General features: G+C 43.7%; 2 protein-coding genes across 6 annotated transcripts; one reads left to right on the top strand and one right to left on the bottom strand.

Moving 5' to 3' along the window:
- The first annotated feature begins 19180 nt into the window (after positions 1–19180).
- LOC147858835 (uncharacterized) lies at positions 19181–26256 on the top strand. Of its 2 annotated transcripts, none has more exons than XM_087325728.1 (10): positions 19181–19442; positions 22064–22107; positions 22439–22535; positions 22608–22722; positions 22814–23262; positions 23349–23754; positions 23854–24145; positions 24226–24387; positions 24540–25016; positions 25275–26256. In XM_087325728.1, the coding sequence occupies exons 1-10, from the start codon at positions 19268–19270 to the stop codon at positions 25551–25553; spliced, it is 2496 nt and encodes an 831-aa protein (XP_087181854.1). In that variant the 5' UTR covers positions 19181–19267; the 3' UTR covers positions 25554–26256. The 2 variants fall into 2 exon arrangements, with proteins under 2 accessions (XP_087181854.1, XP_087181853.1); XM_087325727.1 differs by having other exon boundaries at positions 19182–19442; positions 22808–23262.
- A 7000-nt stretch (positions 26257–33256) lies between these two features.
- SPL2 (E3 Ubiquitin ligase family protein) lies at positions 33257–41020 on the bottom strand. 4 transcript variants are annotated; one of them, XM_087326002.1, is made up of 7 exons: positions 40475–40615; positions 39922–39992; positions 39485–39589; positions 34780–34950; positions 34557–34681; positions 34232–34351; positions 33257–33800 (listed from the first exon to the last, which is right to left on the bottom strand). In XM_087326002.1, exons 2-7 carry the CDS (start codon positions 39979–39981, stop codon positions 33524–33526), a joined length of 858 nt encoding a protein of 285 aa, XP_087182128.1. In that variant the 5' UTR covers positions 39982–39992; positions 40475–40615; the 3' UTR covers positions 33257–33523. The 4 variants fall into 4 exon arrangements, with proteins under 4 accessions (XP_087182128.1, XP_087182126.1, XP_087182125.1 ...); XM_087326000.1 differs by lacking the exon at positions 39922–39992 and having other exon boundaries at positions 33257–33788; positions 40475–41018; XM_087325999.1 differs by lacking the exon at positions 39922–39992 and having other exon boundaries at positions 40475–41015.
- Positions 41021–72089: the final 31069 nt, after the last annotated feature.

Here is a 72089-nt window from a genome sequence, read left to right as displayed (position 1 = left end):
CAGAACCGACTGGTCTTCCCGAATGTTGCCGAGTCGGAGTGAGCCCGGTTCGCTTCGGATATATATGCCGAATACCGATTATTGAAACCGATTATCTGGACCGATTCTGCTTCGGTTGACTGCAGCGACGAGAGAGACGGATCCAACTGATCCTCCCGAATGTCGATCAGCCGGATGAAGCACGAATTGGGGTTGTTGTCTTGAGACCGATCTGCACCGAGTGGTTACAATGAGCGGCGTTTGATTACCTCTTCGGATGCCGTTTAACCGGGTGGAGCACGATCGTGTCAATGTTGCGCAAGGGGATTTCACCTCGAGCGGTTACGATCACAAGGAACAGAGTACAACCTGCTGGCTTACTCCAAGTGAAGATGATCTAACGCGATGAGATGCAAGCCTCGTTTTTCTTCTTCTTCTCTCTTCTTCGAATGACGCAGGAAACCGAATACCGTGCAGGCTGAGACGACGGCCGACAGCGGATTGAAGGACCGAATACTGTGCAGGCTCTGATACCAGATGTTGAAGACAAGGCCGTGTCGATGCGGAAGATCAAGAAGCATTCGATTCTGTTCTGTACCTGCGTATGACAGATTCTAGGTCGTTGCACAGAGAGAGAGAGAGAGAGAGAGAGAGAGAGAGAGAGAGAGGCACAAAAGACTTTCTATTCCACAAAAGCAATAATACAACGCCCAACCTTACAAAAAGGTTACAAGGTCAATATATATAGTGACCGACTTAGGGCAACTACCATTTATGCTAATTACACAAATGGCCCAAAGGGATAGTGTGAATACGTCCATTATACACAGTATTCGACACCGGGACCGGTCGAAGAAGCTATTGTGGATGTCACAAGAGAAGTACGTGACAAAGGTGCTTCAACGGTTCAACATGTCGGAGGCAAAACTAGTCGGATCGACACTGTCGGCAAACTGCAAGCTATCCGGAAAACAAAGCCCGAGGACAAAGTCGGAGAAGACGAATATAATGAAGATACCATATGCCTCTGCCGCTGGGAGTTTGATGTACGCAATGGTATGTACCCGGCCGGATATCGGATATGCAGTCGGAGTGGTAGTCGGTTCATGAGCAATCCCGGCAAAGAGCATTGGAACGCGGTCAAGTGGATACCTTGGTATCTGAAAGGCACCTCAAGGATCTGTCTCCTGTTCGGCTTCGATAATCCCCAACTTGACGTATTCACAGATTCGGATATGTCGGCTGATGCGAATACCAGTCGGTCTACATCAGGATAAGTCATGACTTATGCAAGGGGAGTTGTATCATGGTAGTCGAGGTTGCAGAAGATGGTTGCGGTTTCAACCACGGAGCAGAGTACATGGCAGTTGTAGAAGTCGGCAAGGCGATAATCTGGATGAAGGACTTCATTGGAGAGGTAGGGATCCAATAGGAGGAATACCGGCTCTACTGCGATAGTCAAAGTGTCATCCACCTTGAAAAGAACGCGGCCTACCATTTCCGGACAAAACATATTTAGCGGAGGTACCACTGAATCCGGGAGAGAGTAGAAGATCAAGAGTTCGTGCTGACGAAGATTCACACGGAGGAGAACGGGTCGGACATGTTGACCAAGGTGCTGACAACCGACAAGTTGGATGCGTGTCGAAAGCAGATCGGGCTAACAAGACATCCCATGCTGGAGTGAATAGGGAGATTGTTGGGAAATCGGTCCCTCCGGATGGAATCCAGTGATGAATGAAGAGGACTCGGTGAGAACCGGAAGAGATCCGGAAACCGGAGGAGAGCCGGTGAGAACCAGAAGAGAGACATATCTGTAAATATGTTTTCAGTAAGCTTATTGAGGCTATATTTGTAAATAGTCCTAAGTTCATATAAGTATAAATATGACATAGGGCAACCACTTTATTATGTTGTAGGAGTTGTTATATTGTTGTATAGAGAGAGAGTGAGTGTGAGATATAGAGTGATACTTTGTTGTAACCGCCAGTTGGCGAAGATATAGATCTCGAGGTCGTTGCCTCCAAGGCTTCGATTGTACCTTTCTCCTATAGTGATAGTTGGAGCCCGTGGTTTTTCCCACTTAGGGTTTTCCATGTAAACATCATCTGTATTTCCTTTTGTGTACTCCCCACTTCCCATTTCTGTGTTTCATTCTCAGAGAAGGGATTCAAGACTCGGTTGTGGCCGAGCAATATTCCGCGTGTTTCTCTTCACGTGATGCTACCGAAGACCGTCAAGTGTGCCAAGTTCGGCTTCTTCTTGAAGTACACTCCTCCATTGGCAGATGCCCGATTCTGAAGGTAGATGGCTGTTCTAACCGCTTCAGCCCAATAGAACTTCAGCAAATGCTTCTCTTCAAGCATCGCCCTTGCCGCCTCTTCTATCATCCGATTCTTCCTCTCGGCCACGCTGTCATGAAAATCCGCCACTATGTGCGGATCGTGAGGTGAACCGCCAGGGTTATGGACGGGAAGGAAATAGGGCTCACACGCACAACACAAGGAAGTCTTGCACAATCATGGCACACGTATTCGAACGTGTTTGTGAAAAGGAGAGGTGCATGGGCAAGCCCTGTTGGGATTTCGGTCCCTCCGGATGGGATGTCCCCGGAGATAAATGATGAAGACCCCGGTTACGGAGCCGGATGATGAAGACTCCGGTTACGGAGCCGGATGATGAAGACCCCGGTTACGGAGCCGGATGCTGAAGACCCCGGTTACGGAGCCGGATGATGAAGACCCCGGTTACGGAGCCGGATGATGAAGACCCCGGTTACGGAGCCGGATGATGAAGACCCCGGTTACGGAGCCAGATGCTGAATGTACCCGGAGAGAGATCCGGATGCGGGGACATATTTGTGAATATGTTTTGCTAAGAGCCCTTGAGGCTAAATTTGTAAATAGCCCGAAAGTCATATGTGTATAAATATGACTTAGGGCAAACAGTTTATGTGGTTGCTGATTATTTTTCCTGATTTTCCACTCAAGAGGAGTGAAGAGGGAGCAGCCGAGAGAGAGAGAGAGAGATAGAGCGGAAGAGAGACGAAGAGGTAGACGCCTCTGTGTATTTCCGCCGCCTGTGGCGAGGACGGCGAGCTCAAGGTCGTTGCCTTGCAGCTTGCCATTGTATATTTCTCTGTGCATAGTTTGGTTTGGAGTCTCGCACTCCCGTGGTTTTTCCCGTATAGGGTTTTCCACGTTAATCCCCTGTGTATCGCGTCTTTCTCTGTATTTCCTATTTTCTGCTGCATTGATTCGCGATTAATCGGTTGTGGCCGAGCGGTGAAGGTGAATCCAAGCGTTGATTCTCAACAAACTGGTATCAGAGCGACTGTTGCAGAAAATGGAAGGCGGCGGCAGCGGGCAGCCGATGATGATGGTGCTGAATGCACAGAATTACGCCGACTGGAAGATCAAGATGGAGGACCTTCTGATTGTTCGGGACCTGTACGAACCGATTGACAGGTCGGAAATACCGAAAGGGGTACTTGAGTCGGAGTGGAAGCTCCTGAACCGGAAAGCCGTAGCGACGATCCGACAATACGTCGACGTGAGCGTCCTACAACATGTGGCAAACGACACCAACGCATATGAGATGTGGAAGAAGCTGTCGGGCCTCTACGAGAGGAAGAATGCGTTGAACCGGACCTCCCTGATGAGGAAGATAGTGAATCTCAAGTACCGGGACGGCGAGAGTATGGTGGAACACGTAAGCACGTTCATGGGATTCGTGAATCAGCTTGCGGCGATCAAGTTCCCGTTGGAGGATGCAATGCAAGCCATCATCCTGATGTGTACATTGCCGGAAAGCTGGGAGAACTTGGTGGTGACTCTCAGCACCTCGTGCACCGAAGATAACTTGTCCTTACAGACGGTAAAGACAAGTATTCTGAATGAAGAAGCGCGTCGGAGAGATAAGGAACCGGCCTCCGACCCGAAGATGCTGTTTACCGAATCGGATCGGGGAAGACAATGGAACCGGAGTCCGCAAAGACGGGAGAAGTCGGGGACCCGGTCGCAGTCAAGAGGAAGGCCCACATGCTTCCACTGTGGGAAGCCGGGGCACTTCCGAAAGAATTGTCGGCATTACCGAAAAGACAACGGAGCCGACGACACCGATTCGAAGAAGTCACCGGAGAGAAACGGTGCACACCGGGGAGCCACGGACCGGAGAGGTTCGGATCGGCGAGGGCAGGACCGGAAAGGAACAACGGCACTCGCGGCAAGTGAGGAAGAAATCATGCTCATCACCGAAGAAGGTGAGCTAAACGTTGCCGGCGATGAGTCGACCTGGGTGGTCGATTCCGGAGCATCGTTCCACCTGACCCCGGAGAGAAGATACTTCTCATCCTACACAGCCGGCGAGCATGGCTGTGTTCGGATGGGAAATGAAGGTACGTGCCGGATTGCCGGCATCGGAGACGTGTGGTTGACAACCCCGACCGGATGCAAAATGCTGCTGAAGGATGTCCGACACGTTCCGGAGGTTCGATTGAACCTGATTTCAGCCGGGAGGCTAGACGATGAAGGCTACACAGGTAGCATCCGGAACGGCGTAATGAAGTTCAGCAAGGGGAGCCTGATAGTGGCTCGGGCCCGGAAAGACAACACACTGTATCTGATGAATGCCCGGTTATGTCCGGAAGAGCTGAATGTGGCAGCCGACACTGCCGGTGAGCTGTGGCACAAGAGACTGTGCCACATGAGTGAGAAGGGGATGAAGAGGCTTGCAGAAGACAACCTTATCCCAGTGAAGCATGTGCACCTGGAGAAGTGCACCGATTGCCTGGCCGGTAAGCAGAACCGAACCTCCTTCCACTCAAGGCCACCGACGAGACGTAGCGCACCATTGGAGTTGGTGCACACTGACGTGTGTCAAGTAGAAACGAAGTCCCATGGCGGAGCCCAGTACTTCGTGACATTCATTGATGACCACAGCCGGAAGCTGTGGACGGCACCGTTGAAGACAAAGGACCAAGTATTGTCTGTCTTCAAAGAACTCCACGCGAGAGTGGAAAGGGAATCCGGCAAGAAGCTGAAAGCGATACGAGCGGATAACGGAGGGGAATACCGGGGGCAGTTCCAGGAGTACTGTCGCTCGAAGGGAATCCGGCTCGAGTTTACTGTGCCGAAGACGCCGGAACTGAATGGGCTGGCCGAGAGGATGAACCGGACCATAATGGAGAGGGTCCGGAGTATGCTGGCGCATGCGGAATTACCCAAGGGGTTTTGGGCTGAGGCAATGTCAACGGCGACATACGTGATAAACAGATCACCCTCAGTACCTTTGGACAGAGACACGCCGCAGAAAGTGTGGACCGGTAGGGAAGTATCCTACCGGCATCTGAAGGTGTTCGGGTGTCTCGCATACGTGCATGTGGCAAAGGACCGGAGAGGAAAGCTAGATCCAAAGACCCGGCCATGCATATTCCTCGGTTACGGCGACGACGAGTTTGGCTACCGAGTATGGGACCCGGTCGACAAGAAGATATTCAGGAGTCGAGACATCATCTTCATGGAGGACAAGACACTCGCCGACTGGGAGTCGGAGAAGAAGATGAAGAGCTCCAAGTCGACCGGTGAGGATCAACTCTACGAGGAGCAGTCCCGACCGGCAAGGGACCGGTTAGCATTCGAGGATCCGGCCGAAGACGGTGAAGAAACAGAACCGGCCGAAGGAGATGAAAATGATACCGGAACCGGCCCCGATCCCGAAATGGATTCGGATGAAGAAGAAACGGAAGAACCAGTTACCGAAGCTCCGGAACGGAGATATCCTCTAAGAGAGAGAAGGGCCCCCCGGAGATTTCCAGAACCTGAGCACGTGCTTATGACCGACGAGGGGGAGCCGGAGAGTGTTGAAGAAGCAAAGCTTGACACCCATAGCCGCAGGTGGTTAAGTGCCATGCAGGAGGAGATGGATTCCCTGCATGAGAACCACACATATGAACTTGTGGAGTTGCCGAAAGGAAAGCGGGCACTTCGAAACAAGTGGGTGTTCAAGCTGAAACCGGGAGATGCCGGAAACCCCCCGAGATACAAAGCCAGGATCGTGGTGAAGGGGTTCCAGCAGAAGAAGGGCGTCGACTTCGACGAGATATTTGCCCCGGTAGTGAAGATGACCTCCATCCGGACGGTGCTGAGCATAGCGGCAAGTATGGACCTCGAGGTAGAACAGATGGACGTGAAGACGGCATTCCTTCACGGTGACCTCGAAGAAGAGATCTACATGCAGCAACCGGAAGGATTCGAGAAGAAAGGGAAGGAGCACCTGGTATGCCGGTTGAAGAAGAGCCTTTACGGACTGAAGCAGGCTCCCCGGCAATGGTACCGGAAGTTCGACTCCTTTATGACCGACGAAGGGTACCACAAAACGCAGTCTGATCACTGCGTGTTTGTGAAGAAGTTCGAAGGAGGAGACTCTCTAATACTCCTCCTTTACGTGGACGACATGTTGATCGTCGGACGGGACCAGGTCAAGATACGGATGCTGAAGAGGGCGCTTCACCGAACCTTCTCAATGAAGGACCTGGGTCCGGCGAGGCAAATACTGGGGATGCACATCATCCGGGACCGGAAGAAGAAGCAGTTGTGGCTGTCACAGGAAAAGTACGTGACAAAGGTGCTTCACCGGTTCAACATGTCGGAAGCAAGACCGGTCGGGTCAACCCTACCGGCAAACTGCAGGTTGTCCAGCAAGCAAAGCCCCAAGACAAAGGCTGAGAAGGAGGACATGATGAAAGTACCATATGCCTCTGCCGTCGGAAGCTTGATGTATGCAATGGTGTGTACAAGACCGGACATAGGATATGCAGTTGGAATGGTGAGTCGGTACATGAGCAATCCCGGCAAAGAGCACTGGAACGCGATCAAGTGGATACTCCGATACCTGAAGGGCACGGCAAACGTGAGCCTCCGATTCGGCTCCGGTAAGCCCGAACTCGACGGCTTCACCGACTCGGATATGTCGGTTGATGCAGATACCAGCCGGTCCACATCAGGGTATGTGATGACGTATGCAGGGGGAGCTGTTTCGTGGCAGTCGAGGCTGCAGAAGACGGTTGCGCTGTCAACCACGGAGGCGGAGTACATGGCGGCTGTTGAAGCCGGCAAGGAAATAATATGGATGAAGGACTTCATTAGAGAGCTCGGTATCCGGCAAGAGGAGTACCGACTCTACTGCGACAGTCAGAGTGCCATCCACCTTGCGAAGAACGCGGCCTATCACTCCCGGACGAAGCACATCCAGCGAAGATATCACTGGATCCGGGAAAGGATAGAAGACCAGGAGTTCGTGCTGACGAAGATCCACACGGATGAGAACGGCTCAGATATGCTGACCAAAGTGCTCACACCCGACAAGTTGGAAGCATGCCGGAAGAGGATTGGATTGGAGAGACATCCCATGCCAAAGTGAAGGGGGAGTTTGTTGGGATTTCGGTCCCTCCGGATGGGATGTCCCCGGAGATAAATGATGAAGACCCCGGTTACGGAGCCGGATGATGAAGACTCCGGTTACGGAGCCGGATGATGAAGACCCCGGTTACGGAGCCGGATGCTGAAGACCCCGGTTACGGAGCCGGATGATGAAGACCCCGGTTACGGAGCCGGATGATGAAGACCCCGGTTACGGAGCCGGATGATGAAGACCCCGGTTACGGAGCCAGATGCTGAATGTACCCGGAGAGAGATCCGGATGCGGGGACATATTTGTGAATATGTTTTGCTAAGAGCCCTTGAGGCTAAATTTGTAAATAGCCCGAAAGTCATATGTGTATAAATATGACTTAGGGCAAACAGTTTATGTGGTTGCTGATTATTTTTCCTGATTTTCCACTCAAGAGGAGTGAAGAGGGAGCAGCCGAGAGAGAGAGAGAGAGATAGAGCGGAAGAGAGACGAAGAGGTAGACGCCTCTGTGTATTTCCGCCGCCTGTGGCGAGGACGGCGAGCTCAAGGTCGTTGCCTTGCAGCTTGCCATTGTATATTTCTCTGTGCATAGTTTGGTTTGGAGTCTCGCACTCCCGTGGTTTTTCCCGTATAGGGTTTTCCACGTTAATCCCCTGTGTATCGCGTCTTTCTCTGTATTTCCTATTTTCTGTTGCATTGATTCGCGATTAATCGGTTGTGGCCGAGCGGTGAAGGTGAATCCAAGTGTTGATTCTCAACAAGCCCGAATCAACCCCTAGTCACAAGGTGAACGAACGCACGTGAGGAATTCTTACACACGGACACACAAGGAAAAGGCTTACTTTCACACACGAGAGACAAAGTTTCGAATGTCTTTGTGAAAAGAGAGGTGCATGGGCAAGCCCGAACACTCCCTTGTTACAAGACACGCGAACACACAAGCAAGGTTTACACACGTGAGACACAATTTCAAACGCCTTTGTGAAAGGAGAGGTGCATGGGCAAGCCCGAACACTCCCTCGTTACAAGACACGCGAACACACAAGCAAGGTTTACACACGGGAGACACAATTTCGAATACCTTTGTGAAAGGAGAGGTGCATGGGCAAGCCCAAACGCTCCCATGCCACAAGTCACACGATCACACAAGCAAGGTTTACACACGGGAGACACAATTTCGAACGCCTTTGTGAAAGGAGAGGTGCATGGGCAAGCCCAAACGCTCCCGTGACACAAGTCGCACGATCACACAAGCAAGGTTTACACACGGGAGACAATTTTGAATGCCTTTATGAAAGGAGAGGTGCATGGGCAAAGCCCGAACGCTCCCTTGCCACAAGTCACACAATCACACAAGCAAGATTTACACTAACACGCAAGACACGAACGTTTGAATGCCTTTGTGAAAGGAGAGGTGCATGGGCAAGCTCGAAACGCTCCCTTGTCACAAGACACACAAACAGATAAGCACAAATGACAATAACATATAAGACACGCAAGTTTGAATGCCTCTGTGAAAGGAGAGGTGCATGGGCAAGCCCAAAATGCTCCCTTGACACAAGACACAAACAAATAAGCACAAATGATGATAACATATAAGACACTTAGGTGAAACCAAACATTAGTTTATTACAATATAATGAATTCTTTTATAAAATAAGAATCAATTTTACAACAGATTTTATATGAATATGAGAGATAATTTATAAAGGAAGGGGGAAGAGAGGTGGAGGAAAGAAGAGAGTGGAATATAGAAGAGGGTGATTCTTTGTTGATGATGCCTCTCGATGTTGTCGATCCTTCTTCTTTTGCCTTCCAATTGAGTAGAGCTTCCGCGTTCCTTTTCCCTCCCCCCCTTCTTCACTAGAATATGCTCTTATTTATAGGTTTAGGATTGCTTGCCTTTTTTCCCTAAAAAAAGTCTTGTCTATATGAGTCGACTTTTATTTTCCTCACTATTTTTATTTTCTTACTTAGAAAGCTGTTTGGGTTAGCTTTCTTATGCATTTTTTCTTTTCTAATTTGGACATCTAACAAGGAAATTATGAGCTTTTTTCTCTATTGTGCTCCTCATATCCACATGTGTTTTTTTTCTCTCTCTCCATCTTTTTCTCTACTTTTAAAAACTGCCTCTAACTTAATATTCATCATTATTTATTGTAAGGTTCAATCCTTTGACCTTTTATTTATAAGGAATTATCTTTGGCAAAATGAAAAAGTATTTTTGCTACAAATAAAGTTGACTTCACAATACTAGTTTATTTAAACTACTATTTTGCTTCTTTTCGAGGGTGGTTTCACACTGTGTTAGAAACATCACGACAACGTCATTCTGTTGTGGCGTGTATCTACACGAGAATTCGCGTCAAATTCCCTCCTTTTGTAGATAACTCGAGAATTGGTCGGAGAAGTACTCCTTCTTGCCATCAGACCTTAAGCACTTGATCTTTCGCCCAGTTTCCCTTTCCACAAGGCTCTTTACCTTCAGGAAACACGCAAAGACATGACTCTTTTTCGCGATCAAGCATACCCAACTGTGCCAAGTGAAGCCATCGATAAAGGTTACGAAGTAACGGCTTCCTCCGATGCTCACGTTCTGTGTCGGTCCCCATATATCCGAATGGATCACATAAAGCGTATTTCGACTCCGATTACACTCGTTGGGAAATGGAAGCCAGTGTTGCTTCCCGAGCTGGTAGGCTTCGTAGACTTGGCCGTTCTGGTCACTAAATTTCGGCAATCCGAAAACGATGTTCTTCGTCTGCATTTCACAAAGCCGCGGGAAGTTAACATGGCCGAACTGCTTGTGCCATAGGTCGATGTCCGACTCGACCTTCTGTCCTTTCGCGAACAACGTGGTTCTGACTTCATTGGTATTGAGGATGAACACCCTCCCTTCTCAGTGCCCTTGCGCAATGACTTTCCCCTCTTCTTCGATGTAGCAACCGAGATGCGTAAATCGATCTTGCATCCCCTGGTTGACAATCTGTTCGACCGACACCAGGTTCTTCGTTATTGTTGGGACGTGTAGCACGTTCATGAGTTTCCCTTTATGCCTGACGTGGTTGAGGGGAACTTCACCAACATGTTCGATGGTATGCAAAGTGTCGTCTCCAGTTTCGACCACTCCTTGTTTTTCCGGTTTCTCCAAGTACGAGAACCATTTCTTGTGACTTGTCATATGATTTGATGCTCCGGAGTCAACATACCACACCTCGTTCGGTTTGGAGGTGTTCACCACCATCGAATTGGCTTTGTGCTTCATTACGAAGGTTGGGCCTGATCCATTTTCGGCTCGTTCAGAGGCCTCGGCGTAGTGCAATCGCAACCGATTTCCTTGTTCGGTCCGCCCGGAGCCGGATGCGGTTTTCTCCGAATCCGCGTGTTTCTTCCAGCACTCGCTCTCCGTGTGGCCTTTCTTGCCACAGTATCAGCATTTCACAATAGGCTTTCCTTGCCAATTTCCAACGCCGCCTCGACTCCCCCTGTTGTCAGAGGGTTTGTAACTATTGTTGGCATTACGACCATGCCTTCCATCTTGCTCCTGTCGACCGCCTCCATTGTGCGCCGACGCGCCTCGTCTGCCACGACCACGGGGCATATCTTCGTTCGTGTACAACATCTTGTTGTCGGCATGCGTACTCGTTGATGTACCCAAGTGGTTCTCCTCTACTAGGAGATCAACTGTAAGTCGAAAAACGACGGCATATTCTCCCTCGTATAGACAACAGTTCGGAATGCTTCGAACTTTGACGCTAACACTCTGAGGCAGACTTGCACCATTTCGTCCTCCACGACGTTTACATTGACGGAGGTGAGAGAGTCACAGATGTCCTCGATCTTGGAGGTGTAATCAACAACTGACATATCTCGTTGTCGAACATTGCTCAACTCTTGCCTGAGTTGGAGCTTTCTGGCTGTGGTGCTCGCGGCGATTTTTTTTCCAGATTTCCCTAACATCATTTGGGACCCCATGAAGCCGCACCACATTCTTTAAAAATAGATTGGTTGTTGCTTCTGCTGAAATAGTCAGTTTGTACAAGGGGCAAAATAAGTCATCTTTGTAAACCGATCTACCACGACGAGCACTGTGTCATATCCATGGACAAGAGGCAAGTTAGTGATGAAATCCATGTAAATTGATGCCCAAGACGGGTTGGGAATGGGAAGTGGTTGGAGCAACCCATATGGCCTATGGTGGATGACTTTGGATCTAGCACAAGTATCACATGTCTTGATGAATTCCTTGATGAACTTCCATGGTTGAGTCCACCAATATCCTCATGAGATTAATTCGAGTGTCTTTGTAACGCCAAAATGACCAGCCAAGGGGTCATCATGACACTTTTGGAGAACTTGAGTTCGACATAAGCCCTCCGGAACGTATAAGAGTTGGTCTCGGTAAAGCAATCCCCCCTCGAATCTAAAGTGGTCAAGGTCTTCCTTGGTCTTGGATTTAGACGGATCAATAAGACCTGCCTGAATTGCGTTGGCGAATTTGTCGGTGGGAAGTGCTTTGGCTATCTCCTCAAGCAAAGAGTTGTCATGGAGCATGCATGTGACGAAGAGCTGGAATTGATATGGTTTAAGCAAACATTGAGATTGTTGAGCATATGCATCATCCCTTAGGCTCAACTCAAAATCCAACCGTCGTGAAAGAGCATCAACCTTCATGTTTTGTGCTCCCGACCGAAAGACAATTTCAAAGTCATAGTCGGCTAAGAAAGTTGACCAACGGGCCTGTCGTCGATTCAAAGTACCGGTTGTTGAGAAATACAATAATTTTTTATGATCTGTTAATACTTGAACCCGATGTTGCGCCCCAGCCAAGTAAGGTCTCCACTCATTGAAAGCTGCCACTATAGCCACAAGCTCCTTGTCGTAGATGGGATAGTTCATTTCTGGAGCTATGAATTTTCGGGAGTAGTACGCCATCGGATGTAGGATGCCATCATCATCGGGTTGGGATAAGATGGCACCAATGGCAAAGTCAGAGGCATATGGTTCAACTTGAAAAGGCTTAGTAGGGTCGATGTGAAGGAGGACTAGAGCCCAGGTAAAAACTTCCTTGTGTAGGTCGAAGGTGTGTTGAGTAGATGGAGTCCATTGAAACGACATCCCTTTACGAGTAAGCTTAATCAAGGGTTGGACTATGGCAGACAACCCCTTGATAAATCACTGATAGAAATATGCGAAACCAAGGAACGACGGGACATCCTTTACTTGTTTTGGAGTGGCCCATTCTTGAATTGTCTTGATTTTCCTTGGATTCTTGGTGATGTCATAGGGGAGATAACATAACCAAGAAATTCTATGGAATTGCAATCAAACTCACATTTTTCTCTGTTGGCATAGAGGCCATGCTCCCTGAGTTTCGAGAGAATCAATCGAACGTGGTGAGTATGCTCTTCAATGCTCGACGAGAAGACAAGAATGTCATCAAGGTAGATAACGACAAAGTGATTGAGATATTCTCAAAATATGTCGTTCATCATATGTTGAAAAATAGTTGGAGCATTGGTGAGTCCAAAAGGCATTACCTTGTACTCGAAGTGTCAGTATCGCGTACGAAATGTCATCTTCCATTCATCACTAGGTTTAATCCGAACCAAGTTGTCTGCTCCCCGCAAGTCAACCTTGGAGAAAAACCTATGCACAACAAAGGCGATCGAGGAGCTTTGGGATGAGAGGTAAGGGGTATCGATTACGTACCGTGATTTTATTGAGTCCATGGTAATCCACACATAGACGCAACGATCCATCCTTTTTCTTCACAAACAAGATGGGGGCCCCAGTTGGTGACTTAGAATTTGGATGAAGCCCTTCTCCAAATTTTCATTGAGATATGTGCGAAGATCCTCCAGTTCTGGTTCAAAGAGACCATAGACAAGATAATAAGAAAGAGAGAGAGAAAGTAGTCAAGAGAACAAGAATTGAATGATGATTCCGTAACTGGTGTTGTTCACCTTGACTAAGGTCAAGGTGAACCCCTGTATTTATACATGTTTATGGGCTCTAAATGCAGCCCCATGCAAAGACTCATTTTCATGCACAAGCTTCTAGAATGTTCTAACTTTTGGAGCTTTCTGGAAACTTCTAAAATCCTACAAGTAGAATAGATAGTCTACAATAATCTAGTAAGGTTAACATGATTATGTATTGGATGTATTGGTTAAAACATTTCGGTTAAATACAGTAGGTCAAGAGTTCGAATCATGACATGACTATTGTCTTGTCCATGATAGTAAGTTTGAATATTTTAAACAACCTTACAAGGGTAGTCAATATCATGATGAGAGAAGGTCCTATGACCAGATGAGGAATGAAGATAATCGACCACTGAATCATTGGTTCCATGATAACAAAAGATCAAAAGGATCTCGACAATTTCAATATAATTCCAAGGGTCGAGAAGAGTCGACGTCGCAAGATGTTCGACAATCACAATATGAAAATGGTGAATCTAGTGGGTTGTCTGTGCCAAACTGCTATATCTACAGAAAGGATGGTCATTATGTCAATCAATGCCCGACAAAAGAAAAAGGGAAAGCACTGGTAGAAAACATGGTCATTGCCGAAGTTCAACAAGTCACCACTCGAAGTAAAGCTAAACAATTTGAGTGGGATATATATGAAGTGGTATGTAAAGCAGCGAAGGAATGGATTGAAGAGGCAAACAACAACAATGTTACTTGAATGCTGTAGTAAAGTAATTTGTCGATTGACAAGTCGGAAAATCGACAATAGGAAGTGCCAACGGTTACACCAGAATATGATGAAGCATGGAAGGTCTTGGCAGATTGCCAAGTATCATTACCCCTAGCAGGATTACTAAAATTAGTGCCTAGATTCACAAAAAGGTGGCGACCATTATCACCAAGCAAGAGTCGGAAAAAGTGTCGGTTAATTTCACAAATCCAACCCCTAGCAGGATTACTAAAATTAGTGCTTAGATTCATAGAAAAGGTGGCGACCATTATCACCAAGCAGGAGTCAGAAAAAGTGTCGATTAATTTTACAAATCCAACCACGGGTCCAACAATAATGGATGAGCAGAGTCCAATAATTAAGGTCATCATTCACGGCCAAGAGGTGTCAGGCAACATTGTCAATGGAGGCTCCAACGTGAATGTCATTAACAAAACTACCTATATATTAACCTCCTATGGGGAGGTAATGACATATACAAAATTTCCCCCTCTTTGTAGTTTTCATCTTTTCTTCTTCTCTATCGATGTGAGTCTTCTTTGTCTGCCTCCATTCATTCATCTCTTCTTGTATGTGTTGTCTTCGTTCTTACGTTTATAGTGTCTCTTGTTTCTCTTTCTTCACTTTTCTTCCATTTCTTCTTCTCTTTCTTTCTTTTACCTTCTTGCAACAACCACTCCATCTGCCCTAGCTTTAGCTTCTTCTTCCTCTTCTTGTCTCCTCTTGGCTTGGGTGATAATGCAGAAACCATGGGAGAGCTCGGTGGAGCTCTCTCTCTCTCTCTCCTTTGTCTCGGTCTATGTTTGTGTGTTTGTCCCTTTCATTTCTGTTTGCTAGTTGCCGCCCATCGTTGTCCGTTGGTTGTCCTACCATCGATGTCTATCGACTATCGGACCTTTGTCTGGATGCCTCTGTTTGGCCGACCCGTTGGCCGTGTCTTTTCGGCACTCTGCCAGATGTCGGCCATCTCTCAACTGGTTCGGCCATGGGTATGCAGTGGTCAACTTTTACTACATGCAACACTAACTGTAGGCATAGATTGACACATGCGTGATATTCGTGTTATTCTCCATGCGCAATATTCTCAATATTCGAGAATACAAAATGGCCCCAAGAATATTAAAAAACCATTCGTTTTGTAAAATAAATATAAAAAATTATTTATTTATTTAAATAAATGTATTTCACCAAAAAAAACAATTATTCATTAATAGATTATAGTGTCAAGAGAGTTTATGAAACTTATTTTAATTAATTAATTTTTAAAAAATGAATATTTTTATATTTATTATACAAATATGATTACTATTAGTATGAACTTTGAAGATATAATTAGTTTGAAGTACCATTTTTAATGTCAAGATAAAAATATCCATAAATTTTGAGGAAATAAAAAGTGAGAAATTAATCAGCCTTTATTTTATTTTATTTATTTATTAAAAATAAAACGACTATACATTTATTATAAATTTTTAGTAGTGTCAAGTCCCAAAAGTCCCTCTTTCATTATCCCTATTTATTGTTAAGTTCTTTTTTTTTTATCTTAGGAATTTATTTTTTTTAAGTTTTTTTTTTTTGGGGGGGGGGGGGGGGGGTTTAAACGAATACTTGACTAACCATTCGTATTCGTATTCGTTTGCATTCGAATGGGAAACCCCACGAATGCGAATATGTCAATCTATGACTGTAGGTTAGTCATTGAAAGGAGAGGCGATAACTAATCTTAGACAATGTTGTTATTGCGGTGACATGTAGGAAACTACCAAGCATGCTCTCTTGTCATGCTCAATAGCCAAACAGGTATGTAATAAAGTTATCTCTTTATTCTTGACAATTAATGTAGGTTGCCTCTTCTCTTGGGGATCAATGGTGTGGGGGGTTCTCCATTCTAGTCTCATGTTGTATGAAGCAGATGATGCTCTAAAGGCTATGACAGTCATCAACAGACATCTAATTACTGTCTCCCCTTTTTAGCAACCTTGTAAGCAAATGCATGTAGCCCATGTATGGAAAACAATATCTATGATTACATTATGGATATTATGGAAGTATTGTTGTAAAAGACGATATGAATGACAATATGTTAGGCTCTTCGGAGATTGTTCTAAAGAAAAGGAAAAAATTATTGCAATTATGGAGGAAGTTGCCTCTGTTCACAATCTCCTCTAAAGGACCATTATGGAGATATCAACACCCCTAGTCCTTGCCATGACCATTTCTTTTGTATATAAACTCTTTGATTTTACATTTTCATAGCCCTCCGACACTTTTCTTAATACTAATGAAGGAAATCTTTTTGAAAAAAAAAAATTTTGCACATGTATTATTTTATCATATATATTTTCTTTTTTGTTATATTTATCATTTAACCGTTTATATATTTTGAATTTGATGGTTTTACTTTTGTAAGCACCCCACATCACAACACTGCTTTTATGCCGATCATGATAAGCATTTCTAAACATTGCTAAAAATATTCTTGAGTGTCTCCTTTTAAGATTTTATTTATAGGTAAATATGCTAAATTAACCCTATATTGTGGACCTTTCACAATCCTAAAGTGTATTGGTTCATTTGCGTATCATCTCGATCTTCCCCAATAGTGTTGATGTTCATCTTACTTTTCATGCTAGTTGCTGAATGAACTTATTGGTTTTGATGACAACATAACAACCATAAAAGATCTTATAATTAATTAGGATTTTATATACTAAACCTTGTTTGCTCGAAAAAAACTCCATGCTCAAACTAAACACTTGAGATGTAAAGAAGTTTGAGAATACAAAATTAAATTGTTTAATCGAAGTGAGTGTGATGCCTCTTCAAAGAATGTTGGTCGGGTTGGAGACTGACATTTAGTTCGCTCTGTGCCTTGTTACAAATATTTTGCCAGGATCATCGTAGTCAAAGATGGAGGCGTAGTTGGTGAGTTGTTGGCTCGTGAAGGCCAACTCACTCTTCTTTTTGCGACACTCTGCCTTGTAGAATTTGTCACAATATCCGCACTAGACGGAATTGTTTTGTCGGCACGGTCTAACATGATTGCTCCCCCTTCTTCTAGACGCTCCTCCTCGTGAGTTTTCAGCGTCTTGCCGGTAGGGTTTAGGGTTTAGTGTTCATGGGACTACCTTTGGTTGTTTCGGCCTCGACCGATTGGCCCCTTCCTCCATGGCCTTGTTGCCCTCTTCCACAGTCCGAACTCGTGTAGAGCATTTGTCCGTCTGATTCACTACCTCTTGTTCGGACATGGTTTTCTTCGACCAATAACATCGACTTGAGATCGAAGGAGGGAGGATTCTCCCTGGCAAGGACTGTTGACCGTATGGCACCAAACCGATGTGCTAGGACTTTGAGGCATATCTACACCATTTCTTCGTTGTCAATGTTGACATTGATCGACCCAAGGGAGTCACACAACCCCTTTATCTTCAAGGTGTAGTTGCCAATTGACATATCCCTCTGATGTAGCCGAGCATGTGATCATGAATGCATGATGCAAGGTAATACAACACGCGACTCACCGCTTGCTCCCAAGCTAGGTGGTTGGGCATGTATTGGGTTGGGTTGATTTTCTTGAGCTCCCTCGACGTAGCTCCTATAGCCTTGACTGACAAGGTATTGGTGCATCTTGTACTCCCAAGATGCGAAGTTGTTTCTGTCGAGTTTCTCTATAGGAAGAGCACTTCCCATATGAGTATTCATGTTGAACTTCTTCTTCTTCTCTGTGGTGCGAACTATGCAGGTTGCTGCTACAGTGATCGACCAGTTCTTCATGAACCTGAGCTTTGGCACAACATACGTAGATGAACTTGGATCAAGCTACCAATCGCTCTAATACCATGTAAAGAATCGGTAGTGATTTTGTGAAGCGGAAGAGATACGTGTGTGTAGTGGGAGAGGAAGAGAGAGAGAGAGAGAGAGAGAGAGATGGATGTAGCTCAGTTGGTAAGGTTGCTAAATGGAGACTAGGCGGTCATGGGTTCAACCCCTACATTCCATAGTGACATCTGGTGAACTAAGAGATACGTGTGAAGCATATAATAGAGAGGTGAAGAAATTGGGTTTCGAACCCAAAACGTAGTGCTTGTAGTGTTAACAACTTACCACTAGGGTAACCTAATTATGATAGAGTAGAACTCAATATATACAGAAAATAAGAAAATTGTATTAACAAGATGCAAGAATGAACCAACACTTACAAAGAGAAGAAGAAGGTGTTTATGTAGTCACCTTCTCTCTAAGTTCTCTCACTAGAACCACCTCTTTGGGAAAGATGTGGAAGTCTTAACTATTTATGAAATATGTGTCATAGGACTTAAAAGACTAGTTACTATATACTAGGAGGTGGGGTGTTCACACACTTGAGATACTAAGGTGTGTTCCCACACTAGGGAAGTTGAGTTTGATTCTCAACAACAATAAAACCCGATTTTGTAATATCGTCTAATGTACAATCACCTTAATGTCGGACATTCGACTACAGATTGCACCTGATGAATGCAATGCATCCATCCCCTCTCTCTGCCACTCTCGAGCGCACACCCTGGACAAATGCGAACACAACCTCCTAGTTAAAGCAACAACCAGATAGTCATCGCAGGGGGAACCCCCCCCCCCCCCCCCCCCCCCCATTTCCAATGGTTACCTCAGCAAACCGACTACTCTTGACGGCCACAACACTACGATGCAACGATCAACGGGGGAGGGAAAGGTGGAAGTGGGGGGGGGGGGTACACGTTGTGCTCTCGTAAGGTCTATGTGTTGGGCAAGGGGCGGATCAGTCGATGGAGTAAAAAAAAAAAACACAAAGAAGACGTATAATTTACGGAGAATGCCATATGCCCTTTGTTTTTTCTTTCTTGGTTTTTTGCTTTATGTATGCATTCATATTCTTTTTAACATCCAAATTTGTCTCTTTTTGCCCCTCCTTTTTATCTTTTTCATCCATTCATTCATTCATTCATTCCTCTTCTTCTTTCTTCTTTCTTCTTCTTCTTCTTCTTCTTCTTCTTCTTCATCTTCATCTTCATCTTCCTCTTAACTTAGCTTTTTAGCTTTTTAGCTTTTTACTCTCTTTCTCTCTCTCTCTCTCTCTCTCTCTCTCTCTCTCTCTCTGAACTCCTCCAAAGCTGCAAAATCCCTCGCTTTCCTTTTGTGGGTTTTCTTCGCCATGTCCACATCTTCTGCCTCCCCTTCCCTGCACACCCCCATCCCTGTTTCTGCCCTAAAGCTCGTCCATAACGTCAAAGAGATCGTAAAGAACCACAGCGATGACGAAATCTATGTGGCCCTCAAAGAAAGCAGCATGGACCCCAACGAAGCTGTACACAAACTTATGCACCAAGGTCTGTTCTTTCTTCTCCTCATTTCTCCTTTCCTCTCTTCACATAGATTTTTCGAGAAGTGAAATGATGCAAAATGCTGTGTTAGAGAAGAAATGCCCCGTTTGATTTAGGGTTTCGTCCCCCCCTCCCCTCAGTTTTGTTCTAAGGATGTTGCACTCCATAAGGAAATGCCTGCTATTTAGGGTTTTGTCTTACCTTATATTTTTGTGCCTAAGACTATAGGGCATAAAATTTGGGTTTGACTTCTCCGTTGATGTATGCTTACATTTATGTTTCATAAAAAAAATCCAAAGATGTTTTTAGGATTTAACTTGTTCTTCAGTTTTCATGTTTTAAGTTCGTCATATACATGGCACGACAGATATTTTTCGGTTAAGTTTTCCCCTATGTGGAATGTCTAAGATCGTGTTAAATAATAAGGTATTTATTTTTTACATCAGTTTATGCTGAAGATCATGTTTTAGAAGACGAGGGTTGGTTCTTTCCTTCACTTTTTGTGCCTAATGTTGTGTTATATTAGAAATGGATTTTGGTTTCCTCTGCTCATTTTCTATTCCTATGTCTGCATTGTATAAGAAATTCCTGAACCTTTAGGATTTGATTTTGCCCTCAGGTTTGGTTTTCTCTTCATGGTCATTCCACAGCGGCTCTATATAGTTGTTTTCGTAGCATCTAAGTTCATAATTACAAATGCTAGTGCAAACTGGTTGTCCAGAAGAAATCCATTCTATGTGGCACATAATGGTTGTACATGAAAGCTTTCTTTTTTTTTTGGGAGGGAGCACGTTTTCTTGTCCCTCATGTTGATCTGGACAAAAAGTATGCTGCTAATTTGACAGTAGATTATTGGATATGGAAGATATCGAAATCCAGCAGATTTTTCATGTTGATGTGGCACAAATTATTTGCCACAGAAAATGTAGTGAAAGTATGGCTTCTTGTCCAGCATGTTGAGCAATTACAAAGTGGAGAGGCAAGGGTAGTGTCTAAAGTAGAACTGAACCCAGGCCCCATTACTGACAAGATTGCTTAATTCTTCCTTTTTTAGAAGAAGAAGAAACATCTATGTTGCTATTCACATATATATATATATGTGTGTGTGTGTGTGTGTGTGTGTTATCTATCAATCTATCTATATATATACACACACATATATATGCATACATTTACATACATACACACATATGTATGTATATAGATAGATAGATACACACATACAAAGAAACCTGATGCTGCACTCTAAATAACACGAAACTATTGGCTATAACATTGCTGGCAACCAAGAATAATGCAACTACGATAACTAACAGTTAAAAATAAACTATCTCAAACAAAGGAAAACCTGTAAGGGCAATACTAGCTTACTTCAGGTCTCTTAAATGTTAATGTGTGTTTGTTACGTTCACTGTTAGTCACCACATCAGAGAAGCAGAATTGCGAAGAATGGATCATTTCGTGTCCATTAAGATATGCTGAAATGTGTCCCCTAAAAATAGAATTAAATTGTACTATTGATATAAATTATATATGATAAATGTGGTAAATTTTACGTTTATACAGTCTAAATTTTTTTATAGCTAATTTCTTTGTGTCTTTTTCAATTTATGTTAGGCAACACCATATATGACTTCAAAACCAGAATTAACAAATTACAGTAGAATATTAGGTTGTGTGACAGTCATATAGGTTGCAGTTGTCATAACCAAGATTCAAAATGGCACACTCAAGTGCATATCTAAATATTAAGATTATAATAAGATGATGAATTTTCACCATCATTGATCAATTCACTTGGACTCTCTGAAATGTCATCACTACTGGACGAATCACTATTTCTAGGTGCACATTCTATTGTATGGATTTCTTCTTGTTGTGAAATCAATAACTTTGTTCATAATACCCAATAGCTAACAAATCATAGATAGTTGGCCACCCCACACTTCTTCAATCTACAATGCTTACACACCCATCACTTAGAGCTACCTCTCCCAGTATATTTGCGAAGGATGCAAGCTTCATTCGAAGACAGATCTTTCAGCATGATAGTTGATTAAGAGATAGGCAGAGATGACTATTCTGATATTGTGCTCTATAACTAGGTAGAGATAAGGTAGTGGAGAATAAATGTCAAGGACAGATAGAGACAGACAGAGAAAGAGAGGAGAGTGTGTAATATGAATGTGGTGCAATTGTGAGGGATGCAAGCCTCATTCCAAGACAGATCTTTCAGCATGATAGTTGATTAAGAGATAGGCAGAGATGACTATTTTGATATTGTGCTCTATAACTAGGTAGAGGTAAGGTAGTGGAGAATAAATGTCAAGGAGAGACAGAGAAAGAGAAAGAGAGAGGAGACTGTGAATGTGGTGCATTAAGTACGGAGAAATGTGATGCGAGGGGGATGCTAAGGTAGAATAGAGAGATGTTAATAGTTGCAAAAACAATCAGAAAAAGAAACACTGTTTTGCGTCATGCCTATTTTGTTGTTTGTTTTCAGGAACTATGGATATATACTTAAATGCCATTTTGTGCAACTATGTTTATATTCTTAAATTCTTCACATATTGCTTTGTTAGCAAGCTTTGTCTGTGTTTGATTCAAGGCCTATCATTTGTTTGCAGACACATTTCACGAGGTTAAGCGGAAGCGAGACCGGAAAAGAGAGGTATGACGTGCTTGAATCAATATCAAGGAAAAATATGTTTATTGATAAAGTGTTATCAGTGCCAGGTGAAATGAAATGATATTTACACTGCATTATCAGCTACAATAGACATTAGGAGAGAATGTACATTCTCTCCTAATGTCTATTGTAGCTTGTGTTGTTGCAATTGTGTTTTACCAAGCCAAATTCTTCTTTAATCTATGGTCTGTCATATTAACAAACATTGTTTCTAACATAATTTCGACAACTTTAAATGTTTATGTCATCTAAAGTTATATTCTATTAATGGTTCTGGGGTACTTTTCAATTCATTTGTATATTATTACTGTAGAATGGGAGCAACCATGATGCTTTGGAAGTGAAGGGAAGGATCTCAGGCAATCGCATTCAGAGCACGGTCAATCATGCTCCTCCAAATCTCATAAGTGGTAAGTACTCGTATGGAGAGTGTGTAATAGATTCTGTATCGTATCTGATTTTGAAGCATTTTTATTTTGTAGATGGCCCTGACAGCATACCTAATGCTAGAGAAGGTAGAAACCACCAAAGCTACAGGGCAGTAAATACAAAATTGCGATCACGTAGTCAGCCAAAATTGGGCATACCCAGGGCTAGGTAATAATATGTCTTATTGGATGTTTTATTGAACAATTATGGATTATTAATTGATGCATTTATTAATATCCACAATATTTTGCAGCAATAGGAATAATGCACAATTTGGATCAGCTGGTAGGAATGGAAGGCCACATGCAACATCACAATGGACTAGAGTATCGGGGCATGGTGTGTCTGTAGATTCTAAATTGCATGGTACAAAAGGAAATGAAACTTCTAGCTATTCAGAGCCTTCAACTTCCAAGCAAGAAGTAGCTTCATCAGATAAACATAGAGGCAACCAGGAACATGAACAGGAGCGTGAACTTTCTCACCAAATAGGTCCAGTTGCAACATCTTCCGTGAAGTCGAATCGTTTTGGTAGACGACCAGTTTTAGAAGAAAAAGTTATCCTCAGAAGTGGGAGTAATCGAACTCGTGCAGCGTACCTTTACGAGGAAAAAAATGTATCTGGAGGAAAACCACCTGTTAACAACAATTATTACAGAAATAGGACACCATATCAGTCCTATCAGCAGACTGTTGGTATTAAGCGAAGTAGGTATTCAAAACATGTTTCATTTAAGTGGGAATGATTATTCCCTTCTGAACTCTCGTAAGTTCTATGTTTCTTGCCTATGTAGCTCCTCCTGGATTGGAGTGGAAACCCAAGTCTGCTGTGCCGAAACAAGCAGCTTCTGAAATAGCAGTTGAGATAGGACCAGAGAATGTGACTGAGAAAACTCAACCAATACTAACATCTGTGAGTAATGAATCTCCCGACAAGCTCTCACCGCTAATATCAGCACCCCTCGATACAGAAGCCCTAATCATGGCTAGTAGTCCTAAGCCAGAGAAATTCAGTGCAGAGGATGACCGTCCAGTTATTATACCAGAACATCTTCAGGTGGCTGAAGCTGATTCTGCTGGTCTAAGTTTTGGTAGCTTTGATGTGGATTTTGAGATGCAATTCACTATTCAAACCAGTTTGGATGACATCAAAGCAGTTGAGAATGTGGAGCTCTTAACTGAACAACCAACTGAATACAAGTATGCGCTAAGTATTTGTATCGACTACCTTTTCTGGAATTTCAGTTTATTTTGCTTAGATTTCTGTTCTAAACTTCATACATTTTTTTGTTCTTGCAGTGTAACGGAGGAGTCTGCAAATGTGGAGACTGTAGGGCAGATTGATGTATCTCAGCCAATGACAACTGAAATATTTGTAACAAGTAATGATGAGGTCCTGAGTATAGCACCTGGAGCTGAGCAACCATCAGATATGTCAAAACCTGAGCAATCAATGCATCAAGGTCGGCCACTATCTTATATCCAAACAGTACCGAATTATCAAGGATTTGGGCTGATGCCACAACCGCAATACCAGTATGAATCTGGCGAGTCTCAACCTCAGGACATTTCACGATTACCTAATTTTGTGGTAGGTTTATGGTTTTATATTTTGGTAGAGCAATTCCATGTTTTATTAGTATCTAAGTTGTAAATTTGCAATCTTTTTAGCAACCATTTGCAGATCCTGCTTCAAACTATTTCAGTCCAGTTTTCCGCCCAGGGTCCGATACAGATGTGCGTTACCAAATTCTTTCTTCAGCAAATAATGCATCTAAATTCAGTGGCAATGTCACTGTGATGAGTGGGCAAACACTGCCATCTTCCCAAGAGGTAAGTAAACATTCAGTTCTAAAACTCTTGATTTGTATCATTCTTTTCCTTGGTGTCATTCTTGCCAAGAGGATGGAGTTAGAAGTTGAAGTCCTTAGCCTGAACCTCTAGGCCAACTCACTTGTGAATATTGTTTTTAAAATATTTTTCAGGTCTCTCAAAATACGGCTTCTTCACATACGACATTGGCAATGGGTCAACCACCTTTACCTGTCCATGCATATGCTGCCCAACCGACCGGCGTAGCAATCTCACCATATGGTACCAATGTTTATGGTTACCAATACATGCCTCCAAATTATGCATACATGCATGCCCCTTATCAAAGCAACTACTCTGGGAATAGTGCTTATCCTCAACCTCCTATAGGGAGCAATTTCGCATCAGGTGCTCGAGGTTATCCTCCAGTTGGAACCACTACATTAAAATATCCTGGACCACAATATAAAGTAGGGACAACCAACACACCACATGCATTGGTGGCTACGGGCTATGGAGGTTTTGCTACTGCTCCGTCTGGTTTTGCAGGTATAAACCCAGCTGTAACTGCAGGTAGTGCTTCAAGCTATGATGACATGGTTGGGGCCCCTCAGTACAAAGACAATTCTCTCTACACATCAAGTCATCAGGTAAAATGACTGTGGAATAAGCCATTGCTAGGCTTTTACTACTGTGTGATGTTTCAAGATGAGTTTATAGCATTAGGCATCTATGACCATTTGTGGTAGATACAAGATCTTAAAGCAAGTGATTATTATGCTTCTAGGACCACATCTATAGTAACAAAAATCTTAAATAAACAGATTATTAGTCTTCAAGAACTATGATCTTTGATCAGCTATTGTTTAGGTTTGTCAAACTGTATGTAACTAAAAACTTATGTGCAGATGGAGGGGTCGGCAATTTGGGTTCAAGCCCCGTTATCACGTGATCCGTCGGGTATTCAGGCAAATTCGTATTATAATTTACATAGTCAAGGACAACATGCTGGATATTCACATTCACAACCTACCCATGCTCACCCTTCAGCTGGTTTTGCAAATAATCAACTGCTTCAACAACCACATGGGTCTGTAGGATTTGGAACTCACTCTGTTATTTTGCCGCCACCTCAACGTGGTGGGCAAGTGAACTGGACAAACAACTACTCTGTGAGAAACCAGTGATAGACCATTGAAATTGACAAGGTGTGGCATCATGAAGCGAGAGAATCTACTACATTAATGCCATGCCCAGGGAAAGCTTGGTTGGACAAACAACAGGAAAACGTAAATAGACTCCATCGAGGTGCTATGTTAGTTTCGCTAATTACACCTCAAACCAGATGTACCTTCAGTGGAGTCTGAAAGACTTGAAAGGCCTGTTGAACTCGAACTCTATGGTGTGCACATGAGCGTTGTATACTAGGTTAGGGAAGAAAGTATAACCAGGTATTTTGGTCAAGCCAGAGAATCTGCTTGTGTTGGATACAAGGAGACTATGATGGGCCATGTTGCCGAAAAGCATTTTTGGATTATACGAGAGGTGGTCTCTTACATTTTCCTTGTTGCAAGGACATATCATCATGTAACAATTTTGGATGAGAACTGAAATGTGAATTTCTGGAGTAAGAAATATGTTGGAACAACCTCACTGGTTTCAGTATGTTACAACTGTGATGTATATCTAAATTTTTGTGACCTGAAATAGTTTGATTCTTGTTGCCTATAAATTATGCTGAAGTATTCACTTAGGACAAAAGTCTGAAGGCAAAATTCTGTCTGTATTTGTGGCAGAATCCTACATCTTTGTACGAGTTTAGGAAACTTTGTACCTGTTGTCATAAAATAAATGGAATATGCTTGAACAATATGTACAAATTGTTCTTTTCTTCAAGAGTTTACACTTTGCTTTGGTTACGTTGTAATATATATACACTTGTGCATTGGGTATTTGCCATTCTTATATTATACTCTTGGGAGTTTTATCAGAATGGATTGTAAGTCCAATTTTGTTTGACATTCATTAATTATTTGAGTCATAATTAGTTTCTTATCTCCTTATTTGAGCCCTCATCTTGGAGAGGTTGGGACTTTAATCAAAATTATTTAAAGTCCAATTTTATGTCACATTTAGAAGTTGTGTTTAGTTTGGTGATATTTTCCACTGATACTCCAAATGAATATTAAGAACATGCTTGGAAAAATTTACAAATAATTACATCTCTTTTATCAACTGTTAATATACACAAATTTATTTGTAGTCTAATTTCATGTCACATTTAGAAGTTGTGTTTGGTTTGGTGATGTTTTCCAATGATTCCCCAAATGAATATTAAGAACATGTTTCTAAAAATTTACAAATCATTACATCTCTTTTATCAACTGTTAATATACATAAATTTATTGTAGTCTAATTTCATGTCGCATTTAGAAGTTGTGTTTGGTTTGGTGATATTTTCCAATGATCCTCCAAATGAATATTAAGAACATGCTTCTAAAAATATACAAATCATTACATCTCTTTTATTAATTGTTAATATACACAATTATTTGAAGCCCAATTTTATGGGACATTTAGGAGTGTTTAGTTTGATCATATTTTCCATAATCTAAGTAATGTTAAGAACTATTTCCTCTGAGAAAAACCTCTAGGATATTCACCATATCGTCGGGCGCATAGAGTTAGAAACAATTTGTTATCCAAATATGTTTGTGCATTGCTTCTTTTTCTCTCTTTTTTCTCCCTGTGTATTGATTCTTATACTTATCGGTTCTACAGGATGAACCACCAAGATCTGAAACAGTGTAACTGTTCAAATATCTAATTCGATGCTAGCATTTACAATAATATTTAATAAATAATGCTAGGAATGATCATGTCGCTAACACATGGCACACTCATGGGCATGGACATGAAGTTCATTCAAACCCATCGAATCACAAAAAAATTGATTCAATGTGGTCATTAATGCCATAGAGATTCTTGTCAAGGTTTCTTCCTTGGGACTTGAGCATGGGTTCTGTGGCATCTTTGCAAAGTAGGTCTTGAGTTGATAGTTGTTAACGCTCTTTTCGACCACTTCTCCTCCGATTGTGCCAAGCTCGAAGGTTCCATCGTCGATGACTTGTATGATCCAGTATGGTCCTGCCCATCAAAGTTTTAGTTTTCCTAGTTTAATCCCCATTTTTTTCTAGAAAACTAACACTACCTTGCCCTGTTGTAGTTCACTATCATGCTTTCATTGATGCCTGTTGACAAACGCTTCTCTCCTTTGTACTACCTCCTGCACTACTTCGTTGTGAATCCGTTCTTCGCCTAATTTCGTCAATTCAATTTTTCGAATGTTGACTGATGCATCCTCGTCTAGCCTTTCTTGCACCTAAATTCATAACAAGTTTGTGATAAACTGCATGTAAGCCGTAGACCAATTGAAACGATGTCGAATCGATTGTTGTAACTTTGAAGGAAGTTTTATACGCCCATAACGTCAAATGTAGTTTTTGATCCCAATCTGTTCGATGCTCATTCACCGCCTTCCTCAAAATTCATTATGGAGTCTTGTTTGAGGATTTCGTTAATCCATTCACCTAAGGATAGTATATCATATGACTGGTTGTAAGATCCCATTTAACCTTGTGCAAAATCATGACTGGTTGTAAGCTCCCATTTAACCTTGTTAATGAAGTGACCGCCCTAATCACTTACTGGCTTGATTGGGCAACCAAAAATCGGGCTACTAATTCTATTGAATTCTCCCTTAGTGCATTTGTTTTGACCCATTTTGTACAGTAGTCTATTGCTAATGTAATGTACTTGTTGGTCTGAACTGCTGCTAGGATGAATCGTCTGACAAAAGTACAAACCCCGCTTCTGAAAAGGTTCCAATGGTAACATTGGTTTGTGTGTCATCCTTGATTTCTCAATCAGTTGTCCTAGCCACTAACAGGCGTTGCATTGTTTTGAGTACATGTGCACGTCCTTGGATACGGTTGGCCACCATAAGCCACCGAACCATACTCTTCGAGCAGTTACCTCACCAAAGCAATGTCGGCTTGCCACTCCCTCATGAGCTTCGTCGACGATGGCGAGCTTCTCATGCTCCCGAACACATCTTCTCCTTGAATGTATAGGAGTGGATGGTAGTGAATCCTTCACTACGCAATGCAAATCGCTTCCGCTAATCTCTTTTCAAACCTGGTGGTGGAATTCCTTGAGTCAGGAAGCATTCGATCTCCTCGTACCACACATCTAGTCCTTTGATCTTTATTTCTTCAACTGCTTCTTACGTCAGAATGTCACCATCCAAGAAGTTGCCTGGCACTCCTGTTGCTGCTTTTCTAGTTTTGATTCTTGACAGATAATCTGTTGTTGCGTGCAAGACTCCTGGTGTGTGGATTATTGTAAACTCGAACTCTTGCAAGAGCAACATCCACCTTGCTCACTTGCTTGTTAGTTTTGTTTTACTTACCAAGTATAGCAAAGTCAAATTATCTACATGAAATGTGAACTTATCCCTCAACAAGTAGTGTCTAAACTTGTTAATCGAATAGATCATGTCAAGCGCTTCTCACTCCGTGGTCAAGTAGTTTTGTTCAGCTTTGTTCAGCCTTCCACTAGCATAGAACATTAGGTGGAAACACTTTGTCTTGTACTCCTACATGAGTACGTTTCTGATAGCTATATCTGATGCATCGACAAAGCTATGGAAGTCTTTCGACCAATCAGGCAGCTGAACCACCGGTGCTCTTTCGCATTCCTCTGTCAACTTCTCCTTGTGGACAGTTGCGTGTAACGATGTTGCTACATCTTCTAAGTATCCCAATACTCACCTATGCCAACGCACCATACCTAAAAATCGACCAAGTTCCTTAGCATTGTTTGCTTCCATTATTGCCGCTACTTTTGTTGGGTCAATGGCACTTCCATCTTTGTTGACAATATGTCCGAGCAACATCCCACCTGATACCTATATCTTGCGAGGATTTGTACTAGCCAATGTATGTGATCGATGATCTTTCTGAACAGTGCAAATTCATCGAGAAATACCGCATAAATTTTGGAATAAACGGTGCGAATATCTCGGCAATAGCTCGTTGGAAGCTTGTTGGGGCTGTCTTTAGCCCAAACATCATCAGGATTGCCACGAAAACACCCCATTTGGTCACGAATGTCGTTTTATCTTGGTCTACTGGCACCATCCTCATCTGGTTGTACCTGGAATACATCATGTAACCAGCCACGCCATCGAGAACCCCATCGGTAAATGATATGGGAAATGGATCAGAAATGGTAGTTGCATTCAGTTTTCTGTGATCAACACAGATTTGAAGCTTACCATTTTTCTTTGCTACAACAACAGTGAGAACCATGTTGCACTCTTCACTGGTTTGATGAATCCAATCATGTACCTGGAGTACATCATGTAACCAGCCACGCCATCAAGAACCCCATCGGTAAATGATAAGGGAAATGGATCAGAAATGGTAGTTGCATTCAGTTTTCTGTGATCAACACAGATTTGAAGCTTACCATTTTTCTTTGCTACAACATCAATAAGTGAGCCATGTTGCACTCTTCACTGGTTTGATGAATCCAATCTTTTACCATTTTTCTTTGCTACAACAACGATAAGTGAGAGCCCATGTTGCACTCTTCACTGGTTTGATGAATCCAATCTTGAGTATGTTGTCGATTTCTCTTTTACAAGAGCTGCATAGGATTCATTCTCTACCATTGCTGTCTAACTGGTACCACATTGCCTTTTAAGCGAATTCTGTGTTATTAGAAACTAGGGTCAAGTCCTCGCATGCCTCCATAAGTCCCTGTGAATACATCCTTGTATTTGTCCAAGTTTGGATTGAAGTCTTTAGGGAGCTCCTTCACTATCTTTAGCGGTTTCAGTTCATGCTGTTGTGCTGACATCAATTTCTTCCAGTTCTGCCTCCTTTAGCCTCTGATTTTCGTTCATCTCATGCTCCCACACCATTTTCTTGTAGGACAGCGTCGATACTTTCTTGCTCCTCAGGAGTGTTTTCATGCACAGGGCCTTTTGTTTTGGTTTTCATCAGTGACAACTTTCCTCCTATGTCTTTTTCTGCTATGGGAACTAGATATTCCTTTGCTACCTTTAGTACATCGATCTCACATATCAAAAAGAAAGATCCCCTAGCGATTAAGTCATCGATGTCGTCGTCATCAATTTCGTCGACCACGTTAAGACTTTCTGCATGTAGTGGTTGCCATCTGGATGACAGCTTCTTCTGCCTAGATGTGTTGATGTGAACCTTCTTTTAACCTTGTCGAAAGGTCACCACATCCTTGAACCAATTCTGCTTGATTCGGGCTGCCCTGGGATAAGCATCTATTCCCAATTTTAGGACAACCGTTGTTATCCGGAATCCGGAATGGGTAACCCCTGATCTGAATTGTGAGACCCCTAATCAGCCCTTCTGGTTTGTCTGGTCTCTAGTTTGCCATCCACACCCAAAATGGTGTTGGCTTCCACTCTGTTATGCCGAACCTCTGACAAGTCTCAATGCTGATGATGTTCACTCCGAAACCGCCATCGAGAAATACATCATCTATTTCCTGTATGCCTACATTTATCATAATCATATGTATGTCCTGATCGATTATTTCAGGAATCCCTGGTAATGTCGGGGAGTGTCTTCTTTCTTTCACTGCTTTCTCCTCTAATATATTTAATGTGTTTGTCCCTGAACATTGGCACTAGCTCCAATAATTGTCTGATTAATATCAAAATCTCTTTGCTTGAAATCACCTCCCAGAGCTTGAACTCTTCTTCTTCTTGCTCGCGATTCACTTCCTGCCAAATGGGATCCATTTCTGTCACAGAAACCTTGGTCTCCATTTCGGCTCTCGACAACTTCAGCTCAACTGGCTTGGCTGTGTTGGCTCCTCTGTTGCTTCGATGGTGAGGTTTGTTTTTCCTTTCAACCACTTGTGGACATCTATTCTTATGTCCTTTTGCTCCTTCCATTCGTCGGACAATACCTTTTCGAGGTCTTCCTCATTCTCTCATCTCTCCTACATTAATTTCTGGTTCCTCTAGTTGCTCACAAATCTGAACCATGTTGACGGTCAGAGGCTATCCTTCGGTCAGGATAGCCAGGAAATTTGGACATTGTGGTTTGATGTGTCCTTCCTCTTGGCAGAAATAGCACGATCGATTTCCTCTGTTCGATTGCCTACCTTTGCCAGATCCTTGATTATTCCACTGGTTGTTGTAGGATCGACATTGTGGGCCCTGATGTGTGTGTCACCTTTCTTGGTTCCATTATCAATACTCCTACTCCCTGTGTTCGAGCATTGTATCTACAATCACTCGTGTTGTGACTCGTCATGTCACAGATTGCACAGAACCTATTATTCAGGCCACAGTTATTCTTTGCGCACTCGACGTTCTTGCATGTCGTGCAGTACAATTCCTCTCTAAATCTGCCTGGCATTGTCAATTCCTCTTCCGACTTCCTTTCTTTAGCTCCTTCCTTCCCTTGGTAAGGGCTTCTTCGACAATCTTCATCATTCAAATCACCGTCAAAGACATCCTTTCGTCTCGTGACTTTTTCTCCGGTCCTTGCATGACCTAAAGGCGGTCAATCACTCGATCCTCTCTCTATTCTCAATGATCTCGTCGATTGAGGCACTCACCAGATCCAGGCCTCCTAGGTTACTACAAATTCCCCTTCATAGTGCTTGCTGAATATGTGATTCAGTGCCATTTGTGGGGGTCTCTGTGCCACTTCCACTCTTTTGAACAGGCAGCGAAACTTTACTGCAAAGTTTGCTATCGACTGCTCATCTTCTTGTGAGAATGCATAAAGCTTGTCGAGGACCTGGGTCTATCCCGCTCCTTTCAAAAATGTTTTAGGAATGCAGCGGTGACATCCTCAAATCGAGCAAAGTGGTTATCATCATTGCTGAAACCACTCTATTGCTTCCTTTCTCGAGGATAGACGGAAGTTTCATATTCTTAGTTGGTGCTTTGTGGCTTCCGCAGCATTGCTTCCTTTCTTCCTCGTCAGTCTCTTCTCTCTTCGTTGGAGTTTTCGATCAAATCGTCACCTTCTTCCTCGGCCTGGCATCCACTAATCTGTGCAGCCTCCTGGACCCTTTGCTCACGGTTCCTCCTCCCACTCAATTCGCTACTCCCTCCTTCCATTGGGAGCTCGGTCTACTCAATGTTGGAGAACTTGCTGCAGCAAAGAAACTGCTAACTTCCTGGATCGAATCTCTTGAGGTTTCTAGGATTATACCCTATTGCTCCTCCACTTGAATGTCTTTCTTCTTCTGAGTGGTTCTGATGTATCTGTCTCTTGCCGGTTGTACTATTGCTTCAACCTTCTCTCCTCGTCTCCCCCTCAGGTTGTAATTGGGTCGATATTTGTCCTTGGTTAGACGTTTAGATCTAAGTTCACTCCCATTCGCCATGCAGTCGCCAATGTGTTTCCTCTCTGAGAAAAATGTCCAAAATATTCACCACTGTCGGGCTCATAAAGTTAGAAACAATTTGCTATCCAAATATCTCTGTGTATTGCTTCTTTTCCTCTCTTTTTTCTCCGTGTATTGATTCTTATACATATTGGTTCTACAAGATGAAACGTCAAGATCCAAAACAATGTAACCACCAAGATATGACGAATATTTAATTCAAAGCTAGAATTTACAATAATATTTAATAAATAATGCTAGGATGATCCTGCCATTAACAAGAACACTCTTGGAAAAAATTACAAAACATTACATCTCTTTTTTCAATTGTTAATATGCACATTTGTTTGCTATATGTGGAGAAACAAGTACAAATTTCACAATAGAGATTTCATACTTTGGTGATGTTTGAACACCATTTACAATCTTCCATTGATTCTCTAAATGAATATCCACTTACTCTTCAAATGAATATTAAGGACATGCTTGAAATAAGTTACAAGTGATTATCACATCTCTACTCTTTAACAGATAATATACATTTGTTTGCTATACATGGGCCATTAAGTACAAGTTTCACCAGAGACTCATTGTTTCAAAATATTGTGCATCTAAATATCTAGCTAAGAAAAATAACCCAGAAGTGGAAAGTAAATTGCTCCAAAAAATGATATTGGGAAGCTTTTGCTCGTTGAGGTACACTTCAAACATCATATATCCGTACTATGCTACTGACATTCTGTCTACACACGGGGCATCTTGCATTAATATCTTCTTCCACTCTTTGGGCACAATGAACACAGCAAACTAGGTGTCCACAATGAAGAAAAGCTGCTCGTCTGCGCCGAAGAAGGCAGATTACACAGAGTTCCCTATCTGGTATATCTGAGACATCCTCCTCTATTTGTTCGGCAGAAAGCCTGTCTTGCTTGCATTGCTGTTCTCTCTCTAATTTCCACTCCTTATACCTGCGCCAATTCCTACAAAGAAACTAGTTTAATGGGTTTCAATGAATTTCCTTAAAGAAATATTATATGCAAAAAATTCATGTTACTAAATTTACTTTGAACACAAACAAATATGAGAGGAAGTGGCTATATTGGTGATAGTAGAATAATAAAAGAAACACTAAAAGCTCAAATGAAAAATAAAGCGCGTTTCCTAATTTGACTGTTCGAATCTTGGTTATTAGTTTAATATAGAAATGTGAAATATTAAGGAGAAGGATTTTATGGTGTCGCTAATATATGGTGAATCCATGACCTTCTGTTGATAGACTAATAGCTTACCACTAGAGTAAGCCCATGAGAAAGAGGAGAGAACCTCTTCTTCTGTTTCTTGCACTCATTTTGAAATAAGCATTAGATATCTGGTGATAAAAGAACATACAAAAGAGTAGTAAAGTTATTACCTGTAGAAGGCGTAGCTCAATACTCCTACAGCACATGTGCTGATTATCAAGCCTGTCCATAGAAGCACCTTGGTATTTGTTGCCAGATCAATCAGCAATTGTTCCCTTGTCAAGTCAGTCCTAGAAACAGATCATCTGTCTTACATAAACACATACTCATCTGTCTTTACATAAGCACATGATGTATCTGTCTTGTCAGCCGAATATGGCCTCCACACAGATATTAATCTTCTTTCCCTCTCTCAAAGCACAAACAAACACACACACACACAAGGTCTACACATGATTATATCACATTCGGTCGAGTATTTGTTTACTAACATACAAGAAAAAAGGCATCTGATTCGATGATTTGATAACTGGTTGACCATCTATATCCCTATCCAAAATCCCAATTGCTGTTATCTCCTTGCCTGGAGGTAATATTTTTTCTTCATCCAAAATTCCAACCTGCAATTTGCATCTTAGAACTAAGAACAAATTGAACTCCTGAGGTATTTGAGAATTTGTTCATACAGATGACAAGAATTAATGCAAATAGAACTTACAGGATATCCTCTTCCAAATATGGCTTGCAGCAAAGTGTATGGTGATGCATGTACAGGGTGCAGTTGGTGATAAACAGTGGTTAATGGAAGTCCATGTTTTGATTCGTCCATATCAATGAGAGCATAGACATTATCATGAAATCCGCTCCCATCAAAAAGTACAAATGGAACCTGCAACACAAATTTTATTGTAAGAGAGTTTTCTCAGTGCATAATGTGCAAAGACAACAATCATTAAATGCACAACCACACAGGAATTTAATTAAGAATGCTGCTCCAATGAAAGAATCCATGCATATTCACACAATTTTCTATTATTTCTGAAACTATGCTCAAGGATCTCAACTTTGTCTTGGAAGTTCAAGAATTAATTTCAGTTTCCATTTTGTATACAGAGACTTATTTGGATACAGGCCGTGCAAATCCTTGACCATCTTAACATTCCAAAAGCTACTCCTATTCGAGTTCCCACTGATCGCAAAAGTGCTCATGCCTAAGCACAAAATTCCTCCTTCCATTATAGAACTAAACTCATTGAAGTTCACCATCATTTTGTTCATGTTACGAACATCACCATATAATATCCCGTGGTAAGTTGTAACGTAGTATTCTATACATGAGGATAACTTGTGAGGGTTAACTGAGAGTGTAAATAAGGGAGGATTACTTTTAATCCTAGGGATTGAGACCCCCATTAAGGTCAAGTGTGAACTTGCTTGGGGACCTTAGGTCTGGCTATAAATACGAGGCTTAGCTACCCTCATTTGACACATGATCGACTACGTCGACACTCTAATCTTGTGGTGATCAACTCTTGTAGCGAGCGCGTCAGTACAAGGTACGACTCAAAGCCACGGTGGTGGTATGGGGTGGTCAGGTGGATCGACACACTTCTCTCTCTCTCTCTCCTCTATTTTCCTATCATATATTTCCTTATCTTTTGCTTACATTAAGATAAAGTTCTAACAGTTGGTATCTGAGCATTTTTCCTAATGTTTCTTTTGTTGTGTTTTGTTTTTTTATGGTGATCGATCGATATTCGTTCGAGCGTGATCCAAAAACGCGTCAATGAAGGAACTTCAATATTTCTTTCCTTTTTCTATTCTTTATTCTCCCATTCTAATCATGTTTATGTCAAAATGTAGTAATCTCATTTATTCAGTGTATAAAACGTATACATATGCGTATGCGGTCAATACCTCAATTGACATACATTTGATATGTGATTTGTGTTGCATGCATATGAGGTCAACACCTCAATTACTTATTACGTTCACATACATATATTATGTATGCGTATGAGGTCAATACCTCAATTGCTATGTATTTGATATGCAATCTGTGTCATATGCGTAAGAGGTCAATACCTCAGTTGCGTATTACGTTCACCCTTATTTTGGATGTTACGTGTGTGTAGAGGCTATATGCCTCGATTACGTATCTGGATTACATCATTCGTTGGTTATGTTTTGTTAAGGATTCTTTGATATATACAAATATGATCACATGTATACATATTAGATCATATACATGTCATAAACATATAGTGTATATATTAGTTATTTAGAACGTGCTATTATTTTATCAATGGTTGTCTTTCAGGGTAAGGATCTTGGTGGTCGTCCTCAAATTTTTTGCGAGAATGGCATAGTCACCATCCTTTTTAATGAATTTATTTTGTTATCCCCCTTGGTCACCTTGAACAAGCATAGCCACAATGATGTTGTAGTATGAGGGCTTGACCCACTTCATGCAAGGTCGCCCTTATGAAACACGCATCCAAAACTCCAATCATTATATGATTACGATGCCACCATGAGATCATCATTACGGAAGGCATTCATAATGAAGTAACCATGTGATGGGCCACATGGGCCTACCACGAAAGGATGGCTAATGTTGGTTTGACCATAAGGTTGCTCCTTATGGTATGCCATTGTAATGATGAGACTTGAGGTTGGGTAACGTACCAACATAGTTTTCTAGTTAACGAGAGGGAAATAAAGATTCCAAACACATGTTTTCTTTTAAAAAAGATATATGGGCAAATGCCTTTGCATATCTCTCATACACATAAACATTAAACATTCAATAGAAGCAAGCCAATTGGTTAGCTCAAGTGTTTAATGGCTTTGTTCTCGAGGTTTCAAGTTCAAATATCACTAAGACCATACAACATTATTGATGCATATGACTATAAAACATGTTTAGAGTTTAGGTCTAAGTGCATTTCGGGGTCCTCGTAATAGGACTTAAAGAGCCGAAACCACATGGGTGGGCACAGAGACATAGTTTATTATTAACATTTTTCGTGTATAAACTATTCATGTTGCGAACAAACAAGGTTGAGCCTCGGGGAGCCGCCATGTAAAAATCGATATAGAGATCAGGGAAAGACATTCATTTGTCAACCCCATGGTTTTTAAAAGACCTTTGTGGTACCATAGTTACCTGATCTTGAACCTCATCTCATATGTCCAGAGGGGTATAAACGTGAGATAATGATATCAATTAATGTTTGCCCATGATATGTTTACATCATGACATTATGTTATGGCTATTTCTTTGCTGGACATTATATTCTTATGGCTCATAATAACGACCAAATGACATCCTCCCAAGCGGAGGCAATTCAAGGAAATACTCCTGGGACAATCCCAATTAAGTCATATTTTTTACAAATACAAAATTTCCTTAATTCTACCTTGACCGAGATTTCCAAACTTCGGCAATCTCATGGTGCTCTACAAGCATGGTTCATTAGTATGCAAAGCGATACTAATAAACCAAATGAATGTCAAGGTGAACCATCGTTTGTTGTAAGGCCATTTACGAGAGGAAAAAAGGAAAGAACCGAAGAAGCAATCTGCACATGGCTTGGCGATGGGAGTTTCCTTTTGAGCTCTATCCCAAGCCAGATAGTACAAAGATTGCATATGTCGGTCAAGAACTGGGGGTAAGGCCACTGCCTCGTGACGTGGGCTCTGCACTATGGAGAAATTGCATGATACCTAGACTGACTTTGTCAAGGTTTTCAAGGGTAAATTTCTACAACCTCCATCTCACACCGAGGCAACACAAGCATTAATGAAACTCTCTAGACGGAAATGTTCCTCGCTAGAAGATTATGTTCACCATCCTAGAACCCAAGTGTGAACTTGCTTGGGGACCTTAGTTCTAGCTACCCTCATTTGACACATTATCGACTACGTCGAGACTCTGAGCTTGTGGTGATCAACTCTTGTAACGAGCGCTCTAATACCAGGTATGACTCAATGCCATGACGATGGTATGGGATGCCGATCGAGGCTTGAGTTCACCTCGATCCCTTCGCTCGGGGGTGGTCGGGTGGATCGGCACCCTTCTTTCTCTCTCTTCTCTGTTTTTCTATCTTATATTTTCTTACCTTTTGCTCACATTTGGATAGAGCTCTAAAGTTCATGACCTTATCGCTGGTCAGATCATCATATTGGACTATTGTTGCACCCAAAAAAAAGTGCCTAACCTATTTAACCAAGCCCCTTTCTGGGGACACCATTGATCAACTCCTTACCCATCTCAATGTAAGAGCACCGATTTGGAGCTGAGAGGAAGTGTTGGAGGGTGACAGCCCAAGATCTGATCTCTTTTGAACCCTCTCTCTCTAAGTTTACTTTATTCCAACACCGATTTAACTTTTTGAGCCTATCACTACTTCATTACAGCATTGAACACATTCTTCTTTTCTTTCCACTCCTCCACTACTTTTAACTCATTTTGTATCCAGGAAGATTTTATCTCCTTTCACAAATGTACAGTTTTCTCATATGTTTTCCACCAAAGTTAGCATGGAGACAACTCAATGGGAAAAAAGAAGAGATAATGGGTGAATTCTCCAACAAAGAGATGGAACATTATGTACATAAGCTTTATATGCACAATGGGATATGTCTGTGGCAACTGTAAGAGTAAGTTAAGTTAGGTGCGAATTGAAAATGGATAGTGGTTTCTAGGAGTAATTCTTGAGGAACACAGTTGTCACACAAGGGTGTCCACCCTCTCCTGCATTCTTTGGTCTATGCATCAATAAACTTAAAGAAATAGAAAACAAGGCTGCAAAAGAAAGATTAGATGGCCTAAAACTCATGCAAGAGGTTATGTTTATAGTCCTATATGCCAATGATGTTTTATTCTTGCATATTCTGGATGATATGCAACACTTGATGTATTGGGAACATTTTGTCCGATCACTAGGCTTATTGTTAACATGTACAACAAAACTGATGGCAATAACGGCCATATAACCAACACACTATCCCACTTTAATATAGAGGGGAGAACCAATACAAGTGGCACAAAGCTTCAAATACTTTGGTATTAATGTCCCATTGACAAAAAAGTGGAATGCATGTTGTGAGTCCAGACTTCAAGCAAGCTTAGTGCATGGAATAAAATAGAAAAAATCCAAATTTTGTTCTTACATACACAATCGGGAGTAAAATCCTCAATATCCTATCATGTCATGCTATCCGAAACAGGTGCTCATCACCAAAGAAAGACAGAAAGTCTTCTTGCAAAAGCTGACAGATTGTAGGGCTCATCACACTCCCACTGATCCGGGGAAGTAAATAAGAGTTTCACAGTCTTCAAAATGTATCCCATATAACTATAAAACAGATTGCCCATTAAACTTCAAATACCACATATTATCAGAATGCATAAATACCTTTCTCGTTGACACGATAACCTGTTCTTTCACAGAGCCCCACCCAAGAAGTCCTCTCCAATCCAAACTCCAGCCAAACAAGCCTCTCCACTCATTGTAAAGGCACTGCAATTGTTAGAATGTCCTTATGTATCAGATATTGGCATATATAATGTTCAATTAAAACAAAGAAAGACAGATTTAAAAACAATTTGCAGAGAAATTGAAAGTTAAAAAAAACTTCCCGAGGGAATCCCTAATTAATAAACTTATAATATAAAATAAACCCTGTATTTACATTGATACGAAAGAAACGATGCAGCTCTAATAATTACTCTCAAAAGCACTTCATGACCCAAGCATCTTAGATGGTATTGAGATATACACATATGATGGATTGTATACATCTGAGATACATACATATACATCAATTTTACAAGTAAAAAAACATGTTTTACCTCTTTGCATGCATGTAATATGCAGAACCTTGTAGAATACCTTCCAATTAATTCCAACATGATCCTTATCCCTGTTCAGAATGATGCACGATACCGAAACAATATAAGGTAGATATGAGACATGCACCTTCTTTTTTTGGTTCACCAGTTCAGATTACTAATGGATAAGAACATTACAAATTTGCAGAAAGAAGGTCTTCATAAGCAAAACAAAGAGACAGTTCAGATCATTTTGGTCATAATTTGCGTAAACAAAAAAGTTAAAGTATTTGCGTAGATACATCAAATCATTGCTACATTTAATTTCATAGAAAATTGCAACCCCCAAAAAAGGATGAGAACAGTATAAGTTTTGATGCAGGAAGGAACTCTTATTTGACTAAAATTGAAGATAAATTTTAATTTGATTCCACTCTAATAACAAAGATCGTAGTTATACAGAGCAACACAGACAAGAAAACAAGTCACAGAGCAACATTAAAGAAAGGTAAACCATGGTCAAATAGGCAAGAAATATCATGGCTGCACAGAATGGCGGAAAAGAGCAACCTACCGTTTGAGTTCTTTGGACGATGACAGCTTTCTCTGATGTTGCATTATGTGCAGTAAGAAGTCCAGCTTCTTTTCTCAACCATTGAGAATCCACCAATGGTCTTGTACTGACTTTCCCTCTGATGACCACCATAGGTTTCTCAGTCTCCGGATTCTGACTCTGACTATGTTGATGCTGATGATGACCTGAGGTGGAAGATTGAAGAGAAGAGCTGGTCTGTTTGGGATCCTGCAGAGGGACGAGGCTACGAAGGTCTGAGATCCGAGACAATGGAGTTCCTTCGAGGTGATGAAGAGCTTTCGAGTGGAACCAGAACCTGATCCATGTTCTGATAGCTAAGACGGCCACGCCTAACCCTAGGACCATGCCATCGCCAGCAAAGGCCATCCTTGTGAGAGCAGCACAGATCTCTTCATCGCCAGAATCCATGGATAGAAACTTGAAGCCACGTTTCAGGGTGGAGCGAAGGGTTGTGAAAGAAATGGCGAAAGCTGAATGGTGAGGAAGATAATGGTAATGGTTAAAGGATGAGGATGAGGGGATGAGGATGAGTGATGGAGAAAGCAGAAGAAGAGTGAAGAATGTAGCGGCAAAAGAAGAAGAAGAAGAAGAAGAAGAAGAAGAAGAAGGAACAGAAGAGGGGATGAGAAGAATTGCAGAGAAGAAATCGAAGAAGAAATGGCAGAAGAAATCTGCAGGAGGAGACAGAGAGATGGAGAGACAGAGAAGAAGAGTTGCAATCCTTTGAATAGATGTACATATGTATGTATGGCCCCCAAAAAACACAAATTACCGAAATACCCCTACCCCTACACCCCCCCCCCCCCCCACCCCCAATTGAAAATTAATTCCCATAACTACCCTCCCAACCCCCAGACAAGATACAAGGCAAGATACAGAACGAAACTAACAAACAAACGGAAAGCGCCTCGCGACTACGCAATACAAATTAAGTGCTTCTTTCGCTGCTTCTCGTTATTTGCGGAAACCGCGTTGTGGTCAAGAGAAAGGCCGAGGCAGGAGGAGGGGTGTGGACAACCAATAGGGGGAGCCTTGGTCATCAAATGCATTGCCCTGATGGTGCGATGGAGCAATGCCACGACACATCTAAGTGCATCGATTGCATATGGGTGGTCTCCTCAGTCCATTGTTTTGTTTTCGCAACTTCCAAAAACAATGTCCCTACATACATACAGACATGCATACATGTGTGGGAGAGAGAGTGTGTGTGTGTGTGAGTGAGTGAGTGAGTGAGTGAGAGTGTGTGAGGGAGAGAGATAAAGGGGTCATATTGTTTTTCACGAGGAAGATACCTTTCCTTTGGAGGGTCAAACAATGGTTACGTGGGATTTTATAAGTTGATTGTGTTCAGGATGTTTATGCTGGTCCTCGTGGATTTTATGAGGTTGTTTTGGTATCACAAGAGTATAAAGAGAAATTACTCAATAAATTGCCAGTTTTTTATGAGAAAATTTTGGTTTATATTGTTCCATGGAGGCCACTAGTGGAATACCAAGATATATTAAAGCAAGAGTGGTCCCGTGTGGGTTGAGGTAGAGTGGACATATTCAGTGGTTTAGCCAATATAACAGTCAATGATGGAAAAGATCTTGGTGCCTACTAGTGGTAATGCTCAAAATCGATATCAGATGTGTATTCTTTGGAATACTACTATAAAGAGGCCAAGTTGTTTACAGATCGCATGCTTTGGTAGCAATGGGCGCAGTTTGGTTCGGTTTCTTGGCCTTGAAACCAAACCAAACCATTTATTTATATTAAAAACCAAACCAAATTGTTTAAATTTTATGAAGCCATTTAAACCAAACCGTTTATGAAAAATTTAGAACCAAACCAAACCTATAAACCTTTTAACCTTCAAAACTTTTAAACCTTTAAACCAAACTATAAAGAATCGATGGTGATTCTTGTGCATTGGAATATATATGTGTGTTATGTGTGTGTGTGTGTGAGAGAGAGAGAGAGAGAGAGAAAAATAGAGGAGAGAAGAGAACACAAGATAGATAAGCAAGAGAATAAAATACTCAAGAAGAAGAAGATGTATATTTCACAAGTAGAATGGAGATACAAAATTGTAGCATTACAATGAGTCACAACCGACTTAGTATGACGTGTGACGAGGGTGCTTTATATATAATCATGCCCTCTCTCTTCATTAACTAACTACAACAACCACTCTCTCTATTGGGGAATGTGAAGACTCATAGTCATGGGAAATATGTAACTCATTAGTTATGTGTCATAGAATATGATTCTATGACACATAGTTAATGTGTAGAGAGTAGTGGTGTGACTCTTGACCTTTGAGTAATCATGGATTCTCAAAAGGTGTGTTCACACATTGCACTATGTTGAGCTTGATTCTCAACACGCCCCCTCAAGCTCAACTCCGGTCGTTCCTTTTGATTGATGTTCGCTTCGGCTGGTATCCAGTTCGAATGGTATCTGGTTCTCGCTTGTAGTCCCCTTCAAGCTTGGCAAGTCAGGGATCGTCAATCCGAGGTCTGGCATGAATTGCCGAAGCTTGTTGGCTCCTAGGGCCTTGGTGAAGATGTCTGTCGTTTGAAGATTTGTGTTGATGTGTTGAAGGTCGACATCTCCGACCTGTACGCGCTCTCGAATGAAGTGATAGTGCACTTCGATGTGCTTTGTGCGCGCATGGAACACCGGGTTCCGAGCCAGATATATATTGCTCATGTTGTCGTAGTAAATGGGAGTCGGATCCTTGATGGGGATGCCCAGATCCTTCAAAATCCGCTTGAGCCATACGGCTTCAGATGCAGCTACGATTGCGCCCATGTATTCGGCCTCCGTACTCGAAAGTGCGAGGGTAGGTTGCTTCTTACTACTCCAAGATATTGCTCCGCTACTGAGCAAGAAGACAAATCTGAAGGTTGATCGTCGATCAGCTTTGTAGCCTGCCCAGTTTGCGTCTGTGTACCCTTCGAGTTGTATTGGTGTGCCCGATGCGTAGAGAATGTCGTAATCCATTGTGCCGCTCACATATCGTAATACTCGCTTAGTGCAATCGAAATGGATATCTCGCGGAGTTGCATGAATTGGTTAAGGAGTCTGACTGGATAGCTAAGGTCGGGTTGAGTGATCGTGAGATAGATTAGGCTCCCGATTAGTTGACGATATTAGGTCGGCTCACACTCTTTTGTGCCGAAGTCGGTGTCTAGTTTGAGGTTTCGATCGAGAGGCGTCGTGACTGATTTGCACTCAATCATCCCGAACTTGTATAACAAGTTGAGGATGTAGTGCCGTTGAGAGATCATAATGACGGTCGGAATCCGAATTACTTCGATGCCAAGGAAGTAATGGAGTTCCTTCAAGTCCGTCATCTCGAATTTGTTGGAGAGGAGGGATTTCACCTTGTTGATGTCGACTAAACTTTCTCCTCCAATGACCAGATCATTCACGTATAGGATGATGACAATCGAGCTTTTAGAGTCGTTTCGTACGTAGAGGGAGTTGTCGGATTTCGACATTCGAAAGCCGATTTGATGAAGATATTGCGTAATCTTCGAATGTCAAGCATGTGGTGCATGCTTGAGGCCGTAGAGTGGCTTCTTGAGTCGGCACACGACTTTCGGATGAATGCGCGATTCGAAGCCAGGAGGTTGTACCATGTACACCTCCTCTTCTAATTCGCCTTGGAGGAAAGCATTCTTGACGTCCATCTGGTGGAGGTGCCACCCTTTCGCCGTTGCGAGTGCAATTACAATCCGCACCGTCGTCATCTTTGCCACGGGGGCAAATGTCTCTTCATAGTCGACTCCATGCGTTTGAGCGTATCCTTTCCCTACGAATTGAGCTTTGTAACGGTTTACGGAGCCATCGGCATTATACTTCACCTTGTAGATCCATCTACAACCAATTGCCTTCTTGTGTGGTGAGTGGGGAACAAGATCCCATGTCTCATTCTTGGAGAGTGCTTACATCTCCTCATTCATCGCTTCAACCCATCTAGGGTCCGTCGCAGTTTCGAAAAACGTTTCCGGCTCCTGTACTGTCGCTACCTTAATCATAAAAGTGTAATGGTACGCCATATAATCGTTGAAGCCAAATCGGCTTACGGGGTTCTTTTCACGGGTGGATCGGCGGAGCTTCTCGTTTGCGGATACTACGACTTTCTTTGCTCCATTTGTCCGGATCTCAAGGCCTTCGAACTCACTATCGAGGGAGTGAGTCGATTCGTTGCCATCAAAGTGATCGTCTTCATACTCCGGCATTTTCGCCTTGCCTTTGTCCAGCTTCGAACTCGGCCAAGATGTGCTTTGATTGCTCGAGGGCTCTTGTGGCCCACTAAGCCTTGTCGTAATTGGGCTTTCTTCAAACATGCGCGTGAGCCAATCTTCAGCTTCTATCTCTATTTCGGCGGAATCTGGGTCGAACGGAATTGAAGTCGAAGTTGTCTCTGGTGCGTACCAAGATGCGGACTCGTCGAAAATGACGTCTCGACTTACTCGAGATTTTCGAGTTGAGGGGTTATAGCACTTGTACCCCTTTTGCTCCAGTGAGTATCCTATGAGGATACATTTCTCCGACTTCGGGTCAAGCTTTTGTCGCTTTTCGTCGGGGATGTGCACATACGCAATGGAGCCGAATATTCGAACATGTGAAAGATCTGGCTTCTTTCTGAAAAACTTCTTGTGCAGCGTGAGTTCATGCACGTCGGATGTTGTACACCGATTCATGAGATAGACAGTCATGTTAACTGCTTACGCCCAATATGATTTCGGCATGTGCTTTTCGTTAAGCATAGCCCGTGCTACTTCGAAGATGTGCTGATTCTTGCATTCAGCTACTCCGTTCTGTTGTGGCGTATATCGACACAAAAATTCTCGTCGAATCCCTTCTTTTCGAAGATCGTCGTAAACTCATTCGAAAAATATTTGTTGCCTCCATCCGATCGAAGGCACCGTACGTGTCGACTCGTAGCTTTTTCGACTCCACTCTTGAATTTTTGGAAGTGTTTGAACACTTCGCGCTTTTGCTGCATCGAGTAGATCCAAGTGTGCTTAGAGAAGTCGTCGATAAAGGTCACGTAGTATCAACATCCGCGGAATGTCGCCGTTTGAGCCAATCCCCATACATAAGAATGAATTACGTCGAGTACGCCTTTGCTTACATTCCTCTCCCTCGGAAATGGATGTCGATGTTGCTTGCCAAATTGGCAAGCCGCACATACGCCTTCAATCTCTCTCTCTCTAAATGTCAAGAGTCCGATGACGACTCCTTTCAATTGCATCGCCTTTAGCTTTTGAAGGTTGATATGGCCAATCCGCTTGTGCCATAACTCTATGTCGGAATCAGCTTTCATGCCCTTTCGAACATGGCCAATTTCATCTCGTGTGAGTCGAGAATGAACATTCAGCCCTCTCTTCGTCCGCGAGTGATGAGTCAGCCCTCTTTTTCGATGAAGCAACCGCCTTGATTAAATCGTACTTGCATTCCTTGCTCTACAATTTGGCCGACGGAGACCAAATTCTTCGTGATAGTTGGTACATGCAAGACATTTTTGATATAAGTTTGCTTACCTTCTTCTCTGAACGGAACATTGCCATCTCCGGTTTCAACATAGCCGGGTCGGTCCGGCTCTCGAAGTTCTCGAAACCATTCTTGATGCAACGTCATATGGTTCGAGGCACCGGAATCGACGAACCATACGTCTTCCCAACCGGAGGCACTAGTAGAAGAGGCCGACATAGAATTTGCTCTATGTCTCATCACGAACATTCCGCCGTGATCATCATAGTCGTAGTTGGTGGCATAATTGGTGAGTTGTCGGCTAGTGGAAGCCGACTCACGTATCTTCTTACGACACTCTTCTTCGTGGTGACTGATTTTTCCGCAATATCCGCATTCGACCGAGCTTTGTCGGCTTGGACCAGAATGGAAGCTCCCCCTTCTTCCGAAGGTTCCTCGATGGCTTCCATCTTGATGCCGAAATTGCGAGTTGTTTTCGTAAGTTAGGCCTCATCTGCCTCGTCCTTGGCCGAATCGGCCTCCTCTTGCACGGTCGCGTCCTCTTCCTCCGTCTGAATGTGTGTAGAGCATGTGGCCATCCGAGGCATTGCTCCTTGTTCGAACATGATTCTCCTTGACCAACAACATGTATTGAAGATTGAAGAAGGAGGGCGGATTCTCCTATGCTAGTACGGCGATCCGCATCGCGCTGAACTATGGTGCAAGGCCGCCGAGGCATATTTGCACCATTTCTTCATCTTCCACATTGACGCTTATCGAGCTGAGTGCATCACAAAGCTCCTTGATCTTCAAGGTGTAGCTTGTAATGGACATATCCCGTTGTTGGATGTTGTTCAACTCTTGGTGGAGTTGAAGCTTTCTCGCGGTGTCGTGAAGATTCCGGGCCATAAGCGAAAACAAGGAGAAACGCGCAGGGACACCGGTGTACGCAAGTGCACACCTCGAGGGAATTAAATAGGACAAGTACTAGGCATGAGTATAAGGAGGGGTACTAGGTAGTTAGAGCATTAAAGAAGATATAGACATCGCATAAGTAGGGAGAGTTACGAGGAGAGTAAATCAGGGGAGGGAATCGAGGACGAAAAGTGACGGGTCACGAATGCTTGTAATGGTCGCTCCTTGTGCTATAAAAGGGGCGACCTTTGACTATCTTCGCGATGCAATCTAGAGGAAAGGATATATAGAGAAGGACCGACAACTGATAGCAGAAGAAGGCGCTTCCCCTGCTCGCGTCAGACGCCCGAGTGCTCCCGACCTGGGGATTGACCTTCAGTGCACCGACGTCTCTTTGTATCTGGCTTTTACGAAGCTCTACGCTCCATCGCCGGCTCTGATCCGGTTGTATTCACCTGCAGCACCACATGCTTGCGTTGTTTAATAGAAACCCTTTTTCTCCTAACTCACGTCATGCCCAATGTCTTTGCCCAGTGTCTTTGACCGTGTCTGCGTCCACACACGACTCTCTTACTCTCTCCCGAGCACTATCCTTACCTGTTTTCTCGTGGTACCAAGACCTACGCAGTCTCTAAAACCCCACTCCTCCTAGCTTTCTTGATTCCTTGGTTCAAGACCCCCATGGTCTTGCTCGACTTCTACGCATCCGCGAGGATAACCTCGACAACGGTCGTGTTGGCGGCGAAATTTTTTCGTAGATTCTCCCACGCTTCCTTCGGTGTCTCGACTTCTCGAATGTAGCCGAGCATGTGGTCGTGAACACATGTCGCCAATCAATACATCACTCAACTTGCCACTTGCTCCCAAGTTGCATAGCCGGTGTCTTTCAGGTCGGGTCGGTTTTCTTGTGCTCCCTTGATGTAACCCCAATAGCCTTGGTCGACAAGGTATTGGTGCATCTTGCACTCCCAAGATGCGAAATTGTTTCGGTCCAACTTCTCGCTAGGGAGAGCGCTCCCCATTTGAGTATTCATTGTCGATTAAGCTTCCTTTCTTCTTTTCCTTCTCTCTCAAACACGAGCTATGTAGTGGTACTACAATAGCGATGAGCCGGTTCTTATTGAACGTCGGCGTAGAGCACAACACACGATCATGATGAGGTGAATGGGCTAGATCGAGCTACCAAATCGCTCAGGTACCATGTAAAGAATCGATGGTGATTCTTGTGTAGTGGAATAGATATCTGTGTTATGTGTGTGTGTGTGAGAGAGAGAGAGAGAGAGAAATAGAGGAGAGAAGAGAACACAAGATAGATAAGCAAGAGAATAAAATACTCAAGAAGAAGAAGATTTATATTTCACAAGTAGAATGGAGATACAAAATTGTAGCATTACAATGAGTCACAACCGACTTAGTATGACGTGTGACGAGGGTGCTCTATATGTAGTCGTGCCCTCTCTCTTCATTCACTAACTACAACAACCACTCTTTCTCTTGGGGAATGTGAAGACTCATAGTCATGGGAAATATGTAACTCATTAGTTATGTGTCATAGAATATGATTCTATGACACATAGTTAATGTGTAGAGAGTAGTGGTGTGACTCTTGACCTTTGAGTAATCATGGATTCTCAAAAGGTGTGTTCACACGTTGCACTATGTTGAGCTTGATTCTCAACACAAACCACATAAGCCGAAACTACTAAACCGCTAAACCGTGAAATTCAAAACCAAACCGAACTGAAACCGATAAACCTATAAACCGAGAAACCATGAAATTCAAAACTGAACCAAACTGGATCATAACATTTGAAACCAAACCAAACAGTTTGTTTATCTTTGAACCAATAAACCGTTAAGCCATGGCTTAACGGTTCGGTTTGGTTTGAGCCAAAACTGTGCCCATTGTTATGCTCTGGTATGCCGCCTATGTATTTTCGGCTTAAATGGGGTACATGTGCAAGACATTGTTTCCATTGTGGTGTGTTGGGGCATTTTATGGCCGAGTGTCCTCAAAAAAGAAATAATGTGTTGGGACATTTCCATGAAGAGCCTACAACTCATGATCAGATTCAAGCTTTGACAATTTCAAAGCAAACAAAGGAACCAAAAATTGTGAATGAGAAGGATGGAAAGACTCTAGAGGATGAAGGACAATGGTTAATAGTTTCTAGAAAGATGAAGAAGTTTAATAAAAATGTTGGGCATAATGTATCTATGGAGAAGGTCACACCGACAAATCCCATGCAGAATAAACCATGGGCTCGTCAAGAGGACCATCCAAAGAAATTATCTTTTGATAATAAAGGTAATTTGTATGTTCCTTGGAATAAACGAAAATCGATGCCTCGTTCACATGAAGAGCCATCGGGGTCTGGAGTTTTGCATTCCCATAGTAATTCATATGCAATCTTAGGGGATTTATTTTAGGATATGGTAGAAACATTAGCAGTGAAGGAGAAAGAGATTTCTCGAATAAAAGGAAAAAATAAAGTATGAAGATCATCGCATGGAATGTGAGGGGATTGTGTTCTAGATTTAGAATGCATGAGGTTTGGAGGATTGTGTTAAGTGAGCAATGGGATGTTGGGTGTGAAGTAGAGCATAAAGATCATGGTAATGCTGGTTTAATTAGTTATTCTAAGGGTTATACATTATGTTATGCTGGGAAGGTTCATGGGGATTATTCTGGGATTGTCATGTTTATAAGAGATCAATTTCACCCAAAAGTAATTGTTTCAGATGAATTTGGAAGATTTATTGTGGTAGAGATATGTTATGAAGGGCAAGCTCTTTGGTTAGTTGGCGTGTATGCATGAAATGTTTCACAAGAATGAAAGTTGTTATAGGTATCTCTAAACTCAATGCTTGATAATGGTAGACCGGGTTTATTGATGGGAGATTTTAATGTTTGTTGTGAGACAAATCAATCAACATCTATCCACTCTATTATGGATGGACCAGAGGCTCAAGAATGGGGAGATTTTGAGACTGAAGTCATGTTAAGGGATGTATGAAAATGGATTAAGGGAGATGAACCTGGTTATACCTTTCAATCGGCTCAATATAAGGATACTTGGAGTAGGTTGGATCGAATGTATGTAATGCATACCGAAGGTTTTTTACCAGAGATTTTGGATATTTCAATGTCTTATGGGTCAATTATATCATATCATTTCCCATTAATTTTTGAGTTCAATCACCACTCAATTAGAGGTTTTCATGAGTTTTTAGGAAAACCTCCGTTGATTTTTAATTCATCATTTTTGGATCATGAGGTCTTCCATGCCTATATGTGTCAATTGATTGATGCATTTGCCTATCATGTTCAATTTGATGGGTATGAAGCGTGGGAAGTATTTGTTGCAAATGTTCAGAGGTTAACTAGATATTATGGAATTCACCATGCTTTTAAAAGGAGAAAGAAATTAAGTCTCCTAGTTAATTTGCTTAATAAATGCAACTCATTGTTAACTTATTGGCCAACGAATGTAAAGTTGATGGGATATCAAGAGGTATTAATTTCTGCGATGCATGACCTAACGACAAAAAATTATCAACATGCTAGACTACATCGTCTAAGACAAGAAGTGGATGATGCTAATTGTCGATCACATAAGTTTTTTTCATGACCTTCATGAATCACATGCATGACATAATGTGGTAAGGTTAGAGGGAAATGGTATCATGTGTTCCGATCCTCAAGAAATTGTGAAGAAATGCATAGAATATTATACACAATTGTTGGATGTACAAATGTGTATCGATGATAATGTTAAAAAGGATAGAGATTTATTTTTTAATGGAGTGAAAAATCATGTATCACATGATGTGGCACAATCATTAGATGTTAATATTTCAGAGGATGAGGTGGAACATGTCATGTCACATCTTGCTAATGAGAAGGGTCTTGGGTGGGATGGATTAAAGGGGCCTTTTACGGTTTTATTTCAGAAGTTGTGGACATCAGGGGAAACGCCTCATTGTTGGAAGATTGGTTTGATCAAGCTTTTGCCGAAGGTGCCTTCTCCATCTTCTTTGTTCAATGGAGGCCTATTTCATTGATGGGGGGAATGTACAAGATTTTTGCAAAAGTGATGGACAATAGGTTGCATAAGGTTTTAACTTCTATTATTCATAATACTCAATATGGGGTTTTAGCAAAAAGAGACATTTTACATAATATTTTAAATGTTTAAATGGCAATTGACTATGCAAAGGAGGCGAAACAAGAATTAGTGTTGCTACAATTGGATATCGAGAAAGCCTATGATAATGTGGATTGGTCATTTATAAATCAATTGATGTCTCATATGGGTTTTGGTGAATGTATGTCTAAGTTGATATACACATTAGGGGAGGGTTCGGTTTCACATGTGATGTTTAATGGAGGAGTAACACAACCGATTTCTATTCGGAGGTCAGTTAGACAAGGATGCCCGGTAAGTTCTGTACTATTCACTATTGTGACACATCCTATTCTTGTTAAGTTACACAATATGGTTATGGAGGAAGAATTTCTTGGAATAAGGTTGCCATCAGGGAAGCCATGTATTGTTGAAGCTCTCGCAGATGACCATATTATGTTTTTGGCACCTAATTGGGAAAATATTAGTAAGACAAGAGATGTGTGGGAATTGTTTTCAAATGCTTAAGGGTTGAGAATTAATATACATAAATCTGTCCTCATTTCATGTACAGAACAAGATGTGTTAGGGTTGGGGTAGTCAAGAAGGATAGTATATCGTGGTATGATTTGTCGTCACCTTGGATATCCAATTGAGGTGGAAGTTTCTCATGTGAAACTTATTGAGTGAGTATCCAAAAGGTTGGAGGATAAGTTTATGTATTGGAGGTCTCAGTTTTGGCCTTTTCATGTACGACTTAAGGTGGTCCAATCGATTATGGTCTCTATGGTATCTTATTATCTTCCTTTGATCCTATGGTCAAAGAAAGCTCTTGAAATGTCGTCACGCTCGATGCGAATGTTGTTATGGAAAAGAAAAGGGAAAAATGCATTGTCATGGTTGGCATGGGATCATGTTTGTACTCTGAAGCGTCTTGGTGGGGCATCAATATTGATTCTATATGAGCATATGGTGGATCGTCGATTTAATTTCATTCGATTCATGTTTGAAGGTGTACAACCTTGGACAGAAATGGTGGCATACTTTATAGAGAAGAACAGAATAAAGCTTGGAAACATGAAGGTTGAAGCGAATTGGTGGAATGTAATTAATTCTGACAGGGATGTCAAATGTACAGGGTCTATGATAGTTAATCATTTGTTGACATCTTGGCAAAGTATGTTGGATTTTGGGGAATGACACCCCCCACAAGACAAGGGATGTGCCAATTCATTACAAATGGAGGTTTTGGTAACATCAAGGTTGTTGAGGTAGGAAGGTAAACAAATTCTTAACCTTCAATTTAATCAGATGGATAGATTGGGTTTGGTAATAGTTAAGGATTGGTTTCACAAAGAAGATTAATGGCTTTTCGAACAATAAGATCAACATTTCGTATTCCAAAAGGTTATAACTTTATTTGGGATAAGTTGCAACAAATACTATCTTCACATGACCCAATTCCTGATTTAGATTGGTGATCTCAAGAGCTTGATTGGAGGTTTGTTGGAAATAAGAGATTGACTATGATCTCAACGAATGTTGTTTATCACAAGTTGATTGACAAACATAAGTGGTTGGAAGAAAGGGTTATAAAGATATGGGGTTTTCATAAGCCCATTACTTGGTGGTTTCATGTGATCAAGGCAGGTTGGTGTTCTTTATTGATGCTAGGAGCCAAGGTATTTATTTGGAGAGTTATGGTTGGAGCTTTACCATTAGGGGATGCATTAAAAAAAAGAAACATTACTAAAGGATTGTGTTTCTTTTGTTCGGTGGAATTGGAACATAGTAGGCATCGATTTATTTCATGCCCGATGGCAATGATGGTTTGGAGGTGTATTAGTTTAGTGTGGATGTCTCTAATAGGAGTAACTCTATCTTCCTTAAGTTGGGTTTTTGCACATATGGAGAACAATGAACCGATGCCTCATTTTCAAATTATTTTTGAGTTCTTGAGGTATTGGGGGCTATGGTTCAATTGGAATATGCAGAATGCCTTCATTTTTTATTCACAAGTTGGGTTGGAAAATATGTTCTAAAGTTAAAAGGACTTCTTTTGTGGCAATTGACAATGCTAGAGAAGTCACGAAATCTCAACCAGGAAGAGAGAGAACTCTGCAAGGTCACATATCATCATACTCGCCATTTGAATTGGTGTGTAGGGTGGCATTGAGTTTGGTGTCGTAGTATTCTCTAGATCCCTAGATGGAAGGGTTCATACTTTGTAGTAGTTAGTCATGGTGGTGTTTTTTCCTTTCGTAATGAAAGCCATTATTTACAAAGAGAGAGAGAGAGAGAGAGAGAGAGAGAGAGATGTATATTCAGGTTTTTTAATGGCATTATAGGATGTCCCTCTCCTTACATAGGCATATGATAAGTAGGGGAGACTAGGAAGTGTTGTAACTAAGTGGATTTTACATAGAATTAATATAATTGTGTGCTTTTACAGAGAGAGAGAGAGAGAGAGAGAGAGAGAGAGAGAGAGAGAGAGAGAGAGAGAGAGAGAGAGAGAGAATGTGGGTTTTTGCACATATGGAGAACAATGAACCAATGCCTCATTCCCAAATTATTTTTGAACTTGAGGTATTGGGAACTATGGTTCAATTGGAATATGCGGAATGCCTTCACTTTTGATGCGCAAGTTGGGGTGAGAAAATATGTTCTCAAGTTAAAAGGACTTCTTTTGTGGCAATTGACGATGCTAGAGAAGTCACGAAATCTGAGCAATGAAGAGAGAGAACTCTACAAAGTCACATATCATCATATCCATTTGAATTGGTGTGTAGGGTGGCATTGAGTTTGGAGTCGTAGTAGTCTTTAGATCCCTAGGTACAAGGGTTCTATACTTTGTAGTAAGTTAGTCATGGTGGTATTTTTTCTTTCATAATGAAAGCCATCATTTACGAAAAAAATTGAAGAAGAGAGATAGATAGATTATATTATCGTCTTTGGAGGTCAAATATGACCTATGAGACCAAAAATATTACATTTCACGCGATACGTGTGAAGGTGAGTAACGACTCTCGATGTTCAATAACTCTACCAACGAATGTTGCAATCAAGAGTGCACATCGTGGTTGTGAGAGAAATTCATGCAAGGATTGGGCTCGATCGAAGAGATGTGGAAAGCATGGTCGAATAGGATCAAAGGTAGAGCATTGTATCAAAGTGTGATACTCAGACTCTCGAACTTGTTTAGGGCAAAGTGTGCATAGTCGGCCACTCTCATCACTTGTGCCCCAACGCCCCGTCTCACATCTCAATGTGTGTGAGCTAAGTCACATGGCAGCAATGGTTCGAATGGTGGATATCGGGATGGGCTCTAACATGTATCAATGTGTACGGCTTCCCCGTTCGGCGAAGAATATGGTTTTGTAGTTAGGTGCAACATTTGTAGTATAATGTGTGAAGTGTGAGCCACCACATTTGTCCCATGTCATGATACATTGGCGTTGCAAAAAGGCCTCATTTATAGAGGAATCTAGTGACGCATCATGAAGCAAGTGTCTTGCAACCCATCTACCAAACCATTTTTCTAAATCTTGCATCCAACTGGAACACAAAAATTTGCTTTTATGCGTCTTTTGGATCTTTTTGCTTGCTTCCCATGCAATTCTAAGAAGTCGATGTGAGGGGCTTTTTGAACCTTAAGCATGTATTCAACAACCCTTTCCATGGCCATGAGAGAGAGAGAGAGAGTTTATTTTGAGAATTTAAAAAAAAAATGCAAGGTATACATATATATATATATATATGAATGTGAGATGGTCTTTTGGGAAATCCTAAACAACTTCTTCAATTTACATATATTATATTATCACAGATGGAAATATTTGATTGAAATTTTCAAGTGTCCTGTTAGTGTGGCGAACATTGATTTCTTGAGGAAAAGGAAGGGGAGGGGGTAAGTACATATGCCAGGCCAAAACACTTAAAGTTGGACACAAAGAGTGTCCCTTTTGTGATAGCTTCAACTTCTTAAGGGGTAAAGATGGCCTCACACATGACAAGAATATATCGAGCATGTTTTGAGCAGATCCCACAATCCAATCAAACATACAAACTTTTCCTACCTACCCATCCCTAAAAAGATGATGATTATTGATGTGTTCGAGGCATGAGAAAGAGAACCCAAAATTCTTGTTGTATGTGATATGGAAGCATATAAGTTGGCTACATTGTGTGATGTGGAAGTTTTGTGATTGGTGCGTTTCGAACCAATAATAGTTATCACATAGTCATATGTGTGGAGTCCATAAGCATGACCCCATTTGACTAATGAGCCCATATATTCATTGTGTTGAGGATCAAACCTCAGATCTGTGAGAAAGACTAACTCGGAAATACACAACGCACGTGGAATAGCAAATGCATAGTACACAGTGATTTACGTGGAAACCCTAAACGGGGAAAAACCACGAGAACAAAGATTCCACTATATAGAGAGAAGTACAAGGTGAGTGTTGTCCATAGGCTAGAAATGTAATTACAAAATATGTAACTTGATGGTAGGTAGAAAAGTAGGTGAGGAAATAGGTAGAACTAAATTAGTCGAGTTTTTGAGCCCCTCACAATCAGCCGACGGCTCGGCTCTATGTAAGAAGAAAACTATATAAGCTGAGACCTGCATACCTCGGAAGAGAGAGATATACCTAGATTATTAGCAGGATTAACATAGTAGAACTTAGCTCTGCACAAAACTGTTTCCGGCCGACAACCGTGTACTGTATTCATTGTGAGCTTTCTCATTTAATATAAATCTCCCTATTACTGTTCCTTCATCTGTGTGTTCTCCCCGTACTCATAATCCTAGCTACGTCTACGTCTACCGGGTTGTAGCCAGTGTACGCTCCTCGTTCCCCGAACGTCTTCTCGGTGTAGAAGAAGCCTCCACGTTGTCGCGTTGTTACGCGTGTGCATGGAGAACGAGGCGGGACCACGGGGGCCTTGAACCGAGAAATAACCGAATGAGAAGAGGGGAAGGAAACTACCGATGTACTTCACACGCGCACAGACATACAGATTCATAGGCGTTGCAACTAACTCTGAACAATCGAGACAGAAAGAACGTATATGTATATATAAACCAAGGAGTTACAACCGGCAAGCCGGCGAGTGATAGGCTCCGACGCCTGCACACACACACACACACACACACACACACACACACACACACACACACTAAGAATGCGAGATGGAGACTCTGCCGGAAAAACTCGGGCGTTCCGCGTAGCAGAGTCAGCCTCCCGAAAACCTACACAAAACGACTATGGAGATGACAGAGGAGAAGAGCTCGGTTCCAGTCCGGCATCACTTCGTCCTCCACAAAAAAAAACGCAATCCATTTACAATACCTCTCCCTCTCTTTTATAGCCGAAGGAGGGAGGCCGTTACCACCCGTTACATCATGTTTATTCCTTGTCCTTTCGGACAGGAATACACCTCGATTTTCTCCCTAATGAATGTGTGCTACCTAGGAATTCACCTCAGTCGACTTGTACCTATCTACGTACTATACAACAAAACTTGTGCCCACGTGTAAGGGCCGGTTTACGCACATTATACTCGGTTTCCGCCTAGGGACGGTTTTCTCCACGACATCCGCCCCCACCTAACTGCGCATCCACCGGTATGTGCCAAAATTAGACTCTTGCCGGGGAAGACCGGCGCACGCTTATCCTTTGTCTTTCGGATCAACATCCGTTCCGAGCCGATCGTTGTCGCCATCCAGGTTGTCCGGGTCCGATTCAGCCTCGTGCCGCTTTTTGAATGGTTTGATCCTTTTCCCAGCCATCGATACCGCCATCCTCTTCTCGTTGAGCTCCGTGGTAGGTCCCATTGTCATTGGCGCTTGTCACCACATAAGGCCTGAACCACCTTCTTGCAAACTTCTGCATTGCCCCGTGCTGGTTGTCGAGGCTGGTGTCATACACTAGAACCCAGTCGCCTTCCTCGATCTTCTTCAATCTCAGTCGGTGAGTCTGGTCGAACTGTCCTTTGTTCTTTACCCTCGCCACCCGAAGCTTCTCCGCGGCTCGGTCCATGTCCTCTGGTCTTCGCTCCAGCTGCCAAATCTGTGCCGCTAATAGCTCCTCCCGGATCATCTTGTCTTTCCAATCCACCGCGGCCCATGAGGAGATTGTCTGCTCCATTGGCATGATCGGCTTCTGCCCGTACATTAGCTCTGCCAGCATGAACCCGGTTACCGAACTGTGTGTAGTTCGGTCCGCCCACAACGCATAGGGTAAGAGCCGCGACCAATTCCCGACTTGGCCTCCACACGCCTGAACTAACGCTTTGACGATCGGCCAGTGTTTGCGTTCCACCTTCCCGTTAGCCTCCGGATTGTACGCTGTGGTGAGCGAGAGTTTAATCCCTAGCTGGTCAAACAACTCTTCTGCCTCTTGCGCGTTCAATTCTCCGCGCTCGGCCACAATCTTACCTACGCACCCGTACCGACATACCACTTCTTCGATCAGAAATCGGCACACGGCCGCGGTCGTTTTGTTCTGCAACGCTCGGCCTTCCACCTGGTTCGTCAGGTCCTCCCGAGCCAGCACCAGATACCTCATCTGCCCTACCCCCATCGACATTGTCACCAGATCCACCATCCACTTGAAGTGGACGGTCGAAGGGTAGGTCGGGTGAAGCTCGTCCCGATGTCAGACTATGGAGTGCACCTGATAGCTTTCGCAAGTTGTCACGAACCATTGCACGTCCCGGTATAGTCCCGACCACTAATACTTCCCCTTTAGCTTCTCGAATGTGGCCCACGTCCCACAGTGTCCGGCCCAGGGACTCCCGTGGTATGTCGTAAGCAATTCTTCTTGTTCCTCTTTCTTCGCCACCACTCGGAGCGGGATGTCATTTCTCTTCTTCGGGTGCTTCCATATGCTCCTATCCCGTAGGAAGAATCGGTACGCTTTCTTCCGAATCCGGTTGGTCTCCTCTTTCGTCCACGCCGCGTCCGGTGTCGTTGTCTTTAGGAACCCGCCGATCTGGAGCCACTCCCCATCGTACTTGCTCTCGTCGAATTCGTTAAGCATCGGAGTGCTCCCCTTTCTTGTTGTTACGTAAGCCGCCTCGAAGAAGTCCACGCCGACTTCCTCGTCCTCCAAAACCATGTCGTCCTCGTCATCGAACCTCGCTCTCGAAAGCATGTCGGCCATGGCATTGTCTTTTCTGGAAATGTGTCGTATTTCCGGATTCAGGGACTTGATGTACGCTATCCACCTGAGCATTGCTAGGTCCAACGTTGCGCATCCGGAAACCATGCCGAGAATCGGAAGGCAGTCCGTCTCGATTATCACCTCTGTCCCGATCAGGTAGTCTTTATCGGCCTTGATCGCCGAAACGATACCCCAAAGTTTGTGTTTAACCTGGGCGTATCCTCATTGTCGCTCACTAGGAACTTTCGCGCCGAACCGGATGGGGAACCTCACGCCATTGTCATCCTCTTGGTTGATCACCCATCCGATCCCGGTCAGACTCGTGTCTACGGTCACGTAAATCAGAGTGTCTTTGCCGTAGATAGCCTTTCGGAGCGTTGGTGCCGCGACAAGTGCTTCTTTCATCTTTCGGACCGACTCCGTATGCTCGTCTCTCCACTCGAATTTATGCCCTTTCTTCAGCAACCCATAGAGCGGCTCCGCGACGTGGGCGTAATGCGGGATCCAGATATGGTAGAACGCACATGCTCCCAGGAATCTCCGAACCTCCGTAACCGAATTGTAGTCTTGCTTCATTGCGAAGATGGCCTCCACCTTGGCCGGAGACGGTTTCCGACCATATGGTCCGCATAGGTGTCTGATGACCATGATCTCCGATTGCTCGAAGGCCAATTTTTCCCTGGAGAAGGTGAGCCTCGCACCTTCTAGTCTTTGCAGTGCCTTCTCGCAGTCATCGACGTGAGCCGCCATGAATTTCCGACATCCGTCTGGTCCGATTGTCTCGTCCTTTTCCTCCACCGGGCATCCTTTGATCGGGATGTCATCTAAAAATGGCATGGTGATGCCCGGGATACAATCCCTCAGCACTTTGTTCATTGTGTTCACCATGTGGGCTACCGAGTTCGTCCCTCCTTGCGGGAGGGTACACATCTGCATTAGGCCGAGAGGAGTCTGCATCGTCTTAATGTCCCTGCTCTCCACGACTAGTTGGAACTGATCGTACCCCGAGTACAGATCACTACTGAGTAAATCGACCTTTCGGCAAAGGCCTCCACGAACTCGTCTATGGTCGGTCTGATTCCTACATTCCGAATGGTCACCTTGTTGACCGGCTGCAAGTCTTGAATAAAGCGCAACGTGCCGTTCTTCTTTGGCACGGTAAACCACTGATTCGAGTATGGGGCACTCGATGGTTCGAGGATGCCCATCTCCACCTTTTGTTTTAGCAGCTCCATCAGCTTCGAGATGTGAGCTCTGGGTACTGGAATCGGTTTGAGATTCCACGGCACATGCGGTATCGTGAAGATCACCATTGGTTCCACAACCGTTGAGTCTATGCACCCGATCTCGTCCGGTGAGAATGCAAAAGCCTTCCCGTGCCTCCCGAGCATTCTCCGAAACCGGTCCTCTTCCACCGGCAATAGAAAGCCACCCCCACCGATCTTGAGCTCCCGTAGCGTTATGTCGGTGAACATGTGTCCTATGCTGGCCGGATCTCGTAAACTTGGGTCCGACGCAACCCCCTTTATCCGTAACTCGCTGTCCTCCGGCAAGGGTGCCGCGATTGGCCTCACCTTCCGGTTCACAGTCTTGTACTTTGTATCCACTCGGGCAGTCCGATCCGACTCGAGTCCATTACCGAAGTCGGCGATGACTTCGTACATCCTTTCCGAACATACCAGAATCGTCCGGTCCTCATTAAGGCCTTCTTCAAACACCTCCCGTAACTTCCCCAAGGTGTCGTCGAAAGAGAACGCCTCAACAGCTCCGTTGATTTCCTCTTCAGGGTCGAGGACTCCGTATGCTCGAATTCGCTCCTCCGCCCACTTCTTTTCCCGGCCAACTACGCCGACTATCGTACAGCCTCCGCTATCGGAGAACCAAAATTTCTTACCTATGGTGCAGGTCTTTTTGCCTATAGTACATATGTGGGGTTTTTCCGGGGTGTCCGGACTATCGCGGCCCCACGCCTTGATAGCCCTCTCTAAAAATCCCCTCGGCTTTCGCCACCGAGGGTCTCGCGGTTATGCTCATGGTTCGGTCGCACCGTAAGGATTTGGACCGAGTGACGCCCATCCTGGCTTTTGGCTCGGACATATGCCGAACCGTTGTCCATCACCTTCGTCTCCATGCGCACCGCCATGATGTACGGTTCTCCGAGTATCACCGGATGCGAGGATAGTATCACCAGATGCCTTGATAGCCCTCTCTAAAAATCCCCTTGGCTTTCACCACCGTGGGTCTCGCGGTTACGCTCATGGTTTGGTCGCACCGTCAAGAACTAGACCGAGTGACGCCCATCCTGGCTTTTGGCTCGGGCATACGCTGAACCGTTGTCCATCACCTTCGTCTCCATGCGCACCGCCATGATGTACGGTTCTCCGAGTATCACCGGATGCGAGGACGTCTCTTGCACGAAGAAGTGTTGATCAATCTCGACATCGCCGATTTTCACTCGTACATTCGGGCAGGCTCCATGTAGCTCTTCCGTGGCACGCATTGCTGCCTCTATTTTCCACCCGTGCTTGGTGTTGATTGGCCACTTCCCCTTCTTGTAGAAGTCCATGGACATCAAGTTGATCTCCGAACCGTGGTCTACCAACGCCACCACCGGCTCCTAGACGTCCCCGATCCGAACAGGGGTTTCCGTAGTGGCCCTAGCCCAATGTAGCCTCGAGTAGTGGCTTTCCGCCAATTCGTTCTCCAGGGCCATGTCTTCTAGGTGCGTCGTTCGCACCTCCACCGGCTTCTCCGGCTCCGGCTCCGTCAAAAGCCTTTTCCACTTCACCAAGGCTACGATGGAGTCGTGGAACTCCTTCTTGGCGATATCGAGCACTTCCCTCAGCGACAATTCCACTTCGCTGTCAAGGATCCGTTCCTCCAAGACCTTTCATAGGTCCGTTTTCCTTTCGATCTCTGTGCTCAACCGATAACCAACCTTCTTGGCCTTGTCCGGTGCGCCGGATGCACCAACATCATTCTGCTTCAGCCCGAACCGGGTCTCATACTGTTGTGAGGGTCCGGTCCCCCCGGTCTTTCCCATGCACTTGTCTTCCACCAGAACCTCGTAGTTCTGGTACGCGGCTTCCATGAAGCCCGTCTTCTCCACTTGGTTACCTCTTGGACCCATCTTTCCGCGCGGTCCGCTTCCTCTTTCCTTAGTCGTACGCTGGCTAGGCCTTCCAGCATCAGTGGCCAGAACCCGGAGTTCTTCATTTTCCGGACTTCATCACTTCCGACCCAGATTCCAGACGACGCCGAGTAGTGGACGGTCTCCGCGTGGCGAGCCGCCGCTTCTTCCATCAGCCGTTTCATACCCCCTCGTCCGACATTCAGATCCAAGGCCCTTCGGGTCTCACTAGCGTGCACCCGACCGTTCCATATGTACACCACGTTAGCTCTTATCGCTTTGGCGAAGTCCCCGCAGTCCTTTTGGGCATGGCCGACCGCGTCGCACCACAAGCACCGGTTCCCAGCCGGAGGCCTTCGGTCACGGACTTGTTCGCCGCCGTCCCTCCTTGCTTGTGCAATCTGAGTTGCTCCTCTGTACGAGCCTTTGACCATGTTGGTCGAAGTCGAGCTGGTCTCGAGCCAGTCTCGGGTCTCTTCCCTTCGTGCCGGCGGGGGTACCTCAACCTTCCTTGTCGCAACAGAACCCGCACCCGTCAAGCCTTTATCGACGCACTCACGCCGTTTGTCAAAACGGCCGTAGACTCTCTTTACCACGGCCCAATCGGTTGTTAGGCCGTCATCGGTCTCCAGCAGGAATCCCACTTGCTCTCGGTCCTGTTACCGGCCGGCAAAGGAGTCCAGAGTGGGAAACGGAGAGCTAATTAAGTAATAGGAATGTGGTTGTAATTAAGCTATGAGTGTGGATGGACGGACCGGAAACGGTATGCCGTTCCGGATCCGGACCGATCCCGAACAGGTGCGGATGGCACCATTTTGTAATACAGACCGGAAACCTATTTAAAGGCCCGGATACAATGTAATAGTTAGCGGTTAATTATTGAAAGCTTAAGCGTTGCTATCTCTGTGTTAATTGTTGTTCTGTCTTAATTGTTATATCTTACGCGTGTGTTATGAAAGACGATCATAATAAGTAACTTAATCAAGTAGGATTAAGCGTTGAAGTCTAATCCGGTTGCCGTAACACCCTTTGGTGAAGTGTCTCCCATAAACACCCTGTGTTAGGCCATTGTCCAAGCATGTCGGTAAAGTGCTGCAACTTGTCCGATCCGAGTGGCTTGGTGAAGATGTCGGCAACTTGCCGATCCGTATGAACATACCGTAGGTCAACTTCACCGCTCAGTACCCGCTCACGCACGAAGTGGTAGTGCACCTCGGTGTGCTTTGTGCGAGCATGGAACACAGGGTTCCTGGCGAGCTGCAGGCTGCTCATGTTATCGCAGTAAATCGGGATCGGGGTCGGTACCTCGATTCGTAAGTCTCGCAGCAGTCGCCGAAGCCAGATGGCTTCACAAGTGGCAACGGTAGCGGCCCGGTAATCAGCCTCAGTGCTTGACAAAGCCACTGTCGGCTGCTTCTTGCCGCTCCACGCAACGGCCGCGCTACCTATGGAGAACATGTATCCGGAAGTGGAGCGGCGATCAGACGCATCGCCGGCCTAGTCAGCATCTGTGTAACCGACGAGCTCTTCGGGTATACCTCGCCGGTATAGCAGTCCCCGGTCCTTAGTGCCGCTGACATACCGTAATATTCGTTGCGTGCACTGAAGGTGCTCCACGGTCGGCTCCTGCATGAACTGACTTACCATCCCGACCGGATAGCTGATGTCGGGTCGGGTGATGGTTAAGTAGATCAGGCTTCCGACAACCTGTCGGAACCGTTTCTCATTGCAGGCCGGTCCGGAGTTGGGACGGAGCTTCTGGTTCCGGTCCAGGGGTGTGGAGACAGGTCGGCAATCCGTCATGCCGAACTTATACAGCATATTCAACACGTAATGTCGTTGTGAGAGCAATATGCCGTCGGGGGTCTGGATCACTTCGAGCCCAAGAAAATAATGAAGGTCCCCCAGGTCCTTCATTTCGAATGCGTTTGACAACTGGGACTTGACGCGGTTGATTTCGGGAAGACCCGGTCCGGTGATGACTAAATCATCCACATACAAGAGTATACATACCGGACCGTCAGAGCCTTGCCGGATGAACAACGAAGAGTCCGACTTAGAGACAGCAAACCCCAGCTTACGCAACCGGTGCATGATCTTCGCGTTCCAAGCTCGGGGGGCTTGCTTCAAGCCATAAAGCGACTTCTTCAGTCGGCATAGCGCCGACTTGTTCATCTCCGATTGAAATCCGGGGGGCTAAGTCATAAAGACTTCTTCTTCAAGCTCTCCTTGAAGGAAGGTGTTCTTCACATCCATCTGGTGAAGATGCCACCCCCTTGCCGCAGCAACCGCCAGTACCACACGAACCGTCGTCATCTTCGCCACAGGAGCGAAGGTCTCATCGTAGTCGATTCCGTGGGTCTGCGCGTATCCCTTCGCCACTAACCGGGCTTTGTACCGGTTAACAAAACCGTCGGCGTTGTACTTGACCTTGTACACCCACTTGCATCCGATCGGTTTACAGTGACGGGGAGGATCAACTAGGTCCCAAGTTTCGTTGGCATCGAGCGCCCGCATTTCTTCGTCCATAGCGGCACGCCAATTTGCGTCCTTTGCCCTTTCTACGTAGCTCTCCGGCTCACACACTTCTGTCACCTTAGTCATGTACGCATAATGATGCGCCATGTATTCATTGTATCCGTACCGTATGACGGGATCCTTCTGGCGGGTTGATCGGCACAACGCACCGTCACCTGATTTGAGGCCCTTCTTGGCCAGTTCGGTCTTCGTTACCGAAGATTTGCCTTTCTCCTTCCCGGAGTCGGATACGCACCGATCCGACATCTTCCTCTTCCCCTTCTCTTTGCGCGTGAACCGTTTCCTCGGTTCCTTGCGCGGGAAGAGCACGATAGAGTCTCCACCACTTGCCGTCTCATCATCCGACTGGTCCAACCGACTCAGTCGCTCGTTCGGTCCACTTAACCGTAACGATTCCGGACTCTCATCTTGAGTTCCGGCTTCGTCATCCTCTGCTAGGGCTGATTTAGGCTCACTGGCCTAATCTTCCGGCATTGGGTCAGGATCGGAAGTCGGAGTCGGTATGGAGTACCACGATGCCGATTCGTCGAACTCGACATCCCGGCTAACTCGGACTTCCTTCGTCCGGGGGTTATAGCACTTATACCCCTTTTGCTCTTGAGCATAGCCGACTAGGATGCATTTTTCCGATTTTGCATCCAGCTTTCTCCACTTCTGATCCGGTACATGCACATACGCTATGCTGCCGAATATTCGAAGGTGTCTTAAGTTCGGCTTGCGCCCGAAATATAGCTCATTAGCTGACACCTTATCACCAATGCGGTTTTGTATGTAGACGGCCGTCTGGACCGCCTCCGCCCAGTAGAACCGGGGCATGCTCTTCTCCTCCAGCATTGCCCTTGCCGCTTCGACGAGTGTCCGGTTCTTCCTTTCGGCCACACCGTTTTGCTCCGGTGTGTATCTGCAGCTGAACTCTCGCCGAATTCCCTTCTACTGCAGATAACTAGTGAATTGGCCGGAAAAATATTCCTTTCCGCCATCCGACCGAAGGCATTTGATCTTCCTCTCCGATTCCCGTTCGACCATCTTCTGGAGGCTCCGGAAATAGTCGAAGACTTCGCTCTTCCGCTCAATAGGTAGATCCAAGTATGTCGAGTATAGTCGTCGATGAAGGAGACGAAGTATCGGCTCTCGCCAAGGCTTACACTTTGTGCCGGTCCCCACACATCCAAATGGATGAGATCGAGCTTGTTACGGCTCCGGTTCCGTTCGGTGGGGAATGGAAGCCGGTGTTGCTTCCCAAGTTGGCAGGCTTCACAAATTTCGGCTCTCCAGCCGCTGAACTTCGGCAAACCGAAAACGACTTGTTTCGTTTGCAGGTCTTGAAGCCTCTGGTAGTTGACGTGGCCTATCCGCTTGTGCCACAGGTCGATGTCCGACTCGACCTTCTGTCAATTCGCGAATAGAGCGGTGCCAAGGTCATTCGTGTTGAGGATAAACATCCTCCCGTCTCTGCGCCCTTGCGCAATGACTTCGCCCTCATCCTCAATGAAGCACCCGAGGTGCGTAAACCGCACCTGCATCCCTTGGTCGACAATCTGACCGACGGACACCAGGTTCTTCGTGATTGTCGGAACGTGTAATACGTTCATCAGCTTCCCTCTCTGTCCGACGTGGCTTAGAGGGACTTCTCCGACGTGCACGATTGGGTGAGGAGTGTCGTCTCCGGTTTCGACTACTCCTAGTTGATCCGGTTTCTCCAGAAAGGAGAACCACTCTTTGTGGCTCGTCATGTGGTTCGACGTTGTCGTAGTGTATTCCACACACTACGTGAAAACCATAAAATAATATATCCGATTTTAGATACATATAAATAAATAAATAATATATCAAAAAAAATTATCACGTGCATAGGGCAAGATTCGAACCATACACCTCCACGTAGATAAACCCCAACTTTACCATTGTAATAACTTATCTTTAGTGTTATAAATGTAGATTTAATACGTATAAGACCTTTATTTACACATACCTTTATTAAAAGGTAAAAATCATGTATTCTTTAGAGTGTGAATATTTTATTTACACGTGACATTAAAAGTGACTCATGCACATCTAGCGTGCATGAGCCCTATATTTAGGAAATGACAAAGCATCACATGCACATTTAGTGTGCATGGGCACTTTAGGTGAAAAAGCATGAAGCCATGCTTAGCCTCTTCCATCTTTATATATAAGGAGGAGAAAAATATGTATATGGTTGTTGATTAAGATACAAGGTTTGATCGATCTAATATATTCGTGGGATTCACGAATTTTGCCATCTAATTGCCCTTATAATCTAAATATTGTTTTAATTACACTAGACTCGTGGGATTCACGAGATTGCTATCTTACTTCTCTTTCCACGATTCATAACTAGTCTTAAGTTGTATTCCTCTTCCTCCTAGTCAAAAACCTCGGCGGTTCCCACCCGACTCACGCAACGATCCGGAGCCGAAGGGCACGACACAGTTGGTGAACCCGACGTGAAGACCGGGTGGCAAGGAGATGGAAAATCAACCGGTGTCATGATAACAGTCACATCATGCATCGAAAGGATCATGACACTCACATTATGACTTGAAAGGATTTGAACCCACGACCTTGTTGTACACATGTCAAATCCTTAACCATTGTATTAATATTCTTATATGTATAGTCTCTAGAATATGAAATCTAATATCATAGGAATATTCTATATTACTCTACATTCTAGAATGACCTAGAATATTCTAGAGTGTTCTATACCACTAGAACCTTCTAGAATACTCTAGAGATCTTCTAGATTACTCTACATTCTAGGATAACCTAGAATATTCTAGAGAGTTCTCTATTACTTATAAATAGGGATCTACCACCCATCCCAAACCTAAATTGGTTCAACGCCATTTTGTAGCCTACTCTTTGTAATCCATTTTACGCTTCAATATAATAATTCTCTTTCAATTATCTCTCTATCTCTTTTTCTCTCTCTTTCTCTCTCTCAGTCTTGACAGTTTGAACCAATTTTTTTCCTTTCATCTCTTCGTCTTCCACAAACCCTAACAAGTTCTCTTCTTCCTTCTCCTCTCCCCTCATAAGCTATGGAGTCCGTGAGCAAACAAGAATACATGCGTGTTCTTTCTGAGCTCGACATGCTCACGAATAAATTTGTGGCATTAGAGCATGAGAATCAAAGGCTACTTGGAGATCTACAACACGTGAGCGCCGAAAAAGCTCAACAATATGAAGAGTTATCACAGCGGGTTCATCAACTTGAGGTGACTATATTGTCATTACGAGAGCAAGCGTCGGGGGCTCAGAACTCCCCTAGAGAGCCAAAGATCAGCCTCCCTGCCAAGTTTGATGGTACGAGGTCTTTATTTCGAGGCTTTTTGAATCAAGTTCGTTTAGTTATTCAGCTACATCCCAATCGGTATCCAACTGATGCTGCTCGTGTGGGATTAGTGGGAACTTTGCTATGCGGTACATCGTTAGCATGGTTCGCACCACTTCTCGAGAAGAAATCACCATTGCTGGAGGATTTCGAGGCCTTTGTTAAAGAGTTTCAAGCTAGTTTCGGAGACACCGACAGCACTAGGACAGCGATAAACAAGATTCGAAGGCTCCGACAAGGAGATTGTCCCGCGTCATCTTATGCAGCCGATTTCCGTCTCTTGGCATGCGATATCCCTTGGGATGAGGCAGCTTTAATGGATCAATTCCGTCAAGGTTTGAGAAATGATGTCAAAGATCTTCTTCTTACTTTCCCTGAAGATCCGAAGTCACTTACAGAAGCCATTAGTCGAGCTGTGCGATGTGATAATCGCCTATTTGAGCGACGTTCTGAGCGCCAACAAATGTTACGCCGCCAACCTGAACAGACTTACGCTTCCGTAGTCGCAACGCCTCCACAAGTTTCTAGACCCATTACAAGGGATGGCCCAACTCCGATGGAAATAGAGTCAACACAACGTCGTGGGCCGTTATCAGATGCTGAGAAGCAACGACGTCGAGCGCATCGCCTTTGCCTGTATTGTGGTGGTCCAGGACATATAGCTGTAAATTGTCCACATAAACCTAGGCGTCAAGTATACCAAGTAAGTGCCCATGAAAACCCTACATCGAGTTCTATTGTTACTTCTAATAACATAAATAAGCCTCATAGTCCATGTCATGAGAATAGATTCGATGTCTTGAGTCAATTAGAGGATGTGTTAAACGAGTAAGTCCGGCCAAAATAGGAGCCATTTGGCTGGACCATCCTAGCTATGTAGAGTTAGTTCCTAGTCGTGGTTCCATTTCATCAAATCAAGTGAGTCGAGTTTTTTCAGCACAAGTCGAGCTTACCACATCTACATGTCATCGAGTCCTAGCCTCTGCCCTTCTAGATTCTGGAGCCAACTCTTGTTTCATGGATCGTGAATTTGCCTTGTCACAAAACATCCTCTTGAATAAGCTTCCCAACCCAGTAGCCGTAGGAGTCATCGATGGACGTCCCATAGCATCAGGAGATATAGTCGAGGAGTCCGAGCCAATTAGGATAGTTCTTGGCAATTTGGCAAGCATAATCTCTTTTAATATTATTCGTAGTCCGGACCACCCAATAGTTCTAGGTCTCCCCTGGTTTGAACTCCATAACCCGAAGATTGATTGGATGAAAAGAACAATTGAGGAGACTCGGGAAAAAAGCACAAATCCCGCATCCCTCTCTCCTACATGTGCTAATAGATCCCCGGAGTTATCGCCCATCTCTTTACGACAGTTGCGGGAGGAAGGGGGGAACGAGGCCATGTTCGTCTTCGCAATAGTAGCAACTCCATCATCCACTTCACGTGACGCGGATATTAAACTACCAAAGAAATACAAGGAGTTTTCAGATGTCTTTGATAAGGTGAAGGCCAATACATTGCCGGAGCATCGGCCATACGACTGCCCTATTGACTTACAACCAGGGAAAGAACCTCCATGGGGCCCAATTTATAATCTCTCCCCTGTAGAGCTAGAGACTTTGCGGGAATATATTGATGAGAATCTGGCAAACGGATTCATTCGGCATTCTAGATCCCCTGCTGGTGCACCTATCTTCTTCGTTAAGAAGAAGAATGGGACTCTTCGGTTGGTCGTGGATTATCGAGGGCTAAACAAAGTGACTATCCGAAATAGATATGCTCTACCATTAATCCCGAATCTTTTGGAACGTCTCAGTGGTGCAAAATATTTCACGAAGTTGGACCTTCGCGGAGCATATAATCTAGTTCGGATTCGCCAGGGGGATGAATGGAAGACAGCTTTCCGCACTCGCTATGGACATTTTGAGTATACAGTGATGCCATTTGGTCTCACGAATGCACCTGCTGTTTTCCAACATATGGCGAACGATATTTTTCGAGATTTTCTTGATATCTTCACTATAGTTTACCTAGATGATATTTTAATCTACTCAAAGACCCAAGAGGAGCATGATGCACATGTTCGTCAAGTACTATGCCGACTCCGAGAATATGGTCTCTACGCAAAATTAGAAAAGTGTAGTTTCGGCCAGAATCAAGTGGAATTTTTGGGGTATGTTGTATCGTCAAATGGTATTGCTATGGACCCCATGAAGGTACAGGCAATTTTAGAGTGGCAAACGCCCCTTTCAGTGCGTGATGTGCAATGTTTTCTCGGGTTTGCAAATTTTTATCGAAAATTTATTAAAGATTATTCCAAGGTTGTGCTTCCGCTTACTCAGCTCACACATAAAGATCAACCATTTATATGGAGTTCAGATGCATCCGAGGCATTCGAAAGCTTAAAACGAGCATTTACAATGGCACCTATCTTAGCACATGTCGACCCAACAAAACGCTTCATCCTCGAAGCCGATGCATCCGATTTTGCACTAGGGAGTGTCCTCTCGCAGACTGGAGATGATGGACAACTACACCCGGTCGCCTTTCATTCACGAAAGTTTGAAGCTGCAGAGATCAACTACGAGATCCATGACAAAGAGCTTCTTGCAATCGTGGATTCGTTTCAACAATGGCGACATTTCCTAGAAGGTTCTTCTCAGCAGATCATTGTCTACAATGATCATAAGAACCTGACTTATTTCCAAAATGCTCGAGTCTTGAGTCGGCGACAAGCCCGGTGGGCGCAATTTTTGACTCACTTCGACTTTATCATCATATATCGCCCTGGGATGCAGCAAGGCAAAGCAGATGCTCTTTCTCGGCGCTCTTATATGGAACTTCGTCCAGGGGAACCTGCTTTTGAGCATCAAAAACAAATCCTTTTGGGTCCTAATCGATTACGATTAATGGTAGTTAACGCCATAACAGCTCTTGAAAATTCCACTCTTCTTGATTCCATTCGAGATCATATGGCCACTGATGATTTCGCCAAGGATGTTTTGGATCATATCGTCCCGGATCGTGCTTCTTGCTCACAGTCGAAAAATCCTCGTAATGACTATTGTCAATTCTATTGGCATGATGGTTTTCTATTTCGACAAAATTTATTGTATGTTCCTGATGGTCCCCCACGGCTACAAGTTTTGCAACATTGCCATGACTCACCAATGGCTGGTCATTTTGGAGTTCACAAGACTCTAGAAATAATTTCTCGACGCTATTGGTGGCCTCGCCTTCGTCATTTTGTTGAGGAGTATGTTCGGAGTTGTGATATATGTTGTCGATCAAAGAATCCTCGTCACCGACCCTATGGCTTACTACAACCACTTCCCATTCCGGAAACACCTTGGAAGTCTATATCCTTGGACTTCATTACTGATCTCCCAGTTTCAAAAGGTTTTGATGCAATTCTCACAGTGGTTGATCGATTTACCAAAATGGCACATTTCTTGCCATGTACAAAGTCGATTACTAGTCAAGAGACGGCTGATCTCGTTATGCGGGAGGTATTTAAGCATCATGGTCTGCCAGATGATATTATTAGTGATCGTGGTCCACAATTCATCTCAAAGTTTTGGAAGCACCTGTTCAAACTTCTCCACATTTCAGTTAAGCTTTCTTCGGGCTATCATCCTGAAACAAATGGCCAAACAGAGCGTACCAACCAGACATTGGAACAATATCTTCGTTGTTTCATCAACTATCAACAAGATGATTGGGTTGCATTTTTGCACTTGGCGGAATTCGCTTACAACAACTCAGCCCATTCTTCTACAGGATATTCCCCATTTTTCGCAAATACGGGCTGTCATCCTCGATGGACGATGAATGCGCATCCAGAAGTTCCTACCAACCCTGCTGCCGAGGATCGTCTTAGTCGCCTCCAAGAAATTCAAGCTAACATTCTCCACAATTTGCACGATGCTCAATTTACACACAAGAGGCTTGCCGATCGTCATCGTCTAGACTCCTCAAAAAAGTTCCGCATTGGGGATCATGTATGGCTTCTCCAACACAACATCAAGACCACTCGACCTTGCAGTAAATTGGATTACCAACGTTTTGGCCCTTACATGATCACTGGTAAGATAAGTGATGTTGCATTTCGTCTTGACCTCCCTCCGCACATGCATCTTCATCCGGTGTTTCATGTATCCCTTTTGGAACCTTATACTACAAGTTCAATTCCGGGCCGTCTTACGACACCCCCACCACCTGTCGAGTTCTTGGACGGGCCTGAATTTGAAGTTGCTGCCGTTCTCGATTCTAAAATCGTGCGCAACAAGTTGTATTACTTGGTCGATTGGCTAGGCTATACCCCCAATGATCGAACTTGGGAACCTGCCACAAATCTTTCCAATGCTGCAGAACTCGTCAATGCATTTCATCGCCAATATCCTTGTAAACCAGGTCCTACAAACCCTACGACCCGTGAAACGTGTCGTCGAAGAAGGGGGATAGTGTCATGATAACAGTCACATCATGCATCGAAAGGATCATGACACTCACATTATGACTTGAAAGGATTTGAACCCACGACCTTGTTGTACACATGTCAAATCCTTAACCATTGTATTAATATTCTTATATGTATAGTCTCTAGAATATGAAATCTAATATCATAGGAATATTCTATATTACTCTACATTCTAGAATGACCTAGAATATTCTAGAGTGTTCTATACCACTAGAACCTTCTAGAATACTCTAGAGATCTTCTAGATTACTCTACATTCTAGGATAACCTAGAATATTCTAGAGAGTTCTCTATTACTTATAAATAGGGATCTACCACCCATCCCAAACCTAAATTGGTTCAACGCCATTTTGTAGCCTACTCTTTGTAATCCATTTTACGCTTCAATATAATAATTCTCTTTCAATTAT

Source organism: Azolla caroliniana, unplaced genomic scaffold, assembly GCF_043228905.1.
Source record: "Azolla caroliniana isolate FFs.n. ecotype wild unplaced genomic scaffold, voAzoCaro1.0.p SCAF_10, whole genome shotgun sequence".
NCBI classification, from domain to species: domain Eukaryota; kingdom Viridiplantae; phylum Streptophyta; class Polypodiopsida; order Salviniales; family Salviniaceae; genus Azolla; species Azolla caroliniana.
This window is presented reverse-complemented; position numbering and strand designations above follow the sequence as displayed.

Coding starts and splice junctions, on each gene's coding strand:
- LOC147858835 (XM_087325727.1), top strand. CDS start 19,268: ATGTCCACATCTTCTGCCTCCCCTTCCCTGCACACCCCCATCCCTGTT. Junction 23,755..23,853: donor GAACAACCAACTGAATACAA/GTATGCGCTAAG, acceptor TTGTTCTTGCAG/TGTAACGGAGGAGTCTGCAA. Junction 24,388..24,539: donor CACTGCCATCTTCCCAAGAG/GTAAGTAAACAT, acceptor AATATTTTTCAG/GTCTCTCAAAATACGGCTTC.
- SPL2 (XM_087325999.1), bottom strand. CDS start 40,903: ATGGATTCTGGCGATGAAGAGATCTGTGCTGCTCTCACAAGGATGGCC. Junction 34,951..39,484: donor TTATCGTGTCAACGAGAAAG/GTATTTATGCAT, acceptor TTTGTGTTGCAG/GTTCCATTTGTACTTTTTGA. Junction 34,352..34,556: donor AATCAGATGCCTTTTTTCTT/GTATGTTAGTAA, acceptor ATCTGTTTCTAG/GACTGACTTGACAAGGGAAC.